Source organism: Cupressus sempervirens, chromosome 8 (assembly GCF_028749045.1).
Source record: "Cupressus sempervirens isolate cs-2001-9-10 chromosome 8, ASM2874904v1, whole genome shotgun sequence".
NCBI lineage: Eukaryota > Viridiplantae > Streptophyta > Pinopsida > Cupressales > Cupressaceae > Cupressus > Cupressus sempervirens.
Genome location: NC_143125.1, coordinates 772,869,017 through 772,941,105, shown reverse-complemented (window position 1 = coordinate 772,941,105; position 72,089 = coordinate 772,869,017).

Genomic DNA, 72,089 nt, shown 5'->3' with positions numbered 1-72,089 from the left:
ATTAGATAGGAGAAAAGGATTTAATTGATAAATAATAGATTATTTGATTTATCAATTAGGACTATAGATGATTAATTAAATTAATCAACTAGGGGATGACAAAGGATTAATTAAATAAGAATTTAATTAATGATGCCTTTAGAGATGGCTAAATTAGAGGAACTCCTTCTGAAATCCTATAAATGGGAGGAAATTCAAGAGCAAAGGGACCCAAGTTTGATGCATTTGAACTATAGGCATATTTAGTGTTAGCATGTTAGCATGCTAGCATTTTTACTATAGTGAATTCATGCCATTCTAGTATCTTTTTAGCATTTTTGTGTTGTTCATGTGATATCATTGAGCACTTGCTTAGTCTATTACATGCATATATCATAGCATTCTAGGGTTATTATACTTGTATAATCTGCATTCTCACATAGATCTTGCATAGAAATTTGTAGATCTGCATTCATAGCATACTCCCATTTTAGAACTGTCACTAAGATGTTAGTCTGAGAGCAATCTTAGCAGTTTTAGTTAAGGAAACATGAGATGTTCATAGAGTCTCTATTTGACAATGATTTCTTAGGTCTAGTTAGTTCATTGCCATTCTATTTGCACTCTGCTCTAAGGTCTCATGATTACATGATTCCACTATGTACATCTATGATGAAGGATCCAAATATGAGAATCCACAAAATGAACCATCTATATGGGGTACATAACTCATTCCTTGTTGTTGCATGACTATGAGCCAATAATCTCATTAAAAAATTTACCATGTTGGGTGTCTTCCCATTATCGTCCATGTTGATCCTAGTGGTTTGGAGTGTTTGAAGTATTAAGCTCTATAGAAGAGTGTGGTCCTTGGATATTATCATTGGGAGAATTGGTAATGTTATTGCAAGGTTGTGTGACATGTATTTTAATGGACATGCCATATCCTGGCACATTTTGTATTTGACGAGTATTAAAAATATAATTTTCTTCTCTCCCAATAATATGGTTGGTGTTATTGAATGGTAAATGTTAACCATGAGGAATGCATGAATAGCCAAAGGGAATTTTCATATTATTGTGTCACCTATTTACCATAGATAGTAATTTGGGAAGAGTATTATCAATTTTCAACACTTTCATTTGTCAGAGATTCAATGGGCATATTGATTGCTACTGTTTGAACTTCCTTAACAACATTTCTTAGATGTGTGTGTCAAAAAGTATCTATTAACTCCCCACATTGGTTGATACAATTTTCTCAATTGATACTAAGTCCCCTGTCATCCAAAGAGTGAGCTATGTTATTATTAACATGGTTAATGAACTGTAGTTGTAAGATAGGATATGTTTCCCCAAAATTGTGATTATTGAGGTAATCATTCTATAGATTGGTGTGGTCAACATACCATTATTTTGATTCCATTTTTGTAATAGCATATATTTGGCTTGAAGTAAAGGCAAGGGAGTATTTTGTGTGGGAAGAGATACATTCATATTTTCAATCCCATGTTCTAATACAAAATGTTGCCTAGATGTTTCCTCATATTTCTCATTTTGTTTGTTGTGTTTTGTGTTGGTTGTAGAATTATGTGGAGGAAACAAAAAAAAAGTGGGGCTATATAAAGTTGTATTTGGAGCTACCTATAAGTTGGTTCCAATATTTCTTTGTGCAAAGATTGGCACATATTCCTTTTCTGATATTCCTTGTTAATGCAAAGCTAGAAATTTTTCCTCATTGAAAATAATGTATCTACTTCAAATAACCTTCTTTTCCATGGGATCCCAAATTCTAAACTCAAATTGGTCCTCTCCATAACCAACAAAAACTCTATTTTTTGACTTGAAGTCCAACTTAGTTCTTTTTTCTTTGGGAATGTGTACATATGCTTCACACCAAAAGACCCAAAGATGTGAGTATGAAACTCTTCTTCTCTACCATTCTTCCTTTATAATTCTTCAACCTCAATGAATGACTTTGTGTGATATCCCCATTTTGACATATAATATTATATATTAAGTTTATAATATTAAAAGATTAATAATGTATATAAATTATTATATATCATAAATATTATCATATATATATATATTAGATATTTAATACACGATACTATTGATAATGTATATACATTCATATATATATATATGATATTTAATATACTATACTATTGAATATAAATATATATAATGATATACTAATCGATAAAATAAATAAATCATATTTATATTTAATGATGTCACTTTAGATATAATATATGTATAATTAAACTTATATAATATAATCTATATATTAATGTTATTATTATTAATATAATTATATAATTATTATACTATGAAAAGATATGACTCTTACTATATATATATATATATATATACATCTATATATATACATATACATATATATACATATACATATATATATGTATATACATATATATATACATATATATATATATGTATGTATATATATACATATATGTATGTATGTATACATACATATATACATACATATATATATGTATATATATATACATATATATGTATATATATATACATATGTATATATATATATATATACATATGTATATATATATATATATATATACATATGTATATATATATATATATATATACGGGATAAAACATTGGTAAGAGGATAGGAGGGGAAATAAATGAAAATATATGCATATTTAGGTTCTAAAATCACATGTTCTAATCAGGGATATTACAAGTGGTATCAGAGCTGTGTACATTGCCAGCCTGTGTGGTTTTGTAAAAAGAAAAGAAAAAATAAAAAAATTCAATTTAATTTTAGTGTGGAAATATCAATAATTGTGGAGACATATTAATACTCCTCGTATATTAAGTGGGCATGTCATATTGTGGAAAATTGTATAGTTTTGACTATTATTGGAGGCATTATTAGATATCAGATATATTTGTTGAGACTATAGTCAAGGGAAGTTGTTTCTTTAACATTCGGATTTCACAAGATCCATCAAACTGTTGGACTAATGTTTGAACATTTAAAAAAAGGGTAACCAAATGATTTCTTGTTCTAGTCTATATTGCAAACTTTTCCATAAAACATTAATTTGAACCGAGCTTTTTCCAAGGAACATATATAGCAGAGGACAAATATTTGTCGGTCAAAAAGAGTGGCATGATAGCGAGAAAGCTCATTCTCAGCGGAATTAGTATCTTTCAGAGTTGCAAGCATTTATTATTATTAATGTTTAAGAAGGAATCTAGGGGAAATTGAAAGATGGTGGAATTTATTCCTATTCTGCTAGAAATAAAAATGTCCAATCCTTTCGTGCATATATTGGTCTGAAATTGTTAAAACTGAGAAATTTCAAGTAGAGCTGCCAAGAAGGATTGTGGAATACGTATCTTTTCAGTCTATGATATTTTCATGAGTTCATTAACCAGATGTCAAAAAAACAAATCTATGGGTTCAATTTCATTCTTGACATCCCAACACAAAAAGGGAAAACAAACATATAGATTGGGGGTCTCATGTTTTAAAGGTTCATCAATTTACACTATAGGAGGAGTGCAAGAAAACTTCTTATATATCTCTGATGTAGCAATTTAAAAAGTTGACGAAGACAAGTGGGATATTCTTGCTAAGATGATGGAAGCAATAGGACGGTCTAGGGCTTTTCATTGAAGGTAGGTTTAATGTGATTGCTGTAGAAGGAGATAGTTTTCAAATATTTGATCCCAACACAAAAGTATGGACAACCATAGTGAAGTGGACCAGAAGACATTATCATGATTTGGTTTTTGCCTTTGGACGACTATTTGGAAATGAGAATGAACTTATTTATGAGTATGATTGGGAGGAGAAAATTGGATGTGATTCCTCAAGGGAAAGAATTTGATAGCATTCCTAAATATCTTCGTGTTTTTCACACCACAGAGTGGAGTGATGGAATTTTAAGTTATAACTATTATTAGAAGTCAAAATAATTCAGGTTCATCATCATTTTAGCTACTATGGGCAGCGCCATGTTAGTAGTAGCGTTATTGCTGCTAATTGCTTATCGAAAGAAGATGTTAGTCTTTGACAATAGTCAGGTGCTTAGCGTGATAACAGATGGTTCAGTTCCCAGGAAGATGGAATAGAACAACAAACAGGTTCAAAGATTGAGGAAATAACTTAGCATAATTAAGCAAAAGCGCCACCCTTGAAAATAGTGTTAGCTACAATACCTCTAAAAGGTTCAGCCATGAGCCCAAGTCCATGTATATCAGACATACATGTTTCTTGGTTAAGGTTAAGGAATAATAAATATTTAGTGTGACCAGTGGGGGTGGAAACTTCCAAGATCAAATATTGCAACAATAGCTTCAACACATTGCATAAGGTGCAGATTGAGAAAAGATGTAGAAAGAATAACAAATATGGAATGTTTTATGACTAACGACGGTTAAATTATTGCACGCAATGAAGAGAAAGAAAATATGATAATGAATATAATGAATGATGTTGGAAGGACTAGAAAGGATCCGAATTCACACACCTGTTGGCTCTAAAAATCATCTTTGCAAATGCATTGAGGTCAAAATTTTGCTCTTACGGTGATCATTGGCATAGGACGTGGGCATTAAGTTGCATCGATTTTAGAGAAAGGGACAAAAAGAAACACAGGTCAAAGCATTGAGAGAACCGGTACAAACAAGATTCAATTAAAGAAGGAAACCATTATTTTTAAAATATAAGGTATGGTGGGACCTATCGCCTACCAAGCAAAGGCTAAACAAGGTAAATATTAAAAGAGGTTCATCGTAGCATATGAAAAGTAAAAATAATGTATGGTTAATTTTTGCTTTTTTTTCTATTTTAAGTATTATGTTATTTAATTTCTATTATTAAAATGAAAGATTATGTTATGTTTGTTTATAATATATAAGATACATGTATTTGTATGAAGTTATATAACATATAGTTTTAAATAATCACATCATTTGATAATTGAAATGATTGTTACAAATATTATTATTAATCAATTAAGTTTAAACCTTAATTGACATGTCATTGCTTTAATGAATTATAATGTTGGTCATCATCCTCCAAGATAAGATACGGCCTGCGGTAAAATGGGTCGGGTGACACCAATCAGAGGTACTAGGTAAGGCCTGCGGTGAGATGGGCATTGAGCTGCATCATCCAAGGGTACTAGGTAAGGCCTACGATGGAGAGAACACCCTAGGGTACATCATACAAAGGCACTATTTTGAAGATGATGATTGGAGAGAGATAACAATAATGAGGGAGAATGGTGAGGCCCATGATTGGGTAACAAGACACCCTATTATAGTTTCTCCTCTCGTAGTCAATTAATGATGAGTTAATAATGAACTATACTTTTAATTGACAAGTCACTAAATTGAGACCATAAATACCTTGTCATAGGATTAATATAAGGAAATCCTAAAAGGGAAAATTTATATATAAATGTGTACTAATAATTTTGTTGTTGCAGGTTCTCAATCAAGGAACCATGTAATGTGTGTTGTGTGTTTACACTGTTTTTACTTTGTGTCTTCAACTGTTTGCATTGTGTTTACTTTGTGTCTTCATTTGTTTGCATCGTGTATACTTCATGTCTTTATGCATTTAGGTGTCTACCTCGTGTCTACTTCATGCTTTCATTCATTAAGATATATATCTTATAAAAAATTTAGGCTTTTGTATGCAAATATGTTTTGTATTTATGAAGGAGCTTGTGTATGACTAATTTTGCTTGAGGACAAGAAAATTTGAGAGGGGGGGTGACTATGATATCCCTATTTTGACATATAATATTATATATTAAATTTATAATATTAAAAGATTAATAATGTATATAAATGATTATATATCATAAATATTATCATATACATATAATATACATATGTATTAGATATTTAATATACTATACTATATATATATATATATATAGACATTCATAAATATAGACATTCATATGTGTGTGTGTGTATTAGATATTTAATATACTATACTATTGAATATAAATATATATAATGATATATTAATCGATAAAATAAATAAATCATATTTATATTTAATGATGTCACTTTAGATATAATATATGTATAATTAAACTTATATAATATAATCTATATATTAATGTTATTATTAATAATATAATTATATAATTATTATAATTATTATACTATGAAAAGACATGACTCTTACTATTAAAAAAAATAAAATATATATATATATATATATATATATATATATATATATGGAATAAAACGTTGGTAAGAGGATGGGAGGGGAAATAAATGGAAATATATGCACAATTAGGTTCTAAAATCAAATGTTCTAATCGGGGGCATTATACTTTGACTACTTAAATATATCATTTTATTACACGCCTTAGCCCAAAACTCTTTTCCTGAACCTACATTTGAAAGCATACACAGAGCTTTCTCAACTATAGCTCTATTAAGCCTTCCCCCTACCCCAATTTCTTGAGGTTTTTAGGTGAAAATTTTTACCCTTTGAATACCATTATCTACATAATAGCTATCAAACTATAGGGAACAAGATTCACCTCCATTACCCATTTTTAGATACTTAATTTTGTGACCATGTTGGTTTTCAACAAGTGCTTTAAAAACTTGAATTTAGAAAATACTTTACATTTTCTAGCCATCATATATATCCAAACTTTCCAAGTATGGTTGTGAAGGAAAGAAACAAAATATTTTGCACCTCCTAAAGAACTTACCTCAGTAGGACCAAAGACATCTGAGTGTACAAGTTCCAATGGTGTATTCTTCATGTCATGCCCATTTTTCAAGAAGCTAACTCGCTTTTTCTTTTTGAGAAAACACTATTCACAAAAATCCACTTTTTTTTTATTGGACACTTGGTAGTTGATATCTTTTTAGCATTACCTAAAGTCCTTTCTTAGTCATGTGGCCTAATCTTTGATTCTAAAGTGCCACATCACCTCCCACAACTGTCATAGCAACACTTACTTCATTAGGTCTTTCAAAGATATAAACTACCAACTTTATTTCCCTTGGTAATAATCATGGAACCTTAAGTCACTTTCCAAGAATTTGGATGAAAAAATGTTTGATATCCTTGTCCATGAATTTGACTAACAAAAATTAGATTTTTCCTTAATTTGGGAACATGGTGAACATCCTTTAACATCCATTGGCCTCCTCCTTCTAGTTGTAGCATAATATCACCTTTACCAACTATCTCACAAGAATTATTGTCTCCAAGAAATACTTCTCCAAATTGTCCTGCATGATAGTTTGTAAAACAATCTATACAAGAAGTGGCATAAAAAGAGGCTCTAGAATCTATCACCCAAGAATATGATTTGGTGTCTCTTGTTGAAAGAATTAAAATACTTTCATCCTTCTCATAGGTTTTCTTTTCTTTAATATTTCTTACCTTCTCTTTTACATTCTTGTAAGCCTAAAAATATCTTTATAAGAGGCTAGGCTTACCACAAAACCAACATTCTTCATTCCTACCCCTTGACTTTGATTTATTGGGCGATTTAGATTTCCATCAATTATAATTGTTACCTCTATGATGGCTTCTTCCCCTTGTCTCAATGCTAACCATGGTAAGAGAATAATTGGATGAGGAGTCTTTGTTACTTCTACTCATATCTTCACTAAGTACAGTGGGCACAACTACATCATAGACCAGCTTTCTCTTTGTGGAATTTGAAGTGATATCTATTGTAACCATGGCATCCCAACTACCAGTTTAGGAACAAAACAAGATGATAGCTTTAGATTCATCATCTTGAGTCATACCAACCAAGGTTTCTTAACATAATAAGGTATTAAACTCATTTATTTAATTTGACATCGCACTCCCTTCCTTCATTTTCAGCTTGTAGAGCTTCTTCATTATTTAAAAAAAAAAAACTATTTGCAATCAATGTCGTCTCATACATACTTTGAATTTTATCCCAAACTTCCTTTCTTGTCTTTTTTTGGATACATTGAACATGATGTTTTGAGATAGCAAAAGAAAATTTAATGTCATTTCCTTCTCATAAATTTTTTCCCAGTCTCCATTTGACATTGTAGTTGGTTTCTTAGTTTTTCCTCCAATTGCAATTGAGAAGTCTTACTTAACCAACAAAGAATGCATTTGTACTTTCCACAAGCTAAAGTTGTTGGCAATATGGATAAGTAGGATGATTTAGGGTTGTCATTTATGGCAACATATATCTCAGGATGAGATGAAAAAATGTACAGATGAAGATTCTACCGTCAGGGACATAAATTTGTCTTAGACAATTTCACTAGTAGTACAGACACAATTTTTGGTAATATGTAATCTACACAGATATTTGGCATGTGCACAGTTAAGGACATGTAGTACATAGTGTCCTGATGATGTGACTAAGTGCACAGTACAATATGGGTGTATGCATGACCTTAAAATGGTCACCTGGACTATGGGTCCCAATTATTCAATTTATCAAATTTCCTGAATCAATGATTTTCAATATTTTATTAAATCAATTCAAATCAATTTTCTTGATCAAATTTGATTATTTATTTATCTAAGGTTGATCATTTTATCCTAAGTCTTATTTAATTAAAAGAAAATATCCCTTTTAATTAAATAAAATAAGTCCCCATTTAACTAAAAGAAAACCTCTTTTTAAATTAAATTTATACACATTTAGTTAATTAAGAGAAAAGCCCCTCTTTTAATTTAATTAAATATTTCCTATTTAATGAAAAGAACTTGCTCCCTTTTAATGAAATAAATCTCACATGAAAAAGGGAATGAAATAAATAAAAATTAAATAATTTCTTTTTTCCTTCTGTCATTTAATTCTTCTCCTCTTTTCTCATTGGTGGAATTTTGTCTCACATGGATCAAACTCTATTATCCCATATTGGTTGTGAGAAGCTTTCCACCTCCACATTTTTCTTTATAAGGGAGAGCCCTCTCCTCATTTTTGACATCTATTATTATGCCATTATTAAAGATTTTTGTGGAAAACTTCTATCTTCTTGTCTTCTTCTCTCGTGCATCCATGGCTTCCATCATCATGATCCATCCTTGCATTCACACATTAGCTTAGATCCATATTTGTTTTCATAGATTAGTATTGCATTGTTATTACATTTCCTTTCTTGCATTATTTTGCATTAATATCATATAGATTAGTTTTCATTCCCGTTTGCATGCATTCTGGATCCCTGAATCTCTTTTTTCATGGTGCACTTGCATGGGCTCAAACTAGGTCAAATTGAGGGCCTTCATTATAAACCTTTGCACTCCTTGAATAGAGAGCTATGAGCTGTCATTCAAGACCTCATTTTTGAGCAATCTTGGATATAATGACTCATAAAAGTGTGCCCACATTTTAGACATACATCTTTGGCACCCACCGTGGGGCAACCCACCTTTACTTTCTGATTTGGACATTTTTAGATTTAACTTGCTTGTACAGATTTGTTTGGAGACAAAAAAATCCTAGATTTGAAAGATTTGATCTTATCTCCCAAATGGCTTGGTATTTTGATTTGAATTTTTTTTTGTAATGTCGCGACATAACATAAAAGCTCTAGTCCTATTTTCAATTTTTTTTTAATTTTCTTTTTTATTTTTATAAATTTTTCTTTATTTTTAATTAAAAATCATTTAAAAGAGAAAATTAGTGAAATTTTTAGAAAATTCTACATTTTTGGAAAGCTCTCTGAATTCTAAATAGAGTTGGTTTTTTGTGTTTTGATTTTAGGGATCTTATTAGGGTTCAATAATTTGATATGCAAAAACTAGTATGTTTTGACAAAATGGCTCCCTACGGCACTAATGAAAATATATTTTCAAAATTTTGATATTTTTGGAAAGCTCTCTAATTTTTGACAAGGATCACTTTTCTGTATTTAGGGTTTTGGATCAAAATTCATATCATATAGGTCCAATCTTGATGACTAGGTCAAAAAATCAATTTAAAAAATGGCATTTAATGAATAGCTTGCATTTAATTTTTACAATGGATCAATGCATGATGTGAGCTTTCATTTGGGTTATTTGCTAATTATTATCACTCTTAAAATTTAAATTTTTATATCTACCCTAGTTTTGCATAAGTTGGATATATATTACATATCTTGTGTTTACTTGTTTTGCTTGTTGCTTTATTTGTTGCAAGTGAGCGTTCAAGCGTAAACAAAAGGTACAATAGAGAAAAGACATGTTTCAAGGATTACTAGGTATTTTGTTGGATCTCTATAACATTTTGATTTAGAAGTAAAATGAACATTCTCATGTGTTTGGCTTGAGTGCTTTTACATGCTTTCATAGATTCACACTTCATTTAATGGTGCTCTAAAATTGGATCTAGATTTGCTTTCATGCATCTATGTTTCACATAGTAATTAGGCCCTACGAATACTATTTGGGAGATCTTGAGAGACTGAGTTTTATTCGCTTGCTTTACATATGAAGATCCTCTTGATGATAGATCCCCTTGTAGGTAGGGAAGGATATTTGTTATTATCTCACTATTTCTCTTGGATTTGTCCTCAACATCCATTAGTTTTTTCTCTTTTGAGATTGGTGATGTTTGTTGTTAGATTTTTCAAATAGTTGATGAGGTTATTTCAAATTAGGGTATGAAAGAATCTTGTTTTCTATGTTTGGATAAGGTGAAGAGGCTAGAGGAGTATGCTTTGTTCCCTTTTAGGCACATCAGAAACTTGGAACCCTTGAATCCAAACTAAGTCCCCATGTGGTACAACTTTGTGAGTCTTTCTTGATTAGAGAGGGTTAAACCATAGTGGACATTCCCTTTATTTGATCAACCACATGGACGGTACCTCAAGCGGTAATAGCTATTTTTGACGTGGTAGTAGCAATCATTATATGAATTTTCTTATGGGGGAAATGCTGACGAGTGTAGTCTTTTCTTGGGCTATCATATCTCCTCGGTATCTTTGATTGAGTAAATTCTCAAAACATGTCAAAACCCTGGTGCACCAAGATTGGATTTCACCTACTCTAGATTGCAAAAGTTGCAAAGTTGAACATTACTAAGAACCATAGTGTTTCCAAATTTTCTTTTCTAGGACTATGTGCGTGATTAGAAAATATTTTCAAAATATACACAATAGTGGTTCTAGGGATTAGATTGATAATATGACACTATTCTTGTTTATGTACATGGTTTCTTTGTCCCTTGCTCATTGTTTGAAGACATTTGCTTGAAATCCCTGATTGCTACCTTGTGTGCCTAGTTCATGATTAAAAATCTATTGATACACCTAGTTAGACATTTAAAATGAACAAAATCCGAGTTCCTAATTCAAGACTTTATGATCAATTTTTTTTTTAATCCTATTATTTCCAATCTCTCTAGGTTGATCCAGTTCAAATTAAGCTACTTACCCCATTGTTAGAAGCTTGTTTGCACTTTGAGTTATTGTGCTTTGACCTCTTAAATTAGTGATCATTGATTTCACAAGAGACCTTTTTTGGAGTTGGTGAGTTAGAGACTATCCTTGTTGAGAAAGATATACTTTGGATTCTTTGATATTATGCTTAGAGAGTCTTAGTAATCTCTTATCCATCCACTTTCAAGTAATTAAAATTTGGGTGTGCTAAGGTATTCACCCAAAGTTGTGGGCACCTCTGTGGTAGTGTTGGTATATGCCTATTGCAATATTTTATCTTATCATTTCTCTTTGGACAAGTGAGTTTTTTTTCTATCCTAGTTTGGTACCAATGTTTCTTAGGGTTATCCTATCAACTAGTATCTTTTCTTTTATGTTGGTTACAAGTGCTATTACATGTTGTTCAACATTCAAATGAACTCAAATGGTATCAAATTTTCCAAAATGACTCTTGGTCTTCTTTCTTCTTCATCTTCCATGTCTTTCTAGTCTCCCATTTCCATTCTTCCTCTTCGTCATGTCTTCTTGATTCTTTTTCTCCTATTATCATATAGTCTACCTTCTTCTATTCATCCTTTCTCTTCTTCCATGCTTGATTCTTCTTCTTCTAGAACCATGGATCTTGAATATATTCTTAGGGACCATCGTTTGAGTATAGATGAACTCGACCTCCTTATTGAATTTGAAAAGTGTTGTTACTATAATAGATATATGAATGCTAACCTTGTGACAAAAATGATTGAAAAAGGGAAGAAATTAGATGTTCTTGCTAGGATCATACACAAGATCGGATCACAATATCCTTCTTCCAAATATTCTTTATCTTTCAAGTCTCACCATGATTCTTCTAAATATCATTCACATTCTTCATCTTCTAAGTCTTATCATGATTCTTCTAAGTATCATTCACATTCTTCATCTTCTAAGTCTTATCATGATTCCTCTAAATATCATTCACATTCTTCATCTTCTAAGTCTTATCATGATTCTTCTAAATATAATTCACATTCTTCATATTCCAAGTCTTACCATGATTCTTCTAAATATCATTCATGTAGGTCTTCACCTACCTCTTCTTCATGATATCATTCTTCTTCTACTTCTACTAAGAGTCTTATTTCTCTTATTGAGACATACCATAATGAACAACATAATTAGTCTTGTGATATGCCTATCTATAATGCCTATAGTGACAATGATTATGATGATGATGACTATTATATTCCTACGATTCCTAAAAGTCCTTTTAGTCTTATGCTTGTGCTTAAAAGGGATGAGTCGCTGATAGATATTGATGGTAATTCATATGACTCAAATTCTGAAAACAACATTGATAAATTTTGTGAACAATACCTAAATGATAAATCTGCATTTTTTGAGGAAGAGAAAGCATTTTTTTCCACTGAAATAAAACATCAGTGCCATAAGAGTTTCTCTTCTAAGAACCCTCATGCTGAAAATAAATATTACACTCTTGAGCAAGATCATGTTAATGTTGAACCTTTGTCTTCAAATGCTCCCCTTCCATCTTTTACTTCCTCCACTATCAATACATCCCCTAAAGATTCTGAGTCTCTCAAATCTTCTACCAATCCTTCATCCAACAAAGATCTTAATTCTTTTCATGTGGTTCCTTATAGTTATCCTCAAAGGCTACCTCTTAAAGAAACTCAAGCTAACCTTCACTTGGCTACAAATACTTTTGATAATGCTAAACCTAAAGAGCCTAAGCCTTCATGCACTACAATGCCTACTTTAGCTAGTCCTTCATCATCTATTCCAAAGTCTTCCATACAATTCCAACATGCTTCAAGAGAACTCTAAAAATGATAAAGAAAAGAATATAAAGAAAGATCAAGATCAAGAACCCTCGATGTCCTCCAATTATTTTCACAATGTCTCTAGACCATTGCATGGTTTTTTTGATACTTTGTGCCCTTCCTCATTCATTCCACCATGTCTTAAGTCTTCTCTTAAGCAAGATCAAGCTACTACTTACATTGCTAAGCTTATTGACAATCAAAATGACCTTAATATATTTACACCTTCCAAAGATGATACATCCACTAAGGTTAGTAAAAATAGAGTTGTTACATCCAATGTTTAGCCTATTGAAAATCAAGAGAAAAAATCTACACTTATGCTATCCAAAGATCCTTGTCATGATCAAAGTCTTCCATCTTCTTGTTTTGCCACTCCATGTTCGCTTCCACTTTCTACTCTTCCTAATTCTTCTAAAGCTTCAAGTACTCCTATCAAAGAAGTTGCTCCTATTCAAGATGTTCATGATCCTATTGAAAATCCTAATTCTCACTCTAAAGATGTTGATGTCCTTAATTGTCATATAGATGTTGATGAACTTATTTATTACCCTATTGCATCTTCCATATCCATCCTTGGACCTCCTCCACCAATACTAAATGTGTCATGTCTTCCTTCCATCTTGGGTCCTTATGTCCCTTCACTTTCCCCTCCCAACTCTCCTAATTCATCATCCATCTTGGGTCCTTACGTCCCTCCTTCTCCTATTTTTTTTCAAGATCAATGTAGATGCATATCCTTGAATCCTTTTCATCCACCCACTTACCTAAACTAGTTGTATCATCCTTCTTCTTCCACAAGTTCCAAGTCTTTTCGAAGTAACCTAAATGTTCAATAAAAGAAAAAGAAGAAATTCAAGAATCCATATAAAAAAGAAGACCACCATGTCTCCTCTAATCGACATGGGGGCATAAAGTCAAAAGAGATATCTAAGAAAAAAATTATAAGACAAGTATGGGTTCCAAAATCCATCGTTGAAGATATTATCTCCAAATCATCAAAAATAAATGAAAAGAGGCCTATGGCTATATGGATTCCAAAGTCTCTCTTGAGAGAGTCTAATGTTGAACAATACTTGAAGCTAACATTCAAACTTCCAAAGGATTCCACTTCATCTTCTTCCAAAAGCATTCTTCCATTCTATGTGCCTAAACCGCAACCTCTTCTATTCACTCACCATGTTCCTTCACGTATTCCTTCATTCATGTTTTCTCCATCCTCTCACCACCCTTCAAGGTGTGTATTGATGTTGATCTTGCCTTCATTTCCATCTTCCAATCTCACTTGCTTTGCATAAAGCCATATCCTCCATTTTTGTCTTCCATCTTCCTTTCCCTATTAGCATCTTTGAGCATGTCATTTCAATTCTTTTGCATGTCGTGGCTTAAACTTTCAAGTAGCATTATCTAAAAAGCTTGACTTTTTCCAAATAATTTTAAAAAATTAAAAATTTCAAAAAAAGAAAAAAGAAAAAAAGAAAATGTTTGAAAATGTGCCTTGGTGAAAACCTGTTAATCAGGCACCTTGGTAGAAAAAGTAAAGAGAAATAAATTTTTCCTATGGTAAAAACCACTCCCTTCTGGTGCCTTGGATAAGTACCATGATGAAAACCTAACAATCATGCCTCATGCATAGTTCATCTACATCTTTCATCCATTTTGTCTTCTCTCTTTGATCTTGGTAATGTTGACCTATACACAAACATTTGGCTATATTATGAGCTATCTTATGATGATCTTGTTTTCATTCCTTTCATGTTTAGCCTTCATATCTAGTTTCCTCCATTCATTCTAGTCTTTCGCTATCCTTTTTCCATTGACCCCTTTAGTCTTGATCTAATAAAAAAGAGTAAAATGTGATGCTATGAAGCCTCTTGACATGTCTACTCTTTTGAATTACATCTTTTACATTGTGCTTTCGTAAATTATCCCATGTTGGCCTTTCATTTCTTGTCCAAATGTGTTGTACATGACAATTTTTCCCTAGCTTGGGTACTCTTGAGGAGTTTTCCCTTGAGGATTTCTTCCCTTTATTCTCCTTCATGCTCGTGTCTTTTGTTTCTTCCACCAACTTGCTAATCACTCTCGTCCTCCACCTTGCTAGACATTGGGACTGTACAATGTAATATTGCTTAAGAGTTTGATCCCCGTTCTATCTAAGGGCATTGTATATTATTTGTACATATTTATTGATCTTGAAAAAATTCAAAAAATGATATATTTCAAAAATATAAATTAAAAAATGATATATTTCAAAAAATCCAAAAAAATGATATATTATAAAAATTCTAAATATTGAAAAATGTCTTGAAAAAATGATCATCTTAGTAATAAGCATTTTGATGTATCTCCAATATATATATATATATTCCAAAAATACAAAAAAAAAATCAAAAAATTCAAACATTCAATTTTTATTTTTTATTTTTTAAATTCAAGTGGTGAAAACTGAGAAATGAGCACTACTTGAGGCCTTTGCACCCCTGTTTCTTAGCATGTGTCCTTGACACTTAGCCTTTCTCCATCATTCCTTGTTCTTTTTCCCTTGGTTTGGAATTGGTCTTTGTCTAGGGGGCATAACTATGTTAGCTTTGGTCTCTTGGATGTGTTAGTCTTTGGGACACCTTGTAAATGGTATTTTTTAACACCACTCCAACTACATTTTTTAATACAACCATTGACATCGAGTGTTTTTCAACACTTATCAGTTTGGTCTTACTCAGTTTTGTCATGTGATTTTCCCTTCTTGCAAGCATTTGATCCTTATCCTCAGAACTTAGTGTTAGTTAACACACTTAAATTTTTTTAACACAAACACTTAATGCTTGACTTATGTCATGACCTTTTCTTTGTATGCTGGCTATTATTGATTTTTGTTTAGTGTCTTTTTTTGATAAGTCTCTCCAGAATGCATAGCTAGAGGACTTGGGGCATGTTTTTATTTATTTTCTACTTGTGGGTGTGGTCTTGAAACTCTAGAGTTTCTCTTGTTCTCCCCTTGAAACACTTAGGAGTTTAAGACATCATCCTTGACTACTTAAATTGCACAACTGTTCTTATTGTCATCTTGGCATTTATGCCTTGATGTGAGCATGGTTTTGCTACATTAAATTGGGTAAGCTAACATCACAGTCATCTTGACCTTTATGTCTTTGATGCTTATGTTAGAATCTTTCCACATTTCGATATGATATAAATCACATTCATATCTTCATAGTTGTGTTTGTGATTAGTGATGATTGTGTGATTTTCTGATGTCTATTAATAATGGCTCAATGATGAAAATAATTTCTTTTACATTCTCTAATGAATGATGAACACAAAAATCCTATGTTATAGTTGCTCTTTTGCAAGTACACCTTTGCATTTTCATGTAGCTTGCATTATTAGACTTGATGTTAGTTTTCATTTTTAGGTTGCATTATGAGTTTGAGAGGGTTTTCCCTTCATAATTCTTGTGGACTTTTAATCAATTATGGTCATTTTTTCATCTTCATTTCCTTATCTTCTTTCATGATCTCAATCAAAATTTATATCTTAAACAATTGATTGATTTTGGGGCATTTTCTTTTCTTCTTTTTGTTTCTTTCCATATCTTCCAAACTTCTATCTTCCATTTTTTTTTTCCCCACTTCTTTTCTTCTAGTTCACCTTTGTGGCATAATATTTCACGCTTGATGATCTACCTTGGTCTTGTGATTCTTATATCTTTCATCTTACATTAAGAACTTTATCTTTTGTTTGATTTGATCAAATTTATCAATTTGTTGTTTCTCCTCTATCTCATTTTGATTTTGATCATGAGGGGGTAGTACCTATCGAATTCAATCCTTGATTCAATTTTATAAATTTTATCCTCGACTTTTAAAAGTCAAAATTTATTTATATTCTTTGTCTAATGTGTTTCCAAATCGACCACACATCTGGATTGTCTTGTGATCCAAAATTGATCTCACACTTCAATTTCTTTCTTTGACTACATGTGTTCCCAAATCGATCACACATTAGTCAAAGAGGGGCAAATGTATGCACCTTAAAATGGTTTCCTAGACTATGGGCCCCCATTATTCAATTTATCAAATTTTCTGAATCAATGGTTTTCAATATTTTATTAAATCAATTCAAATCAATTTCATTGATCAAATTTGATTATTTATTTATCTAAGGTTGATGATTTTATCTTAAGTCTTATTTAATTAAAAGAAAATCTATCTTTTAATTAGATAAAATAAGTCCCCATTTAATTAAAAGAAAACCTCTCTTTTAATTAAATTCGTCCACATTTAATTAATTAAGAGAAAAAATCCTCTTTTAATTTAATTAAATATTTCCTATTTAATTAAAAAAACTTGCTCCCTTTTAATTAAATGAATCTCAAGTGAAAAAGAAAATGAAATAAATTCTTTTTCCTTCCCTCATTTAATTCCTCTCATCTTTTCTCATTGGTGGAATTTTGTCTCACATGGATCAAACTCTATTATCCCATATTGATTGTGAGAAGCTTTCCACCTCCACATTTTTCTTTATAAGGGAGAGCCCTCTCCTCATTTTTGAAATATATTATTATGCTATTATTATGCTATTGTTATGTTGTAGGTTTGGAGAGCAATTTTTGGAGGAGCAATTTGGACATTAAAGCTTTTTGTGGAGAACTTCTATCTTCTTGTCTTCTTCTCTCATGCATCCAAGGCTTCCATCATCATGATCCATCCTTGCATTTCCACATTAGCTTAGATCCACATTTTTTTTCATAGATTATTATTTCATTATTATTACATTTCCTTTCTTGCATTGATGTGCATTGTTATCATATAGATTAGTTTTCATCTCCATTTGCATGCATTTTGCATTGTTGAATCTCTTGTTTCATGGTGTACTTACATGGGCACAAACCAGGTCAATCTAAGGGCCTCCATTACAAACCTTTGCACTCCATGAATAAAGAGCTATGAGCTACCATTCAAAACCTCATTTTTGAGCAATCTTGGATATAATGACTCATAGAAGTGTGCTCACATTTTAGGCATACTAGTATGGTGTCAAATATAATTGAATTACTAGTAAAGGAAAATAATAGAGCAAAAAAATAAAAGGTGAATAACAAGTTAAGGAGTTATTTTGGTTGTGAAACAATTATTTAATTATTTAGGGATGACATCCTAGATGTTAATCCTATGTTAGAAAGAGTTAATTTTTTAATATCCCAAGCATGTGAAAGCTTGAAGGCCAACTGGAAAAAGTTTTTCTTAAGTGTAAGGTATATGTAAGAAATCATAACTTGCAAAGTTAGGGGTTGTGTTATGAACGATGTATGCAATATGCAAATTTATGTGAAGGCTATGTGATGCAAATAGAGAAAGTTGAAACACCTAAAAAAGCAAGATATGAATTTAAAAGTAGACGATTTTTATGTAGTAAAGTTGGTCATATGAAGAGAGACTACAAAGGTAATTCTTTCAAACCTATTACTAATTTCTATTGTTATGACTGTCATGGGTTTGGACATAAAGTAGTAGATTTTAGAAAACCTAAGTTTGATGGTAATAATGGAAATAGTAGAATGTTTAGGGATACTAACCCTATAGATAATGAAAGAAGAAGATCCTCAAGATGATCCAACAATGGAGAAGGAGAAACTAGAACAAGAAGAAATATTGTGTGTTACAAGTGCAACAACTTTGGACACATTGTGAGAAATTGCAAAGCACTAGTCAATCAGAAGAGACCTAATCAGAGAAAGAGTACACTAGTATGTCAATTATGCAATAACTTTGGTCACATAGAAAGGTTTTGCATAATGGATAGGAGGAACATCAATAGGAACCTAAACTATAGAAGAAACAATAATAGAAATGACAAAAGGAATGATAGTAGAAATAGTAGTTAGAAAGAAGCAATCAAAGAGCATGTTGAAGAATTAAAGGAAGTATTTGTGAAGGAAAATGATCAATCAAGTTCACATGTGGTTTTATAAGAACAATATTTTGATTCACCTAATGGAAGATTGAAGTCATCCATTGTGTGTGATTCATCTTATTTTGAAGTCATCCATTGTACCAAAGATAGACTATCCAAAATATGGAACAAAGGTTAGAGATTAAGTTAGAGGTTTTGAAGTTGGAAAAAGGATTAACATATCGTAAGGAATCTCTGGTTAAGAACGCAAGTCATTTGATGATCGTATGAAGCCGCAAGAATGAAAACAAACTTAAATGATAGAAGATAATAGCTTTTACAAATTGGGTACTTGTACAATCAATGTGAAGTTCAATTTGAAAAGATTTAAAGGATACGAACAAGATTTTGAGAACCATTCAATCATGTGAATGATTAGGAGGCAATTAAGAGCTATTTGACAATGAAGTAAAGGTGAATTTGAAGCATTTATAATATGAAGTAAGAAAGCCCTAGTTATGTGATTACTAGGTATTTTACAAATTTTTAGAAGTCTTTTGAATCAATTAAAGATGGTACATTCACCAAAAGTTTGATACCATTGGTGACAGTGATATTCACAAGGATTTGGATGTGGTATGCAACAATGAATTATCATTAAAATAAGATTTTCAGCATCTAGAAGAACTGAATATTATCAAGCAAATGTTCTATACAAAGTTTGATAACCATGAATGGTGTAGAATTATCTTGAATAGGATCCATGAAGGAATGCTTGGGATATTATACATCTCTATCATGATTAAAATGATATGATCCACAAGCTTACTAGATAAGGGAGAAATCTAGTAAATGAAAAGAATTGTAAGAAATTGGTTGAGACCAATCTAAAGACCAAGTAGATGGTACAAACATGAGAATTGATCTAATTAAGGAAGATGATGTGAGAATCATCAAAAAAATTATAGGCTACAAGATGAACCATAGTTCAAGGTTGAACTTTGCACCTATTGGATGTATCCATGCAACTTACTTGATGATAGTGAAGAAGGAAAAGATCAATATGTGTGAAATTGTGAAGCAACAACTACTTGACAATAGTGAAAACTTGAAAAGAACAAAGAATACCGTTTTGAGATTTGAATCATTGTTAACCCACTTATTATTTCAAGTTATCAAAAGGTTTTTAGGTATTCCAAATCATGAATGGAATAGAAATAAGTGCACAATGAATTTGATCACTTACCATTACAGAAGGCATTTAGTGGAAAGAATCACTAAAGATATGACCAAGATATTGAAGAATTTCCAATCTAAGATGAAGAAGAGAATTAGGGTCCCTCCATCACTAGTGGAGAAGTAAAAGGATGGCATATGTTTCATGGTTGAAACTATGTCATGTATATAGATGTGTTTGAACCCAAAGTTAAGTTCATAGACCCTATGGGTTATGAAATGAGTTAAGATATTGTTGAAGGTTATGTGAAAATCATCCTAGAGTCTAATAGGGATAAGGAATTCCCTAGATGAGGTAATAATTATGAAAAGATGAGAAAGTCATAGTGATATTTATAGCAAAGGCATAAAGAAAAATATAGATAAGAAAATAGAAGCTATCTTGAAGGAAACTAGAATGACCAGAGAAGAATTCAGTGAAGTTAAAGGAATAGCCTTAGAAATGAAGGCAAGTGGGAAAACAAAAGTATTGGTAGCCACACCTATTGCTATTGTAGAAGCCTTAGAGGAAGTGATAATAGGAGGATCTACTTCACATATACCTATTGTTCCTTATGCCCTAGTAGCACAAGTACAACCCATTGTTATACAACCAGCCAAGAATATTGATGAAGAGGAAGTCACTATTACTTATGTCAAATCAGTCATTCCTCCAAGGAAATAAGAGAGACTCACAAAGGCTAAATAGGAGGTTGAGTCACCCAGTAAGAAGATGACCAAGCAATTTTCAAGTAGCCTAAGAAAGAGATGAAAGACATTGCAGATGGTTAAATCAAATGAATCTAAAGATGAAGAAGAAACAAAGGATAGACCAACAAAATAAGTAGGTGGAGAAGAAAAAATTGTCACTAGGAAGAAACTAAAGGTAGAAAACTAAAATATGTAAATCATCAATGATGATGATTTTTTTTAATTATATAAGTACTATAGTTTGTATAGAAACATGGAGCACTACAACTAGAAAGTAATGTAGTTAGGAATATGATTTTGAAGAACAAAAGATTTGAAGATATTAAGAGAATGATACCAGAAGATCTATATAATAGACTGGTAAATAGGAGAAGACTTATTAATGAGGAAAAAAGTATTAGAGAAAATATGATACAGAAGTTTTATGAAGTCAATAGTGATGAAGACATGAAAGATACAATGAATGGTACTGGTCCCTTACCAAGGAATAAAAGAAGATCTATTATTTTGATGGGAGGTATTATGAAGAGGTAAACAAAGAGATAAAAAAAAGTCATTTTTAAATACATGACTTGTGTTCTCAAAATGAGCATGAAGTTAGGGGGGAAATCGCTATGTCTATTGAGCACTGTACTCTAGCAGTAGAAACAATGGAAGCTAAGGACACCAAGATGAAAGATTTATCTTCACAAATCTCTATTAGGACTAACACCATACAATTTGGTGCCACAAAGGTGGTAGTCATTATTGCAGAAGATCCTTTTAAGGATCTTGGGCCAAAAAATTTTGGAAATATTATTGATTACTCCAGCTCGAATGAGGAAGAGGGAAAGAGAAAGAATGAAGTAGAAGAGGAAAAGAGAAAAGAAGTAGTAAAAGAAAGGCTGAAGAAGAAAAGAAGAAAAATGAAGAGTAGAGAAAGAATAATTTTGAAGAAGAAAAGAAGAGAAAAGAAGAGGCAGAAAGAAAGAAAAAGCAACAAGAAGAAAATAAAAAGGAGGAAGTAGAACAAAGAAAAAGGACAAAGAGAAGAAAGAGAAGGAAGTAGAAAAGAAAAGGAAGAATGAAGAAGAGGAGAAAAAGAAGGAAGAAGAAGAGGAGAAGAGGAAAGAGGAAGAAGAAAAAAAGAAAGAGGATGAGGAAAAGAAAAGAGAAGAAGAGCAAAGGATGAAGAAAGAAAAGGAAGATGAGAAGGAAAGCACACCCAACACATCTCTCACCCTAGCTGCACTAACAAGATTGGATGATGATGATCAAATAGAGTTGATATCATCCATAAGAAAGATCATTAGCAAGAATAAGAAAATGAAGAGTTTGTAGAAAACTCTAATGGATGTAACTGAAAATATACAAGGAACATTGATAGTGAAATCCTTAGATCCTAATCTAGAGGCCCAAGCCAAAAGTGTCATTCAAGAATTTGGTGTTGAATCCAAAATTTCTTCAAAGATGAAAATAGCTTAGGCACAAGCTAAGCATGATGCTCAAATGTTTGACAATGTATGTCAGAACATTAGAAATGGTTTTGCATCTCTCAATACTTGCATCAAGGAACTAAGAAAGTGTGATCTTGAAGGCAAGACCTTATATGAAATGTGTTGTATTTTTATTTTTACAAAGGATGTTTATGAGGAGCCAAATAAAGAGCATGATCAAGTAAAAGCACTAGAAGATCAGCTCAACCAACCTAGTGTAAAGATTGTAGGAATTGAAACATAGGTCAATAAGACTTATGATGAAATAAGTCTATTAGAAGTCAGAATGGAAAGGATTACAAAGAAGTTCTCACTTTTGAGAGAATACCTACTTGTGAAGATAATCACAATAGAGTAGTGGGTAGAAGACTTTCTAACAGCTAAGACATCATTTGATAAGTTTATTTACTCATACCTGAATGCAATTGAGATTGCATCTTATGGATTATGCATTCTCCTAAGCATTCAAAAGGAGAAAAAGACGCGTGGAAGAAGAGAATGAAGAGTTTGATAGTTAGTTTTGCAAACTACATCTCTCATCTAATAGCCTAATATAGAGGTAATGAACCATAATTTTGACATGTAAATAATTTTTGACACCTTTTTCATTGATGTCAAAGGGTGAGAAGAATACAAGAAAAATGTATGAGGAGAAGAGTACAGGAAATTGTATAGAATATGATGTAAGGGGGAGTAATAGTTATATACTAAGTGGGAGTAGTATTATAGTTTTATTAAGAGATATAAGGAAATATGGTTATAAATGTAATGATCCACAAATTTTTGTAATTTTAAAAATTTTGTAATGTTTTTTATGGCCAATTTTGAAAAAGTTTTTGTGTAACGTTTTGGGACTTAGCCAATTTTCCCATATGTTTTCATCAATGCCAAAGGGGGTGGTTGTTGGAAATGTGGATAAGTATGATGAGTTAGGGTTGTCATTTATGGTAACATATATCTCAGGATGAGATGGCAGAATGTACAGATGAATATTCTATAGTAAGAGATAGAAAATTGTCTAAGTGTTAGACAGTTTCAATGGTAGTACAGAGATAATTTTTTTTAATACACAGTCTATAAATTTTATTTGGAATGTGCATAGTTAAGGATAGGTAGTATAAAGTTTCCTAATGATGTGGCTAAGTGCATAGTATAGTACAGATAGTACAATGTCTGGTAGAATTGAATTATTAGTAAAGATAGTGAAGAGAGTAAAACAAAGCATGGTAGTAAAAGGTGAATAATAGGTTAAGGAATTATTTTGGTTACAAAATAATTACTTAATTATTCAAGGACAAAATCCTAGATATTAACCCTATGCTAGAAAGTGTTAATTTTTTAATATACCAAGTGTGTGAAAGCTTGAAGATCAATTGGGCAGAGTTTTGCTAAAGTGTAACGTATATGTAAGAAATCATAACTTGCAATGTTATGGGTTGTGTCACAAACTATGTATGCAATATGTGAATTTATATGAAGAATATATGATGTGAATTCTAATTTAAGATCAAAGATATGCAAAGTAGAGCAGTGAAAAATAAAGAGGTTTTTGTATCTATTTGTTTTGTATAAAGACACTTTATTGTATAATTGCATGCTAGGGCAATGGGCTCTTCTTACATAAATTTGTAATTGTATTACCAATTCCTAACAAGGTTGAGGATTTTAATAAGGCCTAGTCCTCTAACAAGGACCAAAACACTATATGTACTTCATAGACCCCTAATAGGGTCAATATCCTTAATTTGATTCTTTTGTTTAGTGGATCATTTTGTGGGTACTATCCCCACCAGGGGTTTCCCTTGGCCAAGGTTTCCCTAGTTAACAAAATATGGTCTTGTGATTTCTCTTTGTGTATGGATTTATTTATTATTCAGCACTATTGGTTTACTTTCATATGCATGCTATAAAGTAATTCATAATATTTAGTTGTGGGAAAAAGTTTGTAGAATATTGATTCACCCCCCGCCCCCACCTTAGTATTATCGAATTCTAACATAAGTTCTACCCATAAATTTTTTGCACTCTCAAATCTTCCTTGATTTTATAAATTAAACCACCAAAATCAATTTTGGCAATTACACCAGGCTATGATACCAATTGTGAAGTGTGTTAAATGTGCAAAACAAAAATATAAAATAGTAAGACATAATTGATGATGATAACCACACAAATTTATCCTGGTTCACCACAAATGTAGTTGCATCCAAACTAAAAAAAAGTATCATATTAATTATGTAAAATATAAGATATAGATGATGCAGGAGAAGCATATATAAAGGATCCAATTACATTACATAATTACATTACATATTGAAGAGTCTCAAAAAATGAAGAGACGCACAATTAGAGGGTAAAATAGAGTATGATCATTGGCCTTCCCACAATAACAACATTAACAAATATCTAAACAAATGATGGAAATTGATTTGTTTCTTGAAGATTTATTTCTAGAAGGAATATTTTTTCTCATAATACTACTCAAAATCCTAATAATAGTAATAAATGAAACATAATAACCTATTACAAACTACAAAGCGATAAATCAAGATAAAATAATCTTGTTGGAGTTAAATTCTTTAATGAATAGATTTTGGTTTTTTCTACTAGTGTGAAAATGACAATCTTGAGACAAATAGCTTATTGAGCACCACAAAATTGCACACCCCTTTCATATTTATCAATGTTCTTACTACTGAAAAAGAACTCTCTAATATCTTACCCATGTAAACCCTAAAACCTAATAAATAAATGGGTTGAAAATAACTATAGAAAACACATTTTTCAATCAAAGAACTCTTATGTTGGTTTGTTGAAGTTTTGACTAGTGCTAGATTAAACTTCCCTAGCTTCACCTCTAGTTTCCTATCTCTCATTCTTATAACACCCTATGTTAGGGAAACAAAGCCAACTACATTTAAATGTACTATGTATTGCAGGCTTTGTGAATGGAAGTGTGTGATAGATATAAGAATATTTTTACATTTATTATCAGATAGTTGGATTTAATGTAAAAATTGTATATATAAATATGTCTATTTTTATATGCATATGTAAATATTATATTAATTCATATATTCTTTTATAATAATAATAATAATTCTTTATATATGTGATAATAAATTTGAATGTAAGAAAAATTTGAAGTTAATGTCTACTTTTATGTTTACCATCATTGATGCAGGAGCATCCTAGGTTACCTTGTTATCTTGCTCGTCTTTGTTCATTCTGCATGTTGGAGCCAAGTGCCAGTGGTTTCCAATCTTCTATTGCTACCATGATGTTTAGTGGATGTTGAGTTACTATAGCTCTAATGGATGTTGAGTTACTGTGGCTCTAGTGGATGTTAAGTTACTGTAGCTCTAGTGGTTGCCAATTTACTATAGCTCTAGTGGATGCCAAGTTATTGTAGCAATCTAGTGTTGACTGAGTGTTACTTAATGTGTCGAGTGAATTTTTTGGTGTTGAGTGTTACTGTTGGTGCTGATTTTTCTTGTTGGTACCAGGTGCCAATATTTGTCTTGGTCCTTTTTTGACCAAGTTGTTTGTGTCTATTTCTAGCTGGGTTGACCTTGCATGTATTTAATTTTGATATTAGTAGTTAATATTTGATGTGAGCCAACTTGTGGCTATACATGCATTTAATATAAGGTTCATTTTTTTGATAGGCTAGCCTATGGCCACATAAGTATTTAAGGAGGTCTAGGATTGAGTTTTAGAAGAGAACTGAGAGGATTTGAAAGTTGGAAGCATATGTGTTTGGAAATCCAAATTTTGAAGTTGGATCATGGATTTGAATGTATTTTGTATCTGGCCATAACCGAGAAGGCTTTATAGCTAGGCATGTATGTTGATCATTTGATGAATCAATAAAAGCATTTTCTCTTCTTCCTCATTTGGTTTTTGTTCTTTGTGTTCTATTTCTCTTATGTTAACTCTTACATGGTGTTTTGGATAGTTGGGTGTGCCTTTGGCCCTAGTTTTTCATTCTTTCCTGTGTCAGGTGGTATTAGAGCGGAGGTTCATCCTTATGGTGATTGGATCGTGTAGAACCCTATGTGAATTTGGTTGAAGGGTTTCAAATTTTTAGATTTGACCTATAGCTTGTAGAGGGTTATGATCTTGCAGGAACCTAATTTGTAAAGTGGTTCGAGGTAGAGGAAATGTTGATAATGCAAATATTGAGACAAATTGTAGCCAAATTAGATGCTATGGAGATAGTTCAGAGGAGAGGAGCACATCTTGATGATGTAAGTGATGATGAAGCACTAGAACCAAACCCTAATCTAGAACCTAAAGAAGATCAAGATGAAGCAAGGATGTTGAGAGTGTTATCTCAAGAAAATTCAAAGCCTATTGTAGAAGTTATTCTTTATGATGGAAAATTGAATATCAATGTTGTGTTGGATTGGACCTCTAATATGGAGAAATTATTTGAGTATGAAAATACTCCTGTTAGTGTTTTCCATATCTACTACAAATGTAATAGTACTTCCATTGTATTTGGTATGTACTTTCCAAATGGAATCCATCTCTCTAATATAGGGTGAAGTATGGATAGACATGTCTCTTCACGGGAAATGTCTATTCATTAGAATGTAATTACTATAATGACAAATAAATATCTAATATATTTCATATATTAAATATATATATTATATCTTACATTTATATATATACAAATATAATTTGCACTATAGTTTATCCAACTGAAGCTACCAAACATCAACACTCCCTCTTAGCTAGGGAGGATAAACAAGAATTTGAATAACATATTACCTCAAAGTAAAAAAATGGTTTCTTGAATGTCAACTCATTTGACTTCCCAGTTTATTAAATTCCAACTCATTTGACATTTGAAAGTCAAATCCTTTGACTTTGAATATCAACTCATTTGATATTAGAATGCCAACTCTTTCAAAATTCATGAATGTCAACTCATTCAACATTCACTAGGTGATTTTGAGTAATGGCCTCCTAAATGTCAAGTTGCAAGATATTCACCAAGTACTATGAGTAATGGCCTCCTGAACATCAATTTTCATACCATTCACCATATACTCAAAGTTTTTATAAGGTATGTGCACTCACACTCTCATAATGTGTACCATATAAACATCCACTATGCAAAGTATAATCTATCATGATATGCATAGACATCATAAGATATTCATCATAATAGATTAAAGTATTGAAAAATTGTCACCTTTCAATAACATCTACAAATACAAGTGATAATCATTTGGAAGTCATCACTTCCTCATGATATACTCAGGTAGGCCCATATAGATTAGAGGAATATTTAGGAATCACAATCCTCTTGATTGTTACTATTTATTGATTACTAGAGAATCCATCTTCAACATGGTCTACTCCCTCTTAATCAATACATACAAGATCACCGAAGGTTGTCCCTCTTGATCATATCCTGTATCTGCTCCCTCTCTTCCAAGGTTGTCTCTAACAAAATGTCACTCTCTCTTTTTTCTGCAAGAACATTCTCGAAGGAAAAATCAAGACAAACAACTCTTTTCATGCTAATAAGAATATTAACATTATTTAAGATGTTACTAATTCAACTCATAGTTATTAATAACATAAATAACTCTTTATTTTATATTTTCAATAATAGAAATAAGATAATAATACTCAATTTTTACCTTTCATACTCCCATAACCAATTTCTTAATATTTAAACATTATACGAATATATTAAATATAATCTTAGAAGGAAAGAAAATATATATACATACATGTATATAATTATTTTCCATGTATACTCTCAATTATATATCTCATAAAATATTAATTTAAACTTTAGAAAAGAATATTTATAAAAACAAACAAGACAAATGTTAATACTTACCTTATTGAGTTGATGCTCGAGGCCTTTACCCCTTATTGTCACATCCCTTTGTAGATTATTGTAAAGTGACTCTCTTGTAATATATTTAGTGGGCCTAGTCATTAAGGCAAGTAATTTTCACCAAATTAGGCATTGTATCATAAATCAATGACATGGTGTAGGCGGGGATTGTTCACCATCAACATTTACCCCTTCTTGTTGTATGGATTGACGCCATCCTAGGATAGTTCTACTACCTATTGTGCGGCTTATGAACATGATAAATTCCTTAGCACTGGTGCATTGAAAATAACCAAACTGGCTTAAATTTGAATGACTATAGAGCAACGTAGGATCAGATCCAAAACTAGAAGTAGATCTTGAATTAGGGTTAGCTTGCGCTTTCATCACCACAAGTTTTGTGATCTTCATGGCTGCTCTTTTTTGGATTTCTAAACTATTAATCTCTTAGGATAGATCCACCAAAGGGATGATTGTAAAAGATGAATTTGGGCAAGAGATGATTTATTTTCAGCAAGAATAATGTTGATCAAGATATTCTGCAAAGCAATAAAAAATGATGGCTCTCTATCTTTGAACCAGTATGTCTCCTAAATAATAACATTCATCATCACAACCCACACTTGACCAAGAAAAATCTAAAACATTAAAGTAAGGAGAGGCAATGAATAGCTAGTAGTTACTACACATTTTTGTTTTATATCCCAATAGTCATGAAAGCCACATGGTTACTATATTCGCCAATCGTTTGGCGATTCTGATGACACTTGTTGTTCATTCTTCATTTATTTGGACAACGTCAGATATGTATGTGAGTCATTTCATTTTCAAGACATCCATTGTGTCAAATGTGTGAGCCTCTATAATACACAATACACCATACAAAGAATGTGAGAACCCTTCGAAATAACCAATGCATGTAACTTAGTGCAAGAGAATCGTCCAACGTAATGATTCTGCAATCACTTCAATTGTGATCTCCTCTTCTTGTAATTTAATAGTACTTCAAATCTGATAAATCTGATAAGGAAACTACTTTGATATAGTTTTCGTTCAAAACTATTAAAAGATAAATATTTAGATTCCTTATGATTCGAATCTTCTTTGATACCATGTTACTGTTTTCTAGATCTACTACAAATGTAATAGTACTTCCATTGTATTTGGTATGTACTTTCCAAATGGCAGCCATCTCTCTAATATAGGGTGAAGTATGGATAGACATGTCTCTTCATGGGACATGTCTATTCATTAGAATGTAATTACTATAATGACAAATAAATATCTAATATATTTCATATATTAAATATATATATTATATCTCACATTTATATATATAAATATAATTTATTTGCACTATAGTTTATCCAACTGAAGCTACTAAACATCAACAAATCTTGATAATAGGATGGTAAAAATTGTTGTTGCAAGGTTAAAGGGTCATGCTTTAGTGTGGTGGGAGCATTTGCAAACTAATAGACAAAAGAGAGGAAAGGAAAATATCAAGACTTAGCCAAAGATGGTAAACAAAGTGAAGAACAAATTCCTTCCTGTTGATCACCAAGTTATCTTGTCAAGAAAGATGCAAAATTTAAGGCAAAGAGACATGAGTGTGAAGAAGCATACAAATAAATTCTACAGGTTGAACATTAGATCTGGACATATGGATGATGATGTTGAGAAAATTGCAAAATACATAAATAGATTGAGATCTAGAATTCAAGATGAAATAAGTTTTTTGAAGTTGGAAAGTGTGGAAGAAGCATACCAATATGCCTTGAAGGCTGAGGAGATCTTGACAAAGAAGCATGAACAAAGACAAAGGGGTAGAGGTGGTAGATTCTAGAGAGGTAGAGGTAGATCTTATGGTGAAAGTGGTAGATCTAATAGTTCTATATAAGATAAGGGAAAATCTAAATGTAAGAATGATGAAAAAGGCAAGACTGAATGGAAAGGTGGTAATTCTTATTCTAGAGGTGGTTTTCATGGTAATTATTTCAAATGTGGTAAAGAGGTACATAGATCTTTTGAATATAGATCCTCTAAAAGTGGGCAAGGTAATAGAAATGTTGTGATTCAAGGAAATGATTAGGGTTCGCCAAGTGGACCTGAGGCTGGAGAAAATTTGACGGTGAGAAGAACCTTATGTAATAAGGGAAGTGATGAGGAACCCATTTTAAGGAGAAGTCTTTTCAAGACCAGATGTTAGATGGCTAGAAAATGTTGCAAAGTGATCATTGATAGTGGGAGTTATATAAATTCGGCATTAGAAAAGCTAGTTACAAAGTTTCAATTGCAGAGGCTGAAGCATCCTACACCTTATCTTGTTTCATGGATGAAAGATGAGCATAAGATATTGGTAAGTGAGCAATGCCTTGTGAAGTTCAAGATTGGGCATTACTTTGATGAAGTTTTGTGTGATGTTATGAATATAGATTTTTGTCATATTTTTTTGAGTAGACCTTAGCTATATGATAGATATTCTATAAATGATGGAAGATTGAATTAATATACTCTTTGGGTGAATGGGAAGAAACAAACATTGCTGCCTTTGATTGAAAGTCCAGATGAGGCTAATTGTACCACTCTAAAAATTTGCATGGTTAATAGAAAGCAATTTGAAAAGGAAATGAAAAAGAATCAGGTTTTTTTTTCTATAATTCTAAGAAGACTGAGTTGTGTCAATAGTAATCGAGTGCTAGAAAATAGTGTTAACTAAGTGCTAGTTAGTGGTGACTAAGTGACAACTAGTTGTATTGACATAGTATCAAAAGAAATTACATTAGTGTTGAATGAGTATAAAGAGATTGTTGTAGAGAGTATATCTGATGATTTACCTCCATTGAGAAGTATAAATCATTATATGGATCTGAATCCTAGAGCTAGTTTTCCAAACAAAGCATCATATAGATTGACACCTATAGAGAATGAAGAACTTAACAGACAAGTGCATGAGTTTTTGCAAAAAGGTTTGATCAGAGAAAGATTGAGTCTATGTGTTGTACCTATTGTATTAGCACCTAAAAAGAATGGAGAATGGAGAATGTGTATTAATTCTAGAGCTATTAGAAAAATATAGTGAAATATAAGTTTCTTGTATTGAGGATGGATGACATAATTGATTATTTGAGTGGAGTAAAGTATTTTACCAAGATTGATTTGAAGAGTGGCTATCACCAAATCAGAATTAGAGAAGGTGATGAATGGAAGACTACTTTAAAGACAAAATATGATTTGTATGAATGGTTGGTCATGTCTTTTGGTTTGACTAATGCACATAGTACTTTCATGAGGTTGATGAATGAAGTTCTAAAAAGATTTTTGAGTAAGTTTGTGATTGTTTATTTGGTTGACATTTTGATATTCAATAAGACTAAGGAAGAACATCTTAAGCATATAAGACAAGCATTGTAGAGATTAAAAGAGGAGAAGTTGATGATTAATTTGAAGAAGTGTTTTTTTATGCAAGAGGAGATTGTGTATTTGGGATTTGTGATTTTAACTAATGGTTTGAACATGGATCCTAAGAAGGTAAAAGCAATTTTAGAATGGCCTACACCTAAGAATGTGGTTGAGGTAAGATCATTTCATAGTTTGGCTAGTTTCTACAGAAAGTTCATAAGAGATTTTAGTTTTATTTGTAATGCTATGATTGAGACAATGAGAGGAGATAAAAAAGAATTTAAGAGGACACATGGAGCTGATAAGAGTTTTGAGACTTTGAAACAAAAGGTTGTTGAGTTACCTATATTGGCTTTGTCTGATTTCAATAAGGTATTTCAAGTTGAATGTGATGCAAGTGGTAGTGCAATAAGAGTTGTATTAAGCCAAGAAGTTAAACCTATGGCTTTCTTTAGTGAAAAGTTGAATGACGTTGAAAGGAAGTATTATGTGTATGATCAAGAGTTTTATGCTATTGTTAAAGCATTGAAGAAGTGGGGACATTATTTGATTCCTAAGGATTTTGTGTTGTATACTAATCATAAAGCTTTACAATACTTGGGAAGTCAACATAAATCAAATCAGAGACATATGAAGTTGGTTGAGTATTTGCAGAGTTTTACATTTTTGATCAAGCATAAGAGTGGAGTTACTAGCAGAGTTGCTGATGCATTGAGCAAAAGATGTTCCTTATTGACTAAATGAAGGTTGAAGTTCTTGGTTTTGAAGACATGACAAAGTTGTATAATAATAACCCTAATTTTTTTGAGGCATGGAGAGAGTGTAGAACACAAAATCTAACAAATCACATAAGTAAGTGTATTGAGTATTTTATTCAAGTAAGTATGTTGTTCAAAGGAATTTAATTGTTTGTTCCTAAAATTTCTATGAGGTTGAATTTGATTAAAGAAAAACATAGTGGTGGATTGACTAGACATTTTGGAATTGATAAGACATTGAGTTTGCTAAAGAATAGGTATTATTGACCACAAATGTATAAGGATGTTTAGAAATTTGTAAAGAGTTGTGGAGTTTGTTAAGTTGAAAAAGGAGTAAGTCAAAATATTGGTTTCTATACACCTAATACTATTTCTGATAAACCTTGGAGTGACATTGGTATGGATTTTTTTCTTGGAGATAATGAAGGGGTATTATTCTACATTTGTTGTGGTGGATATATTTTCTAAGATGGCTCATTTCATACCATGTAAGAAGACTTTAGATGTTGAGCATGTTGCTAAAATTTTTTTTAAAGAAATCATGAGATTGCATAGATTACCAAGAAGTATTATTTCTGATAGAGATAGTAAGCATTTTGGTTATTTTTGGAAGAATTTTTATAAAAAGATGGGTACTAAGTTGAAGTTGAGTTCAACATTCCATCCACAAACAGATGGACAAATAGAGGTTGTGAATAGAAGCTTGGGTAATTTGCTAAGTGATGTACGAGCATCCAGAGGTATAAGGGCAATCCTGTGTCACCCAAAAAAATGTACTTAGACTTAGTTTCTGTTTCATGTGTTTTCATTTTTGGATACCCATTTGGGTCAAATAAAGGTTCCAACTCTCACAATTCCACTATCAGTGTTCTAGTATAGAGTATTTGAACACCTTGGGATACATGTAAATGCCAAAAAAATAGGAGTATGTAATTGGGCCATCATTTTGGTAAAATAGAAGGTGTAAATTGGCCAGATGAATGTAATTGTGATTTAGAGCATTCCAGAAAAAGAATCAAGTCAAAAAGCCACACGGTTTGAAAGTTATTGTAGTTTTTTGAGTTTTGAAAACCTCCTAAGAATGCTTCAAAGTCAGGTTAGGGGCATTAAATGACCTTGAAAAGCGATGGAAAATGGGGTACAAGAAAATATTGTCCATAGGGCTATAGAGTGCTTCAAGAGCTTTCTGGAAATGTAAATGGATCGTCAATCGGGGCTACGGTTCAAAAGTTATGCCTCCCAGAAGTTCAGTTACCATTTCTGGATTCTTCTAGATTTGCATCAACTTCTAACCCAGCTTCTGGAGCCTTCTATTTGGTTCGTGGATGCCTACTAGCACTTTCTAGAATGTATTCCTAGTCCTCAACCCTCTGGGGTCTATTTAAGGAGATTTCTGGCATTGTAAAAGGCAGTTCAAAGTATAGTTTGGGAGGAGGTACTAAAACGAGAAATTATCTCAAGATTTATGCTATTGTAAGCCCTTAGGGCATGTTTTGAAGTCTATTTTCTCTATACTAAATGTACTAGCTTATTTTCACAGTTAATACAATTTTCCTTTTCCTGTTGTGTCCATTCTGTGCTTGAAAGTGTCCCCATCAAGTGGTATCAGAGCTGGTTTTCTTAAGTGTGTAGACAGAGCGCCGAATGTGAGGTAGTTTGCACCAGGACTGTGTAGTTGTGAGTTCAAGTTAGAAGATGTCTCCATGAAGAGAGCGTGGTGGAAGGGCCAAAGCCATTAATCCTAAGGAGGTTAGATCCCTCCAAAGGTAGGTACAAGCATTGTAGGAGGAGCTCCGTAGAGGAACAAATGTGGCCGTAGGTGATGAAAGTGACGATGACAATGAAGAAGACAAAATTGGACCAAAAGGGGAATTTGATGGGGAAGTTCTGAATCAGGCAGAGGAAAGGCTTTTTAGGGCCATTACTAAGTTTTGGAAAAGACCTACAATTGAAGTCGGTGTATTTTCAAGAAATTTGAAACCGGATGAGTTGATTGATTGGGTCAATGAACTGGAAGAATACTTTGAGTATGAGGGTATTAGGGACCCAGATAGGGTTAAGTTTGCAAAGGCAAAACTAAAAGGCCATGCCAAAATCTGGTGGCAAGAGGTTCAATTAGAAAGAAACAGAAGAGGAAAGGAGAAGATCACAAGGTGGGATCGCATGGTGGACAAATTGAAGAAGCAGTTCATTCCTGTGGACTACGAGCTTGATTTGTTTAAGAAGATGAATGGGTTAAAGCAAGTAGGAAGATCAGTACAAGAATATACAGAGGAGTTTTATCGACTCTTGATTAGAGCAGGGCATGCAGAAGCAAATAAGGAGAAGGTTTCTTGTTACATCAGTGGGTTGCGACCTAGCATCCAGGAGGAATTAAGTCTAGTAAGAATGACCAGCGTTGAAGAGGAATACCCATTGCCCTACTAGTTGAAGAGAAGCTGAATAAAAAGTTTGAAGGAAGACAATGAGGGTGTGGTCAAGGAGGAAGGGGAAGCAGTAGGTCATCTGGAGGCTGTAATGAAACCCAAAAGAAAAATGAAGATGTGGGTACTAGCAGGAACCAGAGGAATGAGGGTTTTAACTGCTCCCATGATCAAGACTTTGGAAATTAGAGAGGAAGAGGTAGAGGACATGGACAAGGAAGAGGAGGCTTCTATGGTACTTGTTTCCATTGCAATGAAGAAGGTCATCGTGCCTTTGAATTCCCTCAACGACAAGGAAGGACAGATAGGAGGGCTAAGGGTCAAGCTAGGGTTGCTCATGTGGATGAGGATGCACAATCATCACATTCAGAAGATGCAAAAAGAGGAGAGACCTTGGTAAATGAAAGGGTCCTACTAAGTGGTGAGATAGAACCAAGACAAAGGAGGAGTTTTTTTCGTACCAGATGCAAGTGTGAGGATAACTGATGTGATCATTGATGGTGGTAGTATAGATAACTTGGTGTCAGAGGAGATGGTCTCTAAGATGAAGCTCAAGAGGGAGAGACATCCCCAGCCCTATCGGATTGCTTGGGTGAGAGACAATCATAAAGTCTTGGTAAGTGAACAATGTTTAGTGAAACTTAAAATTGGGGGTTACCATGATGAAGTTCTCTGTGATGTTATTCCAATGGATGTTTGCCATCTATTATTGGGTAGACCATGGTAGTTTGATAGGCATGCAGTACATGATGGTCATGCAAACACATACTCTCTAACAAAGGATGGAGTTTTCCACAAACTAAAACCCATGAAAAGGGAAGGTGAAAAGGTATGTAGCAGTGCTAGGATTTTTCTTATTGATGGAAGAAAGTTTTTAGATGGCATGAAACACCAACGTATGTGCTATGCTTTGATTCCTAGGAAAGATAAAGAAGGTAGTAGTGAAATACCACTTGAAGTTTCAGATTTACTAGGTGAGTTTGGAGATATTATCTCTGATAATGTTCTAGAAGGATTGCCACCAGTAAGGCAAATCAATCATCAAATAGATTTGATTCTAGGAGCTAGTTTTCCTAACAAGGCTGCTCACAGGATGACTCCTACTAAAATAGAGGAGCTAAATAGATAGGTTCAGGAGCTATTGAGGAAGGGCTTGATTCGGGAGAGCCTAAGTCTATGTGTAGTACCTACAGTACTCACACCAAAGAAGGATGGAGAGTGGAGGATGTGTATAGACTCTCGAGCTATAAATAGGATAACTATCAAGTATCGATTTCCTTTGCCAAGAATGGATGATCTTATGGATTGCTTGAGTGGAGCTCAGTACTTCACAAAGATAGATCTCAAGAGTGGTTATCACCAGATATGGATTCGAGAAGGAGATGAGTGGAAAACAACCTTCAAGACTAAGGAGGGTCTTTATGAGTGGTTAGTCATGTCCTTTGGATTGACGAATGCCCCAAGCGCCTTCATGCGGCTCATGAATGAGGTACTTAAGAAGTTCTTGGAAAATTTTTTTATTGTTTATTTGGATGATATTTTAATTTTCAACAAGACTTTGGAAGAACATTTATTGCATATTCGTAGTGTCCTTCAAAGGCTAAGGGAAGAGAAACTGTTAATTAATCTAAAAAAGTGTATCTTTGCAAAAAGGGAGTTAGTCTATTTGGGGTTTGTTATATCACCTGAAGGTCTCAAAATGGATCCAAAGAAGGTAAAAGCCATCTTGGAATGGCCTACTCCAAGGTTTGCTAGTAAGGTAAGATCATTTCATGGTCTGGTTAGTTTTTAGAGGAAGTTTATTAAGAATTTCAGTGGCATATGTTCACCCCTAACTGATACAATAAGAGGGGATAGAAAAGAGTTCAAATGGACTGCAGTAGCTGCGAGAAGTTTTGAATTGCTGAAGAAGAAGGTGACAGAACAGCCTGTGTTGGCACTTCCAAATTTTAGAAAAGTGTTCCAGGTGGATTTTGATGCTAGTGGTAGCGCTATTGGGGTTGTATTAAGCCAAGAAGGTAAGCCTATTGCATATTTTAGTGAAAAATTGAATGATGCAAAGAAGAAGTATTCTGTTTATGATCAAGAGTTATGTGCAATAGGTCAAGCCTTAAAGAAATGGAGGCATTATTTATTTCCAAAGGAATTTGTTTTGTATACTGATCATTAGGCATTACAGTACCTAAATAGCCAAGGTAAATTGAACCAGAGGCATATGAAGTAGGTAGAGTTCTTGCAGAGCTATACATTTCTGTTGAAGCATAAAAGCGAAAAATCTAACAGGGTTGTAGATGCACTAAGTAGGAGACAATTGTTGCTTACAATAATGTAGGTTGAAGTAGTTGGGTTTGATGAACTCAAGAATCTATATCCTGAAGATCTTGATTTTGTTGAAGCATGGAAAGCTTGTAAAGAGCCTATTGCTATAGATAGAACTAAGTGGTTAGACTATCTGATTCAAGATGGTATGTTATTCAAGGGCAGTCAATTATGCATTCCAAGGAGTTCCATGAGGGATGGAAGGATATTTTGGTCAAGATAAGACCATTTCCATTCTAAGAGAACATTATTTTTGGCCCCAAATATGTACAGAGTTGTCAAGTTTGTCAAGTTGCTAAGGGATTTAGCCACAATACTAGACTATATCAGCCATTGCCTATTCTATCAAAGCCATGGGAGGACCTAGGTATGGATTTTGTTCTTGGATTGTCGAGGACACAAAGGGGTAATGATTCAGTATTTGTGGTGGTTGATAGGTTCTCCAAAATGGCACATTTCATTCCATGCCACAAAACTCATGATGCTGTCCAAATTGCAGACTTGTTTTTCAGAGAGGTGGTGAGACTACATGGTCTCCCAAGGAGTATAGTTTCTAACAAAGATACTAAATTTGTGGGGTATTTCTGGAGGACGTTGTGGAAGAAATTGAAAACTGACTTGAAATTCAGTTCCACACATCACCCACAGACTAACGGCCAAATAGAAGTGGTAAACAGAAGTCTGGGCAATTTGCTGAGATGTTTAGTTAGGGATAGGCCCAAGGGATGGGATTTGATTCTACCACAGACAAATTTTGCTTATAATAACTCTGTAAATAGGAGTACTAGAAAATCACCATTCCAAATTGTATAAGGAAGTAGCCCAAGGACTGCACCAGAATTGAGGAAGATAGAACAAGGGGAGAGGACAAGTATTGAAGCTGAAGAATTTGCTAAACATATCAAGCATCTACATGAGGAGGTTCAAGCACACATTACCAAGATGAATCAAGAGTATAAAACTAGGGCTGATCAAAGGAGAAGACATAAGGAATTCCAAGCAGGGGATCTAGTCATGGTACACTTACAAAAAGAAAGATTTTCAGTCGGTACTTACAACAAGCTGAAAATGAAGAAATTTGGCCCCTACAAAATTCTGAAGAAACATGACTCAAGAAATGCATATGAGGTGGAGCTGCCAGATGGTATTCACGTTTCTCTTATTTTCAACATTGCAGATTTAACAAACTATTATGATGATGGTGCAGATGAGGAGCTAGTGTTAGAGCCATGTCCAATTCTTGCTTCTAAGAAGGAGGAGATAGAAGACATTCTAGATCATCGTGTGGGTAGGAGTACTAGAAATAGGCAGTATGAAGAGTATTTGGTCAAGTGGAAAGGACAACCAATAGAGGACTCAACTTGGATTTCAGCAGCTGAGGTTTCCCATTTGGGATTTCCTCTACCATTCATAAAGTGACAGGGTCACTTTTCAATCTACCCTGGGTGTCTGATGCAGGAGCATCCAGAGGTATAAGGGAAATCCTGTGTTACCCAAAAAAATGTACTTAGACTTAGTTTCTATTTCATGTGTTTTCATTTTTGGATACCCATTTGGGTCAAATAAAGGTTCTAACTCTCATAGTTCCACTATTAGTGTTCTAGGATAGAGTATTTGAACACCTTGGGATACATGTAAATGCCAAAAAAAATAGTTTTATGCAATTGGGCCATAATTTTGGTAAACTAGAATGTGTAAATTGGCCAGATGAATGTAATTGTAATTTAGAGCATTCCACAAAAAGAATCAAGTCAAAAGGCCCCACAGTTTGAAAGTTATTGCAATTTTTTGGGTTTTGGAGACCTCCTAAGAATGCTTCAAAGTCAGGTTAGGGGCGTTAAATGACCTCAAGAGTTTTTTTGAAATGTAAACAGATCATCAATTGAGGCTACGATTCAAAAGTTATGCCTCCTGGAAGTTCGGTTACCATTTCTGGATTCTTCTAGATTTGCGTCGACTTCTAATGCAGCTTCTGGAGCCTTTTATTTGGTCGGTGGATGCCTACTAGCACTTTCTAGAATGTATTCCTAGTCCTTAACCCTTCGAGGTCTATTTAAGGAGATTTTTGGCATTATAAAAGGCAGTTCAGAGTGGAGTTTGGGAGGAGGTACTAAAAGGAGAAATTATCTCCAGATTTATGTTATTGTAAGCCCTTAGGGCATGTTTTGAAGTCTATTTTCTCTGTACTGAATGTACTAGCTTATTTTCACAGTTAATACAATTTTCCTTTTCCTGTAGTGTCCATTCTTCTTGAAAGTGTTCCCATCACTAAGATGTTTAGTGAAAGATAAGCCAAGTAATTAGGAAGTAGTGTTGGCATAAGCTAAGTTTACATATAATAATTCTGTGAATAGGAGTATAAGGAAATTACCTTTCGTAGATTGTTACTGTAATGTAGCCTAGAGGTATATTAGATTTGAGAGATGAAGAAAAGAAAAGCGTTGCAAGGGAAGAATTTGCTAATTTTATGGAATCTTTGCATAAGGAAGTGAAGTCGAGGATGGAACAAAGTAATGAGAAGTATAAAGAGAATATTGATAAATCTAGAAGGCATCACGATTTTGAAGTTGGTGATGAGGCGATGGTTCATTTGAAGAAAGAAAGATTTCATGTTGAAACATACAATAAGTTGAAGATGAAGACGTTTGGACCTTGTGAGATCTTGAAGAAGATTGAGAGTAGTAATGCTTATGAAGTTGAGTTACCTAATGACATGGATATATCTCCTATATTCAATATTGTTGATTTGTATAAGTATCATGAGTCAGATGATGAAGTTGTTGTAATAGAAGATTATCCTAAAAATTAGATTGAAGAAGTTGAATAGATATTGGAACAAAGAGTTGGCAAGAGCACAAGAGGAAAAGATTACTATGAATATTTGATGAAGTGGAAGAACAGACCTATTGATGATGCTCCATGGATTTCTCAATTTGAGTTGGATTTAGCTCAGATTGTGACATCTCAATGATTCAGGAGAATCATTTCTTTCAACCCCAGTTGTTTGATGTAGGAGCATCATGGGTTGCCTTGTTATCTTGCTCATCTTTTTTCATTTTGCATGTTGGAGCCAAGTGAAAATAGTTTCCAATCTTCTATTGCTTCCATGATGTTTAGTGGATGTCGAGTTACTATAGCTTTAATGGATGTCGAGTTACAGTAGCTCTAGCGGATGTTGAGTTACTATAGCTCTAGTGGATGGCAAGTTACTGTAGCAATCTAGTGTTTATTGAGTGTTCCTTCATGTGCCGAGTGAATCTATTGGTGTTGAGTGTTACTATTGGTGCCAAGTACTAGTATTTGTCTTGGTCCTTCTTTGATTGAGTTGTCTGTGTTTGGTTCTAGTTGGGCTAACCTTGCACATATTTAACTTTGATATTGGTAGTTAATATTTGATGTGAGTTGGCATGTGGTTGTACATTCATTTAATATAAGGTTTAATTTTGTAATAGGCTGACTTGTGGCCACACAAGTATTTAAGAAGGTCTAGGATTCAATTTTATAAGAGAATTAAGAGGATGTGAAATTTGGAAGCATATGTGTCTGGAAATCCAAATTTTGAATTTGGATCATGGATTTGAATGTATTTTGTATCTAGTCATAACCTAGAAGGCCTTATAGCTAGGCATGTATGCTGATAATTTGATGAATGAATAAAAGTGTTTGCTCTTCTTCCTCCTTTGATTGTTGTTCTTTGTATTTTTTTTCCATTGTGCTAACTCTTACAAGGTAGTTTGGATGGTTGGGTGTGCCTTTGGCCCTTGTTTTTCATTCCTCCCTATGTCAATCATACATTTATGATATGTGGGATCAAATATACTCAAGTTGTTTAGATTTTCTTTTTGTTCTAAAGCTTTATATTGTTACTCTTTGGGTATATAATATCAACCCCATGAATTCCAATATAAATTTTTAATAAATTATCAAAAGTATACTTTCAATTTAATCAATTAAAGTTTATTAAAAAGATGGTGGATATGTCAAATGTTGGGGTAATTGTTTGATTGTATATAACAAATATCCATCTAATAAAATATTGTGGGTGTGTCCAGACACACCAAAGACCTCTGAGGTAGGATGACATTATATGGAGTGGATGTATTAAATGTTCATAAATATTATGATATTTATATAGAAGAGAGGAAGAAAAGGTTTATAACTTTTCTCAACTCAATTTTGATATTTTTCACATCAAAGGAAAGAATGACATTAAATCTCCCTCTACCTTGAAAAAGTTATAGAAGGAATAATATTTAAGTATTTTTAGCCTCTATTACTAAGGAAGGATAGTAAAGCTTTCCATAGTTTTTTGAAGATTAGCTTCCTCCTAAGAAACAATGCCACATGCAATAATTTTGACAAAACCTAGTCTTTAGAAATTTTGGAGTTAAATTGATGTCAAAAGTTTATGCTATTTTTTTCCTATTGATCACTATCATTTTCCACGTTAGTATTTTTCTTCTTCCATCCAAATATTATAGAAAATGTTCTTGAACACATGGTGTTTGTGTTAAATGTAATTATTGACTCTGCCATTTTTTTATAGTTGTTTATCCACTATCATTTTATGTCTTGTTAACCATGCATTTTGAATTTTTTGATAGTCAGCTCACACATTTAATAGATTAGATGAACGAATTCCTTTCATATCCATATTTGGCTTTCAAATCATAACACTCTTTTATTGATTTATTTTTAGATCTAATAGTTATTATGTAAGTGTGTATTCTAGATGAAATGATAAACTAAATATTTCTTTCCCTTGGTTATAAGTTGTGTTGTGTTTTTCCTTTGTTCTAAAAATACCTTATATGGTATCAAAGTTGGTGGTTGAAAGCTAATGGGTAAAAGGTAACAGTTGAGAAGGAATAGTTGGAAGATAATAGTTGATTGGGTTGAGATGAAGAAGATCAAGAGCTTGATGGAGAAAAAAAATCCTCCAATAAAAACAATTTTATGTTAGTAAAAACTTTGGGTGAACTAGTTGTGTTCTTACTCTGTAAAAATAGAAGATAAACTAAAAATGTTTAACATGTAGAGATAGAAGAAAGTACATAAAAGCATCATATTGCATACAATCTCTCTTAATATAAGAGAAGGTCAAGGTAATCAAGTGATTTATTTAATTATTTTTGAAAAAAATATTGTTAGTTGTGTTGAGCTGTCATTATGTAGGATTCTAAATGGCGGGAATTCTTTTGAAGTCCTCTCTTGAAAAGTTAATCTTGTGGATCAACTCCAAGGTTCTGGGTGATCTTGCAACCTACTGAAATCTGCTCAGTTGAAGATAAAAAAAAAAAAATCACAAGGAGGCCTTTTCTGGTTTGAATGATTTCAGATGAGATGTAGAATATGTTCACTACATCGAAATAAACATGCAAAAGAACCATGTTTTTGTATTTTTTCTTTTTTTTTCTTATTTATGAATGCAATCTAACAATGCAACTAATATAAATTCCTAAATTAACAAGGGGTTAGAAAAGAAAATAACAAGAACTTTAAAGAAAATAGTGTAAAAGTAAAATCCTAATGGACATAAGCTATGGATACAATGTGTTTGCGAGTTAAGCTTTTGGAGAAATTGGTGGGTAACCAATGAAAATGAGAGCAACGCTTCCTTGGTTCCACTGATGTAATCATCAATGAGAAACTTAATAACTGTATGATGTTTCACTCTTCATCAAATCACAAGGCCATGGAAAGTGCACTCATGCGAGACAAAGAGTTATGTAGGCACAACTTGGTGATTTCTTCTCGAGCTAGATACATCAGTGGAATTCATAAAATCTTAGCAAACACTAGAATTAAAAGATCACACAACCAGAAATAATACAATAAACTTTTGGCTCAATTACAATTCCGTGAACATAAATTCACAAAAAATGACACATTTAGGCAAGAATTAATACACTCCAAATGAGAGCACCAAAAGCATAATATTATTGCAAAATAATGACGGCCCTAATTACATATTACAATCCTGTATTTATAAGAAATCATCTCCTCAATTTGTGTTGAGAGTGTGAGATATCTTCATACAATAATATGCTTTTAATTTTAATAATACAAACTAATTATGTACAAACTAACAATTTAACTAGTGCTTAGTAGGAATCCATCCATTTTTATATTCATTAATTGGATGCATGGGCCTTTACATGTCAAAAAATAAATAAAATGAGAGAAAATAAGAAGAATAAAGCCTTCAGTCAAAGTATAAGTGTTTGGAAGTGTCAAAAATATAATTTCAACCTTCACTAAGCATCTATTGGAGTTAAACTATTGTCAAAATGCATTTGTAATGTATGGAAAGCTCTAATCTTGGAACTAGAAGTTAACTATCAGTGCATCTCTGGAAAAAGTGCACCTCAAAAGAGAGTGCATCAATGCACCTGTGCACCTTTGACTTCTTCAAAATTCTTCCAACACTTAGTAACCAAAAAGTGCACTAGTGCACCTGGTGTAGTAGTGCACTAGCGCACCTCAGAGGTCCAAAATTACAAAATTCCACCAAGTGTCAAAATTGAAATTCTGGCTTCTAGGTTTTGTCGCTCTTCATACAAGAGCTATGTTTGGATGCTTGCCCTTGAATTTCTCAATAATTTCCATGATCTTTGCCGCATTTGGTAAATCCAAGGCATTATATTTATCCTTAACCTTTTTCCAATAATTATCTACCTCTATATGGGTCTTAGCAAAATCCCCAAGTTTAGTATCTAACTCTAGCTAGGCTTCTTCTATCCTTAATGCCTGCTAGATATCTTCATCACTATAAGCTTCATTGAAAATCTTCCTAAATTTTTAACTAACCACCTCAACTATTATTAGCTTCTCCCATGCATCGTCCTCAAAGATGTTGAGACATGCACCACTATAATGTTTCTCTACCTACAAAATTTGCTCTCAGGCTTGGTCCTTGAGTTGATGAATCTCTGCATGTAATATTTCCATTACTTTTTTTACTATCTATTATCTTTTCAATCCAATAATCAATTAAATCTAACTCCTCTATGGTATATACATCCATGAGTGTTCTATACCTCTTCCCCTTTATGGCCTGTAGCACCTGTGAATCCTTTCCCCACACATGTATCTCATCCATAATAGTGAAATCTTGCTTCAAAATTGCTACCAGTTTATCTATATTTTCCTGCATAGCATGAAGTAGCTTTAGATTTCCTTAGATGATAAGCATGCCCTTTTCCTCAAAAATTTCTTGCCATTTTTGACAGGCATTCAAAAATAGATCCAATTGTACTCCTCCCCTATCTCTGCTTTGAATTGTTGTATTCAGAGTCTCCTTAGGGTGTTTAGGATTCAAGGGACCAACAAATTCTACTAAATATCCCCTTAGGATTTCATTCTACCTTCAAAGTTTCATTAGTTTTGCCCCTTCCTATTCTAAACTTTTGAACACCTCGTTCATCCCCATTGTAACCATCAACTTGGTTGTATCCAGTGTGGGCTTCTCAAGCATAACCTCTCTAATCTAATAATCTTGTGGACCCAAATCTTCTATTTCTAAATCAAAAGGAGGGATAACCTCAATCAACTCAATCATGTCCTCTTCATTGGCATTGAATTGTGGCTTTTTATTTCTTATCACTTCTTTGCGCAACCACCTTGGGACCTATTCCACCGAAGGCCTACCTCTTGAGGATGAAGGAGTCTGCTCTGCTATCCCTTTTCTCTTTTTGCTCCTTTCTGGGGTTATCTCCCTTTGAGATTTCTCTTCATCTATAGTCTCTATTTTAGTAGAGCCCACTATTCTTACCTTGGTGTCTTGGGAGGCTTGTTGAGGATATTTGATCATTTGTCCTTCTCTAGGCACTTCATCAATTGATATTTGTTGTGGCTCTTCCTGCTTCTCATTTTGAATTTGTTCTTCTTTTGTACCTGGTGCTTGAGGAGTAGTAGAGCCTTTATCAATAATGATGACTTCCAATGGGGATAGAGGAGAAAGATTAGGACCCTGTGATTCCAGTGGCATTTGAGTCCAATCTTCTTGTTGGGGCTCATTGGTCAGTGTATCCCTAATCTTGTCTCCCACTAATTCTATTCCTATAGGCATAAAATCAAAATATGGCATCTTAAACATGTCAGTACCCTCCACATCCTACTCATCAATCTATTGTTGCATCTCATCCTCTAATGTAGTCATTTGTAGAGGTTCTTCTGGGATTGATGGCAATGTAATAGTAGAACTTCTCCTTCTTTCTTGCTCTATGGCTCTTGCTAGTTGGGTTCTCCTATGAAAAGGTAGATTTTCCTCAACATCTTCCTCTTCCTCTTCTTCAGGAATAGGTTTTGAAATAGATGGGAAAGGAACTAGCCTCCTAATCATGCTTTGCCTTTTCTTTATCAGAGTCTTGATCTTTCTTCCTTTCTTAGGCATAGAAGGGGATGCTTGTTCTACCTATTGAGGTGGAGAGACCTCTTGAACCTAAACTTCTATCTTTGTTTGGCTAGGTGTAGTAGCTAGTAGCAATTGTGGGTCATCTTGAACTTGTGATGCCCCAGTATCCTCAGACCCTTCTACATTTAGTTCCTCTTGCTATGGAGGTATTAGGATTTCACCCTCTTCTAGTTCAACTCTCTGAGGAGAATTTATTTTCCTCTTCCCTTGGCCTCCACTCTTTTGAGCTTTATAATAACCTATTGGCCTATCAAGTGTTAGATTGTGGTGACTAATCAGAAAATTACTATACATACTTCATAATTAGTGGGGTTTAGGGCATCACCCAAAAAAATAATTTGGTACTATTCGCCAATCATTTTGGTACTATTCACCATTCATAGATTTTCCACTAAAGTTATCGCTAATTATGGCCGACATGTTATAACCCTAAAGCGATTTAATACTTGTATAAAAGGGTTTAGGGTTGGATATTTTTCATGATGTTGTGATGCAAAATTGGTTCTTGCAGCAGTATTGAGCTATAAGGGATTACAGATTATAATCAGGTTGTAACCATTGTATTGTAATAAGTTTAGATTTGCTGTTTGGTGGACGTAGCCCAGGGATTGGGTGAACCACGTTAAATCTTGGTGCCTTGTGTTCATTTCTGTGTGATCTATTATTTTTTTTTATTGGTTATATTTGCATGTAGTTTTTTATTTCTATCCATGGTTTATCCTAACAAGTGGTATCAGAGCGAGGTTGTCTTTCAGTTATCCTCTACAGGAAAGTCTCACGGTTAAGTGGGAGTCTCACGGTTGAGTGGGAGCGATGGCAGATGAGGGTAAGCTAAGGGTTGACAGGTTAATGGGCAGAACTTCCAGTAATGGAAGATACAAATGAAAGTCTATCTATATTAGAAGGATTTATGGAAGCCGTTGGAAGGCAAAGCCAAGAATCAGGGAACTATGTTAGAGGTTGAATGGGATCTTTTGGACAAAAAGGCACTCAAAAGAATTTGGTTATGCTTGGCACCATCGGTGGCATTTAATATTACAAAAGCAAAGATTACAAAAGATTTGATGAAAACCCTAGTGACACTGTATGAAAAGCCCTTCGCTTCAAAGAAGGTATTTCTCATGAAGCGTTTATTTAATATGAAAATGGCAGAAGATGGATCTATTGCAGATCATTTAAATGAGTTTAATACTATTACTAGTCAGTTATCTTCTATGGGTATCAATTTTGATGAAGAAATTAGGGCTCTCTTGATTTTCTGTTCTTTTCCTGAAAGCTGGAATGGCTTGGTAATGGCAGTGAGTAATTCTGTTCTTGGATCTAGTACCCTAAAATATGATGATGTGATCGGTGTTGTTTTGAGTGAGGAAACTCGTAGGAAATCCTTAGGTGGATCTACATCAGGAAGTGCTTTGAATGCACAAAGCAGGGGCAGAATGAATGAAAGAGGAAGTAACTCTGGAAATCATGGGAAATCAAGAGGAAAGTCAAAGGAGAGGAGGTCTCAATCGAGAGGACCAAATGATTGCTGGTACTGTGGGAAACTAGGGCATAAAAAGAAAGATTGTTGGAATCGAAAGAAAAATGAAGGAGATAAATCAAATGGAGACAAGAAGGCAAATGTGGTAAGTAACAAATTCAAAGAGGATTCTTTGCTTCTATCTTTAGAGAGTGTTGATGATTCATGGGTTTTAGATTCTGGTGCTTCATTTCATGCTACACCTCATAGAGGTTATTTCATTGAGTATGTCCAAGGGGATTTTGGGCTTGTTTATTTGGGGGATAATGAACCCTGTCAGATTGTTGGAAAGGGAAAAATTAAGATTAAGTTGCAGAATGGGAATCATTGGCTACTACATGAGGTAAGAAATGTTCTAAGGCTGAGTAGAAATTTAATTTCAGCTAGGCAACTCGGTGATGAGGGTTGTGTAGTTACTTTTAATGATAAAATTTGGAAGGTTTCAAAAGGTTCCCTTGTAGTAGCAAAAGGTGTGAAAGTAGGCACCTTATATCTTTGTACAGGTCATATTGTTCCTACTACTTTGATTGTTTTAGATAAAAATGAATGTTTAGGAATAATTGTTGTAGTTGAGCAGGGAGAACAAATAGCTGTTGTAGATTTTGATACAGCGTTGTGGCACAATAGACTTGGGTACATGAGTGAGAAAGGTATGAAAGTACTTCATTCAAAGAAAGTTTTACTAGGTCTAAAATGTGTTAATATGGATTTTTGTGAAAGTTGTGTCTATGAAAAACAAAAGAGAGTGAGTTTTGTAAAGATTGGGAAGGAAAACAAAAAGGAGAAATTAGAGCTTGTGCATACAGATGTATGGGGACCAGCTTAGGTATCTTCCCTTAGTTTCTCTCATTATTATGTTACCTTAATTGATGATGAAACTAGAAAAGTATGGGTTTATTTCCTTAGACATAAATTTGATGTATTTCAAACTTTTAAGAAATGGAAATGCTTGGTTGAAAATGAGACTGGTAAAAAATTAAAATGTCTCAAATCTGATAATGGTGGTGAGTATTGCAATCATGAATTTGAAGATTATTGCTCCACTAATGGTATTCGTAGACAAAAAACTGTTCCAAGAACTCCATAGAAAAATGAAGTGGTTGAACGCATGAATAGGACTATAATGGAGTGCGCAAGGAGCATGAGGTTGCATGTTGGGTTGCCCTTACACATGTGGGAAAAGGCTATCAATATTGTAGTATATTTGATTAATAGAGGTCCCTCTACTCCTTTGGGCTATGGTATTCCAGAGGAAGCATGGACTAGTAAGAAGGTGAGTTATTCTTTTCTCAAGACCTTTGGTTGTGAAGCTTTTTCTCATATAGACTCTAAAAATAGAACCAAGCTAGAAGTTAAATCAAAGAAATGTGTCTTTGTTGGATATGGCATTAATGCATTTGGTTATAGGCTTTGGGATTTTGAAAATCTTAAAATTGTTAGAAGTCGGGATGTCATTTTCAATGAGAAAGTGTTGTACAAAGATCTATTGCAGTAACATGAGAAGAAAGAAGATGATTATGTAGTGCTGCATGATACTCCAAAAGCTGATGTTCCAGCCATTCCTCATTATGTGCAACAACTGCAACAACAAATACCACACACACCAATAAATGTTAGACAGTCAATGAGGCACATTAGACCTCCACAAAGATTTTCTCCCTTTTTGTATTCTATTTTACTTACTAATGCTGGTGAACTTGAAAGTTATGATGAAGATGTGTAGGTGGATACTAAGATTCAGTGGGAGTCTACAATGAAAGATGAAATGGACTCTTTGCTACAGAATAAGACATGGGATCTATGCAATTTTCTTGCAGGTAAAAAGGTTTTACAGAATAAGTGAGTTTATAGGTTGAAAGAAGAGGAAGGAGGTAAGAAAATATTTAAGGCCAGGTTAGTTGTCAAAGGATTTGCACAGAAAAAGCGAATTGATTTTGATGAGATATTTCCTCCTATTATTAAAATGACTTTTATCCATACTGTTTTAAGTCTTGTGGCTACTAAATATTTGCACTTAGAGTAGTTGGATGTTAAAATAGCCTTTCTTCATGGTGATTTGGATGAAGAAATATATATGGCCCAGCTACAGGGATTTGAGGTCAAAGGTAAGGAGAACTTAGTGTGCAAATTAAAGAAAAGTTTATATGGCTTGAAGAAAGCACCTCGGTAATGGTATCTAAAATTTGACAGGTTTATGCATGAGCATGGCTATAACGGGTTTCATTCAGATTACTGTGTTTATTTTAAGAGGTTGGATGATGATAGCTACATTATTTTATGTCTATATGTTGATGATATGCTTATAGCTGGGTCTAACATGGATCATATTAAGGGGCTGAAACGCCAGTTAGCACATGCATTTGCTATGAAGGATTTGGGGGTAGCAAAAAAATCCTTGGTATGAAGATTTGCAAAGATGGGAAGAACAAAACATTGACACTATCTCAAGCTGATTATGTTGAGAAGGTGTTACAACGTTTCTCTATGGAGAATGCTAAAGCTATCAGCACACCTTTACCTAGTCATTTGAAATTGGCTAAGGAGATGTGTCCTAAAACACAAGAAGAGGAGGATAAGATGTCCAAGGTACCCTATGCTTCAGCTATAGGAAGCTTGATGTATGCTATGGTATGCACTAGGCCAGATATTGCACATGTAGTGGGAGTCATTAGCAGGTATATGAGTCATCTAGGATTTGAGCATTGGAATACTATCAAGTGGATTCTCCAATATTTGAGAGGAACATCCAATAAGTGTTTACACTTTGTGGGCTCTACTACTAATTTACAGGGCTATGTTGACTCAAATTTGGCAGGGGATATTGATACCAGGCAGAGTACTACAGGTTATGTCTTTATTGTTGGTGGGGCAGTTATGAGTTGAGTTTCTAGGTTACAAAAGATTAATGCTCTATCCACTACAAAGGTAGAGTATGTTGCTACTACAGAGGCAGCCAAGGAGATGATTTTGCTTTAGTTCTTCTTGGAAGAATTGCGACATCCTCAGAAGGATAATTATTTGTTCATAGATAGTCAGAGTGCCATTCATCTTGCTAAGAATTCAGCTCTACATTCTAAGACCAAACACATACAGTTGTGGTACCATTTCATTCGATTAGTTTTGGAGGATGGACAGTTAAATCTGGAGAAGATACATACCTCTAACAATCCAGTAGATATGTTGACAAAGGTTGTAACAAGGGAGAAGCTGAACTCCTCTTCAGCTTTGGTTGGTCTTTTCAACTGAACATGAATAAAAGAACAATAGAGTCCAAGGTGGTTTGATCCAGTGGGAGCCCCATGTGGTAGTGGTATTGCTACAGGATCAGTCTCCAAGTGGGAGATTGTTGGATTATGGTGATTGATTAGGAAAGTACTGTACATACTTCATAATTAGTGGGGTTCGGGGCATCGCCCCAAAAAAAAATTGGTACTATTTTCCATTCGAAGATTCACCACTAAAGTTATCGCTAATTATGGCTGACATGTTATAACCCTAAAGCGGTTTAATACTTGTATAAAAGGGTTTAGGGTTGGGGTATTTTTCATGATGTTGTGATGCGAAATTGGTTCTTGCAGCAATATTGTGTTGTAAGGGATTACGGATTGTAATCAGGTTGTAATCACTGGATTGTAATAAGATCACACTTGCTATTTGGTGGACGTAGCCTAGGGATTGGGTGAACCACGCTAAATCTTGGGGCCTTATGTTCATTTCTGTGTGATCTATTATTTTTTGTTATTGGTTATATTTGCATGTAATTTTTTATTTCTATCCATGGTTTATCCTAACATCAAGTTGATGGACAGTTTCAAGCCTTACTTGAGATTGAGCTACAAAGGTAGGAATGGTGACTTTCTTCCCTCTACCTTTGGTTGAGTGAGCTTGTGCATGGAAGATTACTTTTTTAGGTATTGGATCAAGATTAGATGGCTTCTTTATCCAATCCTACATCATTTTAATGATGTGCCTAGCCTGATGGTTGATATTTGAGTTTTCTTCCCTGTCAACCTCAACACTCATAATAGGCCTATTGCCAATACTATCCCTATTAAATAGGGGATCCAAAAACTTGTCAGAATATTGCTACCATATCTTCAAGGGAATTGTAACTTTCAAGGCCTTCTCTACCAAGTACAAAATTATCTTACAATAGTCCCTTATTTAGACATTGTAATCATTTGTAGCATTCATCCAATGGTCTTCAATGGCCTCCTCATGTGTGAATGATTTACCTGCTAGATATTGTACTCTCTCAATATTATCAAAACATGGCTATAGAGAATTGTATTCTTCCAAGGGATACTAATCCCATTCACACTCAGAAGAAGGAATATCTTGCTCCATTTCACTTGAAAAGGTCCTATGGTCAAAGGCAACATCAAACAATGTTTGTGTTGTTTTCTAACGCTGTCGTATGCAAACTCAATTTGTTGAGCAATCCCTAAGAGGACAAGTCTATCACAAGGGTACCTTGAAAGCTTCTTTGAGTTGATAGTGGTACCAGCTATCCTTAGATATGTAATTGTTTTGAACTAAATGCAATATGCTTCGAGTACCATTATCTGTGCCATTGTGTCCTCTAATAACCTCTTTGCATAATCTCCTTCTATGAATTAGATGATGGCGAATATGAATGCATCATTCATGATTCTATACTCTTTAATTTTCTCTGAGAGCTTCTTCTTCACCAATTAATGGTAGATGATGTATGGCCATGCATTTGAATCCTGCATGCTACCTCTTCTATACAACCTTAGATAATTTGTTTCCTTGGAGGCTAGCAAGTATACTAAATATGAGGTCATATAAAAATTGTTTTTATTCTTGGCCACCACCAATTTCTCACATAAGTTATCACTCAGAGTGGAAGCCTAATCTAGTAGCATTATCACCTTCTTGATTATTTCAATGAAATGCACCATAAAAATGTTTTAATGCCTAGTTGTAGGTAAACCAATAACTTTGCTCAATAGGATAATGGAATATCTGATATCTTCAACCATATATCCCCTAGTCATGTCAACCTTTCCAATCTTCTTACCCAAAGGACTCTCATCAATAAGGTACAAGGACTGAATAATATGTAATGTTTCCTCAATATGTTCCTGGTACCACCTTTCTACTTGTTCATATGTAAGCCTAATGAATTTATTAGCCCATGAGAGGTGCAATACTTTCTCGATATTCTTGGGCCATAGATCCAAGACAATTTCTCTACTCACACTCTTCACCACCCTTTCCTCCGAGACCAAGTGTTCTTCAAGTGTCATCATGAGTTCTAAAGATTGCACTGATATTAGATGTGAAGTTGTGTTGACTAGTCTAGATTGCAGATAAGTGTAGAAACCATGTATGATCTCTCAATGGACTTATTGCAAATGTCAACAAATTCTCCCAAATTTGTGTGTCCCAATTTTGTATCCTTCATTTCTATGTAGTCATCTTGAAACCTTGATTTTGATGGAACACCTTGGAATTTGAAGGCTACTAGTTTTGATGTCATTTTCTCACCCATAGAAGTTGATGAGGATTCCATTATATTTGCATAAAAGAGCACCCATTAGTTTAGAATTAAAGAAAAATTAATTAATTAAAAAACTATATTAACACGAACAAGAACCTAAAACCTAATTATCTAAAAACACCTCAAAAAAACTCAATTTATACCCCTTATAATATAAAAATAAGAAGTGGCACACCTGGCACACCTAATTGGTGCACTAGATGTGTCATTCTTTTACCATACAATATTATGTTAGGTGCACATCACCGCACCAACATGGGTGTGATGATGCACACCTTAGTCTTAAGTTTCTTTTGAAAATTGATGCATACTAGTGCACCAAGTTAGGTGTGCTAGTGTGCACCAACTTGCCATGCGTGTTTTTACATTTTTTGTTTTGTGTTTTCTTTTTTTAAGATTTTATGCTTTTTTGATATTTTCCAAATTTGGGGTGCGTACTAGCACACCAAGGTAGGTGTGATAGTGCACACCCAACTTTTGCTTCGTTTTAGTTTGTGTTTAAGTTTTTTTATGTGCTTTTGGGTGTGCACTAGTGCACCAAGTTAGGTGCACTAGTGCGCACCTAAATAGGACTTTGAATATGTTTTTTGAAAGCTTTTTAAAGGGTTTCTTTTTAAGTTTTCTTTGTAAATGTGTGCAGTGGTGCACATGAATAGGTGTGCTACTACGTACATCTCTTAACTTGTTTATTTCTTTGTGATGCATAGGGAAATGGAGGTAGAGTTGGAATGAGATAGCACACTTCACCGAGTGCGCAGCTATGGATAGGAACTTAGAGTGCTTGGAAGAGATATTTGGTAGAGGAAGAAAAGGAAACCAGGTAAGAAGGGAATGACCCCTGCTTTTTATAGACTTGGAGACTCCTAGCACAGCTGCATCTAAAAAAATGCAAAAACCAACTTCACAAAATTTTTGGTGCATCAGCACAGCTAGGGAGGTGTGCCTGGTGCGCTCCAAATTTTCATAATAATTTGATTTTTAGAATCTTGATTCCTTGGCCTCTAGATTTCTCTTTCAGGACCTGGAGTGTGAATTAGGTTACTGGACAAGACCTTAGAAAAGACTCAGACCCTGGACTAGGGCCCCAAAAAAAGCCAAAAATAAAGTATGGGGTCCCCATTTCTGACTGAAATGGGGTATGTGTTGTGGAACCACAACAAGTTGGTTAGGGAAAGAGGGGCAAATAGATCAAAGTAGTCATGGCATCCACAAGTATTCCTTGTATGCAATTTACCAATATTGAATGAAAAAAGCATTCTATATGGGCCATTAAAATGAAAAGACTTACAAGAATAAATTTTATATACATTTGATCACCATATCAACAAATATTCTTATGATGTAAAATAACTTACATCTTTCAAAGAGGCTTTCATTTCTTATTAGAATCCATAATCACACAAGATCTCTCAAATATCTCAACTAAAAAAGTAATACCATTCAAACAAATACTTGCCATAAATGAAAAACAAACTATGTACTTTGAAATCTTTATGTTCTTGCATTGTGAAGTGGTTGATAGAAGTGAAGGGTTTGATAAAGCTTTCTTAATTATTGGAAGCTATAAGTTTTTACAGCCCTTGTTTGTTTGGTTCTGAGATGGCCAACATCAAGGAACTATATTTGTTCAAGACTTGGATTTGTTTGATTGTGTCCTTGAAATTTGTACTAAATTTTTCATTTAGTTGTCATTGAGATGTCTAATATTATAGTTAGTGAAAAGTTAGGTGGCTCAAATTATGCTAGTTGAAAATATGAGATGGAGATGATTTTACAAATGAAAGTTTTATTGTAATTAGGCATAGAATAGAACTGTAAAAATCAAAAGTAACATGATAAATGGAAGAATATGGATATGAATTCATGTGCTACACTTTTGTGGAAAATTAATATATGGATTAGGCCACATGTTCAAAATTTGAAAATTAAAAAGGAAATATGGAAAACTTTACAAACAATGTATGAAGGAACTAGTAAGTTATAAGTGGTGGACATTAAGAGACAATTAACTCATTTTAAAATAAAAGTAGGGCATAACACGAATGATTATATTGCTAAATTGAAACTTTAAGAAATCAACTTAATGTGATAAAGGTTAAGTATCAAGATGTTGAAAACATTGATTTTTTAATTTAAAGCCTTCAAGATGGGTATAATAATTTCATTTGTGCATTGGAACTAAAGGAAATTTTAAGACTATAAAACTACAAGTCTATAGTGATTTGTTGAGTGAAGAGGAAAGAATTAAAAATTCTACAAATGACTTTACTAAAATTCAAGCACTTATAGCTAGAGGAAACTATATGAACTATGATTTCAAGGTAGATCATATCAAAATCAAAGAACTAATAAAGGGATTCAATATAGAAATAATGAAATGCAATGGACATAACAAAGAGATAACCAAAATAGGTAAATTTATCAAAGGAAACAAAATAAATGGAGAATTTTTTTTGAAAGTGAAAGGAGAAAGTGCTAGCATAAGTGTGGACAATAAGGGTACAAAAGTTATCAATATTTTAAATCACAAAGGGAATTTAATGAAAGAAGGAAATAAAATTTTGTTCAAGAAGGTTGTGATCATTACATAATGATATTTTCTTTAGCTACTCAAGGTGATTCAATTAATGCATGGTATATTGATTTAGGAGCTAGCCAACATATGACTTAAAACAAAAATTATTTTTAAATCTTTAGAATAAAAAATGGTGCAAGATATTTATTGGTAATGATAGTTCACATGACATTGAAGGAATAAGTATAATTTCAATGAAAGGAAATGATGGTAAATTTTAAAAACAACTAATGTGAATCTTGTGCCTAAGTTGACCAAAAATATTCTTTCCATAAGTCAAATAACTTAGCATGGTTATAAGGTAGAGTTGTATTTAGATAAGTGTTAAGTCAAGAATATGAATGATATAATATAATGTGTTACTTTTACAACCAATAAAAACATCTTTCTATTATACCAAATCCTAATAACTAATTAAGTCTGCCTTGAGGCTTGCCTAATGTACAATGAATAATTTAAGATCTCATTAAGATATTAATTATAATTAATCTTCCCAAAAATAAATTCCAATACACAGTCGGCTTGACGGTGAACATATGATATGTTATACTTTAGTGACCATTATAGAATTATCACTGCCATCTTCTACCTTGAAAATATCAACATGACTACACAAAATTGATATAATACAATGCATTATTTTTACAACCAATAAAAACATCTTTCTATTATACCAAATCGTAACAACTAATTGAGTCAACCTTGAAGCTTCCCTAATGTACAATAAATAATATAAGACCTCATTAAGATATTAATTATAATTAATCATCCCAAAAAAAATTCCAATACACAATCGGCCTGACAGTGAACATATGATATGTTATACTTTAGTGACCATTATAGGATTATCACTAGCATCTTCTACCTTGAAAATATCAACACAAACATGACTTCTAGTATACTCTAAGTTGGATCAACCAAATTCCATCATGCTCAATAGAAATAATTTAATTTCTAGTAAATAGTTTCCTATGTACTGCTCTATGACCTATCTCCACATAATCTATTGTAAATCATGCAATCCTCCAAATTACTATCTATGAACATAGATACATCATAAATACATATCCACCAAGATGAATATAAGCCCATAGAACTTAGTTTTTCACCTCTAACCTCATTGACCAAAATTGCCTTTGTTGTTGGAGACTACAATTGGAATTATTGTCATATTGTCATTGATGTCAAACCTTATTGGTAAGACATTTTCTACAATGTTTAATCTCATATCAATTGATTAATGAAGAGGATTTGAAAAGAGAGATAATAAGATGAACCAGAAAAGTTGTTGAGTAAAGAAGAGTAAGTATGATGGAATTTCAATGGGCACTTGATTAGTTAATATTTGACAAGATAATGTGTTATTTGATCATTATATGAAGCGTGGAAGTAATGATTGAAGTTAAGGAAAAAATAAGTTTAACCTAGTATCTTGTGGTCAATGAATAAGTTAAAGTAGAAGACTAAGGAACTTACATAATATCCAAGAAGAATAGTGTTAGCCAAGTGTTGGTAATGGTCGAGTGAGATGAAGGAAAAATTGTAGTAATGATCAGACACATTGAAGGTCAAAAGAGATAGTGTAACCTAAGTGAGACAGATCTGTAGAGACCAAGATATATAGTGATGACTAAGTTGAAGAACATAGTGATGATTGAGTCTTAAAAAATCAATAATTTGCGAAAGAATAAAGATTTGAGGCTAACATTGTTGAATTTACAAATTCATCAAAAAGTGTAAAAGATAAGGATTGATGAGCTGGTGTATTTAATGCATGAATTGAGTTTTTAAAGTGATATAAGGTAAGGATTCAATAAGAAGTTTCCATAAGTTTCAAGAAAGGAGAAGAAGGAAAAAAATGATGATCAAATTCAATGAATCTAATCAAATCCTAAGATCTACAGTTGTGTTTAAGTGGAAAAAATAAAAACATGTCTATTTAAGGATGCACAAGGTATTTTTTATGTTGGTTGTTGGACTAGAAAATTTATGAAGAAGTTGTGGAGAATATAGTTACACATGAAAAGTGCAGATTTGGTGAAGCTAGATTGCTTGAAGTGTTTCCAAGCATATCAAAGATGGAGAATATGTTAAAGTCTTGTCAATGAACTAGGAATAAGTCGAATGAAAATATGAACTTGCAAAGTGAGTCATATTTTATCATATCAAACCTAGTTGTTACTTTCTAACCATTATGGCAGTAAAATCATTTAATAAAGGTTGATCTAACAGTCATATTTTAAATCCTTTAATCAAGTTGAGATTCTGATATAATGTGGTAAAGACCTCTAATGAGGCCAATCCTAACAAGGTGATTAAATCCTTTAATAAGGTCACACCTAATAGTGTGTTTTGTAACCTTTAATAGGGTTGGCTCTTAACCAAGCTAACTTTAGAAGAGTGAAAAGTGGTAGCATGTTACTTGGTGGTTTTTCCCAAATTGGGTTTCCACATTAAATCCTGGTGCCATACTTGTGTAGATTTTATTTTCATGTTTCATGCTAGTCACTATTATAGGTTTCTATTATTTGGCATATACTAAAATATAGAGTTGAATTATGTTATGATAATTTGGATTATTCATGAAATGTTATATGGACCAAGTGGATTTATGAGTTTGAATAAGTTGTTTGAAGCTGTTAAAAGTTGAATTGGTGCATTTGAACCAGAGGATAACTCATTCACTCCCTTACCTCTCAGTTATTCTAATCATTCTAACATCTACAACTTTGACTAACATAACCAGAAAGCATATGTGTTGACATCAATGCCAAACTAAGTCATGGATGCACCACATAAGCATTCAATCATCTCTTCAAACATAATAATAGAATTCACCAAAGGAATACCAAAAAAAATCATGCTAATAATCTCTCCCTTTGGCATTAATGGCAACATATGATGAAAAACCATAAATGCCAAAACATCCCTTACTGGAATGATAATGCAATTAAGTTTCTTGACTATCCCATATATAACAATTAAGGTTTTTCATGTATTACTCTCCCTCATTGACATCAATAACAAAGGTTGCATTATGCCAACTCTTGAAGTACTATCATCTTAATACAATCTAAAAAGGTGAAAATTCCTAGTGCCAAAAAACACTATTGAAATACATTACCAAAGATTTATCAATAACTCTTCTCAAAAAATGATAGTAGATTTTATGATTTCTATATGTGTATTTTATTTATGGTGGATAGATGTTAATTTCATGGTTAGAAAAAAATAGAAGATTGTATTTATGATTGTATGCAAGGAACTACAAAGGATTAATCAAATTTTAAAGATATCACTATCATTAAGAGTTTTGATATTAATGAGTTCACCCTTTTTTGTAATTACAAATCCTAATAGGGTTGAGGATTCTAACAAGGGCTAGTCCTCTTAAAAGGAAAGAGACACTATATGTATATAATAGACTCCTAAAAGGTTCAACACCTTTCACAAGGTACCTTTGATTAGTGGATCATTTTGTCTTGTTACAAGTGTAGACACCCAAAAATTGGCAAAGATTTAAAATATTGCAACTTCGACCAATCAATGCAAATTAAGGAGGAAATTAGAGAAAAAGAACAAACTTTCAAATTAAGGATTACATCAGGTCATTAATCAATTAAATCATCTATCAAATTATAAGACCTAAATCAACTTCAAAAACAGGAGATAAACAATTCAAAATCATAAACTAAAATTCAAAAGGGAAAAGGAAAAGATAAACTTTTGAAAATAAATTGAACTTTTATTTTATCAATAAATTCAATTATCCTCACAAAAGTGAAAATCCTCCTTCTATATTATAAAGAATTGAAAAAAACTGACATTTATCATCAAATTAAGACTTTTGGGGATACGTGCAGGATCATAGTCAACCAAACTATGACCTTAAGTGGCAGTGAAAAACCAACAAATCAAGGTTATGTCAACTTGACACATAATTTTAAAATGGTTCTACACAAGTTATATCAAAAAGTTGTAGGAAAATAATCTATAGGAAATTGAATGTAGTTTCTAAACTACTAGGCCTTATCTAGAGGGAAAAAATTGATTGGTCAAAAATTTGGATTTGAATGCAGTACTATAAAAATTTTAGGGAAAAAATAAAAAGTAGGTGTATGTCTGACCACCTTAATCAAAATCAAATGATAATATTTTTTAATATAATTATAGATATAAAAATTAGACTCCTGCCCGGAAGTGACACATATTCTTCGGCATTTTTATTCCAAATAAATAATTAAATATGAATTTTCTACTATAAATTTTCCAAAATAAAATAACTCTCATGTCTAACCACCTTAACTAATCGAAAACTTTACCAAATTATTTCTTTTCCTTATACTAGGCGAAGCATAGAATGTGATGCAACTTTTGAATTTCAAAAATGTTATACCATTTGAAAGTTATATATATTTTTCAATCAGTATGTCAATCAACACTTTATAATCATCTTCATTAAAAATTAACTAATAAATACTTATTGAACTCAAAATTTGATAGCAATTATATTGATGAAATTTTTGAGAGTGTTATAAAAAAACCCTTTTCATTTTATTGAATTTTGATAAAAATAATATTGTCAAATGGTTATTCGAAGTCTGAATATCAGTGAAACCTTTCTCAAACACATTTTTTGAGTTGACCAAATAGGTTTGGTAAATACCAAACCTAATTGGGTACTTGATTTCAAAATGCGTATCCTATTTCAGATTGGATATTCGATATGAAATTGGGTACACGAAAACTCCAAATTCTTCAATTTTTGAAATTTTGGAGGGAAACCACCTATATTGGAAATTTTAGAGGGAAACAACCCATATTAGAGGGAAACAAAAATTTGGGAAGTATGGACATTATTATTACATATGATAATGATTATTATTATTAACTATTATTATTATATATGATTATGATTATTATTATTAACTATTATTATATATGATTATAATTATTATTATTAAATATATAGTAATGTTATATGATTATTATTATAATATATAGTAATATATATGGTTATTATTACTAGATATAATATAGTAATATATATGATTATTGTTATATAATCTAGTAATATATTATCATTATATTAAAATATGTAGTATTATATTATTATTAAATATACTATTATCATGAAATGCATCGAAAGGGGTCATAGATTAACCTATGACCCCTTTTGATGTATTCCCTAAGGGGCCTAGGGCTCTTAGAGACATGTTGTTTTCAAATTCATTGAAAGGGGCTTTCGACACATTAGAACCAACCAAATGGGCCCCTGGGGACATATATTGTAATGAAATGCATTGAAAGGAGTCAAAGGTTAACTTATGACCCCTTTCAACACATTTGAACCAACCATATTAGTCCTTAAGGGCCCTAGGGGCATATGTTGTCATGAAATGTGTCGAAAGGGGTCATAGGTTAACCTATGACCCCTTTCAACACATTTGAACCAACCAAATGGGTCCCTAGGGCCCCTAGGGACATGTGTTGTCATGAAATGTATCAAAAGGGATCATAGGCTAACCTATGACCCATTTTGATGCATTGGAACCAACCAAATTGGTCCCTAGGAGTCTTAGGGTCCCTAGGGACATATGTTGTCATGAAATGTGTCAAAAGGGGTCATAGGTTTGACACATTTGAACCAAAAAAATGGGTTCCTAGGGGCCTTAGGGCCCCTAAGGACATATGTTGTCATGAAATGCATCAAAAGGGGTCATAGGTTAACCTATAACCCCTTTCGACGCATTGGAACTAACCAAATTGGTCCCTAGGGGCCCTATGGCCCATAGGGACATATGTTGTCAAGAAATGTGGAACCAACCAAATCGGTCCCTAGGGGCTATAGGGCCCCTAGGGACATATGTTGTCATGAAATTCATCAAAAGGGGTCATGGTTTAACCTATGACCCCTTTTGATGCATTTGAACCAACAAAATAGGTCTGTACGGGCCGTAGGGGCCCTAGGGACATATTTTGTCATGAAATGCATCAAAAGGGGTCATAGGTTAACCTACGACCCCTTTCGATGCATTTGAACCAACCAAATGGGTCCCTAGGTGTCTTAGGGCTCCTAAGGATATATGTTGTCATGAAATGCATCGAAAGGGATCATAGTTTAATCTATGACCCCTTTCGATGCATTAGAACCAACCAAATGGTTTCAAATGGGACCCTAGGGGTCCTAAGGCCTCTAAAGACATATTTTGTCATGAAATACATTGAAAGGGGTCGTAGATTAACCTATGACCCCATTTGATGCATTAGAACCAACCAAATGGGTTCCTAAGGGCCCCTAGGGATATATGTTGTCATGAAACATGTTGAAAGTCCTTTCAAGTCATTTGAACAAACCAAATGGGTCCCTAGGTGCTCTAGGGACCCTAGGGACATATGTTGTCATGAAATACATCAAAAGGGGTCATAGGTTAACCTATGACCCCTTTCGATGCATTAAAACCAACCAAATCGATCCCTAGGGGTCCTAGGGCCCCTAAGGACATATGTTGTCATCAAATGCATTGAAAGAGGTCATAGGTTAACCTACGACTCCTTTCGATGCATTGGAACCAACCAAATCAGTCCCAAAGGGAAATAAGGCCCCTAGGGACATTATGTTGTCACGAAATGTGTCGAAAGGGGTCATAGGTTTTTTCAATGACATATGTTGTCATAAAATGAATCCAAAGGGGTCATAGGTTAACCTATGAACCCTTTCAACACATTTGAACCAACCAAATGGGTACATATGTTGTCATGAAATGTGTTGAAAAGGGTCATAGGTTAACCTATGGCCCTTTTCAATGCATTGGAACCAACCAAATCGGTCCCTAGGTGTTTTAGAGCCTCTAGGGACATATGTTGTCTTGAAATGCATCAAAAGGGAAAGGGGTCATAGGTTGACCTATGACCTCTTTCAACACATTTCATGACAACATATGCACCTAGGGGCCCATAGGTTAACCTATGACCCCTTTCAGCCTATTTGAACCAACCAAATGGGTCCATGTTGTCATGAAATGCATTTAAAGGGACTATAGATTAATCTATGACTCCTTTCGATGCATTAGAACCAACCAAATCCGTCCCTAGGGCTCCTATGGCCCCTAGGGACATATGTTGTTACTAAATGCATCAATAGGGTTCACAGGTTAACCTATGACCCCTTTTGATACATTTGAACCAACCAAATGGGACATATATTGTCATAAAATGCATTGAAAGGGGTCATAGATTAACCTATGACCCTTTTCGATGCATTGGAACCAACCAAATGGGTCCCTAGGAGTCATAGGTTAACCTATGACCCCCTTCGACACATTGGAACCAACCAAATGGGTCCTATATTATATTTATAGGTCATAATCATAATAATATTTATTACTATATTATATTTAATAATTATAGTAAAAGTAATAATAATAATAATAAAAATAATAACATATATTACTATATTATATTTAATAATAATAGTAAAAATCATAATAATATAATATAATAATCGTATATAATAATAATCATATATAATAATAATCATATGTAATAATAATCATATATAATAATCACATTTGTTCACATCACCCACAAAATTTGAGCATCCAAATCGAATACCCCGTATGAGATCAGGTAACAAAAAAATTAGCAGGCTTTTCCCAACATATTCCCTGTCACTACAGACCCAACAATCATGTTTTTTGCAGGTTATTTTCATGGATTTGAAGAAACCTGAGTTTTTGAGGCTCATGTGATCAAAAAAGTTTCTATAATATATGATTAGGTTTTTGATATTGTTTTTTGAATGGGGAGCGATAGTCGTCAAAAGGATAAACACAAAAGGAACGGATCGAATGAAAACATTGCAACATATAGGGAAATGGACAAGCTAAATCATCGAAGGAAGAGACAAGGTATGTTAAATGTGAGTCAAGTTGACAATGTATTAATCGAAGGTGAAATCATAGGGTAAGATAATGAATATGTGTAGTTGGAGAGTGAAAATGTACCAATTGATAACAATAAAGTTGGGATTAAAAATTTAGAGAATGAAAATTTGGAGAATGAAATGCTACTAGATCATAATGTAAATTGGATGATTGACCATGTCGAAAAGGAAAACGCACAAGAACATTACATATCTCTTAATTATAATCAACATGAAGGTTTTAGACCACCAAAATGGATAATTGAAATTGATAAAATAATTATTACCAATTTGGAAGGGAAAAAATGAAAAAGAACCATTCAGTTATGGGCTTCAAGACCATATAAGATTTTTTTTGACAACAAGACAATGGTGGAGCAATGTCATCTTTTTTGCATTTATTATTAAAGATGCAAAAGATGAGACCTATGCTTTCCAAATTAAAAATTCATGTCCAAATATTGGAAAGAAATGCCATTATTGTGAAGAATATTTTCAGTGCTCTTAATAGCATTGGGAAAAATAGCAGGGAGAAGGATAAGAGAGCTTCTCAAAGGGTTATTACAACCTCTTTGGTAAGTCATCATTTGAGAAAGGGTAGATATTTGAGACAAACTTGTATTGACTTGAACCTAAGTCGTACTACTTTGAGAAGAGCACTTAGTAGACGAGAGAGAATTGATGATCCTCTTCAAAATGAAATATGAGCTTTTGGTGAGAGACTTCTATATCTTGATAAGAAGTTATTTGATGATGTGAAGAAATAAATTACATGGTTTTGACACTCTAGCTCAAGAGTATCACCTAATGCTAAAGATGTGTTAAAGTTGAGAATTGGCATCAAAGACTTGCTAGATAAATTTTTATGTCATAGAGTTGATGGTTGTTTCTTTTATAGATATGCTTGCTTAAATGAGAAGTGTTCAGAATGTGGTGGCTTATCCAAGTTTGACACATGTTTTCATGGGGGTGCAAACAAGATCTTGGGAAGACAATAGTAAAAAAAATGGTATATGAAATGGTGAAATACACATTGAAGAGTGGGGGGTGAAAGCTCTAGATGTGAATTGGTTGCAAAAGAAATTAGTGTGGCTAGTTTTATTTCATATTTTAAGACAAAACTTTTCTACAAGTATGCAAGACATAGTCACAAGTCTCAGTGGTTGGATCAATAATTTAGAATGTGAAAGGAGATTTTTCCCATCGGCACTATTATATTAGTTATTGACTTGGCTAAGAACTACACATTATAGCCTCAAAATGAGACACAATCTCAGTGTTAGAATTCCCTTCAGATTGCTATTTTTGTCCACATAATATATAGACATGCCTCTGATAGTGTAGAAGATAATTGGAAGATAGAGTACCATTTTTATATGAGTGATGATAGATCTCACTCTCATGAGTTTGTGCAACATTGTTTCAAGAATTATTTTGATTTCTTACAGGAGTATGCAATTACTATGGATAGTGATGCAGAGGTAAAACACAACAGAAGCAAACACAATAGCAATAGGAACCAACACCAGCAAGAGATAGATTATAAAATTCTTCTATTTAATTTATCAAATGAAAAGTACATACATTAGCTCTTCCTGTAGATTTCTTCTCTTCATAACTTTGTATCCAGAAACTTTGCTCTCCAACTTGACCTAAACCTAAACCTAAAACTCTATTTATACTTGCTAAGACGGTCTACGAAAAATTCTAGATTATTACAAAATAGAAAATTCTACATTAGTATAGAATGGAGAAGAATGACCCAACAATGATCTGTACAAATCCTAAGAAAATTATCTTATCCTAATGACAAAACCAAGATAAATTTCTCAAGTCAAATCGTGCATAAAACTTGACCTAAATACTTTATATAAAGCTTTGACCTAAATACACATAAATACATAAAACCTGACCTAAATACTTTATATAAAACTTTGACCGAAATACTTTATGTGGGTGCTCCTACACCAGATAGACATATCATTTAGTCAAATAATTGTACAAGTCAATTCAAGAATGCTCACATGTTGTATTGGTTGTGTAGGATGCATATAGAGAGGGTGTGCCTCATATTTGAAGTTTTTTTGAGTCTAGCCATGGGAAAGGGGAACATGATGGAGAAGGGGCATGTGTGAAGAGAGCTCTAGTAAAGGAGCAATTGAAGATTTTAGGAGTAGAGCTTCTTGATGCTTGTAGCATTGTTGATTGGTGTAGTTCAGCATTATCACAAGGGGGACTCTTGATTTAGTATTACACAGGTTCTTTTGGTTGGTTGAGGAAGGGTCCATAGATGATAGATTATATTTTGCTATAGTGAGAGACTTATAAAAAATGCATTCATTTCAAAGCTCTGATTTTAGTACATGGACCATTTGGACATGACCGCTAGCTTGCTTTTTTCCTAGTTGTTTTTAGTGTGATTGGGATCACTATGAGTCAAGTGACTGGGTGGACACATGGGCTCCACATTATTTAACTCCATTATCTATCATACCCTCTATCAAAAATGATGACATGAAAAGTTCACTTGAGTATAACCATCTAACAGATCTTCTTCAGCCAGGACATGTCTTTGCATTGGTTGCATAATAGGGGAATGATGAGAAATCAGATTATTGGTTAGTACATTGTGTAAGAAGTAAACAAAAGATTGAACAACTGATCATAGATGATGATGGATTTACATATCCTACTGGTTCAATGGTTGTCACTGGAACATGGCTATAGACGTACATGCTTAGGAAGAATGGAATTCCTGCATTTGAAGACTATTAGAAGCACAAAATAATTCTCATATATTTGCATCTTATTATAGCAACAAATGTAAAGTTGTTGAAGCATCAAAGAAGACTAAAAGTAAAAAAACTTTTTAGTATTACTAATGTTGATCATGAAGCCCTATTTGAGACCCTAAAATAGAGAGAGGGCCCTACTGGAACACTCGACTAGGTATATTTACATCTTATGTTATTTTGTTCATAATGATTCGATGAACCGATGATTATCTTATTTAATACAATAAGTTACTAATATTTTTTATGATAATGGAATGTAGGTACATCATGAAGAGTAAGCATGCATGAAGATTAAAAAACTAAATAAGGAGCAGAATGAAGAAAAATCTATTCTATTTTTGACACTATGATTTTTGACACTACTTTTTTTGACACTACGATTTTTGACACTACTATTTTTGACACTATGATTTTTGGTAGTTGTGTATTGATGTAATAATGATGAAAAACTTGAGATATTGTAAATGTAAACTCATTGATTTAATGTAAGAAAAAAAGATGATTTTAATTAATGCAATTTATGTAGAGGGACCTAAAAAATGATTATTTTAATACATACTAACACCAAACTTGCACTAGGCCCAATGCTAAAAAATTAAGACAGGTAAAAAATATTTTTTTTTCTTAATACTAACCCTAGTGACACCCTTGCTCCAGCCACAAAGAGCCTCCATCGTTCATGGCCACCCTGTACTAAAGAGTCTCCAAGGTGCTCTAAGTGTGTGTCGAGGTTAATCTTTCGAGGGTCATAACTTAGAGCTCATGAAGGCTATCAATGAAACATTGAATGCTACATGATGGTCATGCCAAGACCTAAAATAACCTATCTTATTTTTGAGAGATCACATTATGTTTGGATTTGGCACAACGATCTCACTCGATGCCAAAACTCACAATGTGCCTCAGTAGATAGGTAGATCACAACGTAACTTTCAAACTACTGATATTAGCATCAAATAATCAGTGCTATTAGTTTTGGATGGGTGGTGAACCCTAGTGACACCCTTCCTCTAGTTGTAGAGAGCCTCCATCATCTACGGCCATCCTGTACTAAAGAGTCTCCAAGGTGCTCTATGTGTGTGTGGAGGTCAATCTTTCAAGGGTCATAACTTGAAGTTTGTGGGGGCTATTAATGAATGTTGAATGCTATAGGACAGTCATGCTGAGGCCTAAAATAACTTCTCTCATTTTTTAGAGATCACATTCCACTTAGATTCAGCACAACGATCTTGCTCAGTGCCAAACTTGTAGTGTGCCTCAGTTCACAGTTGCATCACAATATGACTTTGAAACCACTAATTTTGGCATCAAACATTTAGTGCCATTAGCTCCAAATGGATAGGTGAACCCTACTAACACCCTTTTTCTAGGTGCAAAGAGCCTCCTTCATTTGCGGCCACCCTGGTGCAGGAGCACCTAGGTAGTCTAATTTGTACCTAGTGCTTCTTTCTTGTCATTTTGGCTTGTATTTATGCTAGCCACATCACTAGTGGTTTAATAATACCTATTAGGTCCTTGTGTAAGGTTAACTTAGTTGCTAAGTGGATTTTTGCTCCTAAGTTGTTATGCCTATAAGTTGCTCAATAGGGGTTAGGTTGACCAAAGTGGTGAAAAAGTTGACCAAGGGTCAAAAACCATCTTAGAATGTCTAAATAAACCTGATAGGACCACTTATCAAGTTTGGTAAACTAGTCTAATTAAGAATTTTAAGTTATAGCAAAAATTTCTCAAAATTGCAAAACTGCAATTTCGCAACTTTTTCTTGCAAAGCTAAAAATGAGTGCAAAAAGTTAGTTAGGGGTTTGAGTATGACCATAAAAGGTTGGAAACACCTATATAAGGTGTGAAATGACCTTGCTATGACTGTGATTTTAATGTGCTAACAACAACATCTAGTTGAAATTTGTTTGAGATGTTGATTTTTAGTTATTGTAGAGTTTTTAGTTGATCCAAACTTGTACATATCAATGTCATGATGCTAATGGAAGCTTTGAATCTTTCTTGAATTGTCAAAATGTCATGTGGGCTTGGTAAATCGAATGTGTAGTAAAGTCTCATAATAGCACTTGTTCTCATTTTTTCTTTGTAAAGTTGATGTACCAGGATGAAGGAGGTGGATCTTAGTTGGATCCAAAGTGGAAGAAGCAAGAAGAAAACAAAAACATCTTGAATTTGACCTTTGGAAGTCCTAAGAAGTAATAGTCAATTTTAGAAAAACTTGTAGTACATCACACCATGTACTGAAGAGTCTTCAAGGTGCTCTAAGTGCATCTTGAAGTTGATCTTTTGAGGGTCATAACTTGGAACTTATGGGGGCTATCGATGAAATGTCAAATGCTACAAGATGGTCATGTCGAGGCCTACAATAACCTATCTCATTTCCAAGGTTCTCTAAGTGCATTTGGGTGGGTGAACCATAGTGACATCTTAAGGGATTGCAGAGATTATTTCAAATTAATCATATATATCATAGCATTTCAAATTAAACATTGCATCAAAATTTGATAATAAAGGTTGTTAAAATGTTATTCACAAATTATTGCCTTTGAATTGAATATAAAAAACATGAACAATACACATGATCCACGATAAATTGAGAAATACTATACTATATATATATATATATATATATATATATATATATATATATATATCATTGTGCACATAAATGAAAAAAGTATATATCAAAATACATGTAGCCATAGACAAATTGCAAAAATATATATCAAATTTCATGTATCCATAGAAAAATTACACAAATATATATATCAAAATATATAGATCCATATACAAAATGTGGCTGATCATGCCATCAGAATGTGTATAATATCAATGTTTCTATAAACAATGTGGCATATACCATCTCAAAATGTCTCTTGATGCATTCTATGACAACTATACTATCCTGGGTTGCTGGTGGATGATCAAAATGCGGCCTCTTTACTGCACTAGGTGGATCAGATGCCTCTTCTATAAACAAAAAAGGAAAACCCAAAGTTAGACTACTAAATTTATATTATTCTATGTACCTAACATTGAATTACTCAAATGCATAATGATCTTTTTTTTTAAATGAAGATTTATAGTATTAAACTTTCATCATAAATACCTCTCTTGTAGATCTCCTACGTTAGCCAAGAGTCCTCTAATATGTCCTTGGCAGTGCTTGAACCTTGCTAATTGTGGCCTATGTAGGTTCAAGTATGTTTGTCAAATGAATCTACAACTTACACTATAACATTATAATTCATAGCATGCTAAATTTATAACATAAAATCAAGAATTCAAACTACAACTTACTTGTGTCAACTCCTCCTCTGGATATAATGGTTACGTCGGCAAAGATACAAAACTCAGGCATCCAACCTCCTGTGCACTAGGAGTTTCTTATGAGATACAAAATACTAGTTGTTAATATCATGGAAATTAGTTTTGAATTTATCTATAAAAATAAGGAAAATAAAAAATAAATGATACTTATACATATGATGGGGCTCTCAGTGCGAATGGAAATGCCAGAGCATCTACGACATGGAATTTGCCTGGACTCATCACCAATAGTCATGCCCTATACAGCAAAGAATGTAATTAAATTTTATTACCACAAAAATTTTACAAGAATGCATTGATATTTAATCAAATAGAAAATACCTAATTACCTTTCCCTTGTCAATCGGTCGTGCCTCATCTCACACACTCTGCCTCCCATTAATAGTGATACCTGCAAGAGGAAAGAAAAATTAGAAACCATATATGCTATAATATCAAATAGGAAAAAAAATGAGAACACAACATAATATACCATAGATGTCTCAAGGCCAAATGAAATAGTTAAGAGCATGATATTATCAATCTGTCTGAGCTCCTCCTCAATCATCAACTAAACATGAATGAAGATTGCATACATGTAGAAGTTAGTATGGGTTAAAAATTAAAATTACTCTATTATAAATATTAACTTTAAATCGCATATGTCGTAACAAAAAAATGTATACACATACTAATATAGAACGAGTCCATGGCTCTGCATGCCCCTCCTCTCTCACGTTAAGGTGTGTAGCCTCTGTACGCACATCCGGTGCATCCTCCTTGAATAAAAATTGATACTCAAAAAGATCACCTATGGTACCTAGGCAAATATTCTTACATGTTATGCAAGTATGGGGCACACAAACATGTGATGAGCTCGTTGATGATGAACTCATGTCATTATCATCAACACAGGGACCTAGCTTAGGATATCAATAGGCTACTCAATCTATGGATGGCTCTAATAGTCTAAGAGCTAGCCTCTACAATGATATCAAGATGCTACACTCGAGGTAGGGGGGAGACATCAGTAGGGGGACAAAAGTGCCATTTTTCTTCCTCTGGGAAAAGGGTCTATCCTAAGGAGCTCCTCCTCCTACAGCTATGTTGGGTTTCATTCTCCAATAGTTCACCTTGAGGCCTAACACAACTTTTACATATAATTTTCTGAGGAAATAAAATGGCACCTCTAAATTTTTGTGTGGAGGGATGTCAAAAACCATCACGCATAGCCTCATTTGTGCACCATTTAATTGATAATTTGGGCTTTGTGTGTTCAACATGTTTATCAATTTTTGGGTCCACAAAAAGGCTAACCAGTCAAATTTACTTATATTTAGGGCCACAAAATCATCATAGCCCAACTCATCATCAAGCTCATTATGCATTTGGTCACGCTAGCGAAGAACAACATTTTTTTCATTAGTAAGTGTTTCAATATTATCCACTATGGTGTTTAATGTGGATAACATGGGAGCCAATGCAGGTATAGTATTATATGTGGTTCACAAAACCCTTAATTCGGTGAGATTTTCAAATATCAAATCTTCAATTCGAGGAGGGTTTTGAGGGGGTATGAGATTGTTTGGTGGAGATTTTTGAGGGGGTACTAGATCATTTGGTTGAGGGTTATGAGGAACATTATTTCTTGCCTTAGTATCATCATTTTAGTTAGCCATATTTATTAATTTGCAAAACATAATTTGTATTAAAAACAACCTAAATTTCAACAATTTCTATTAAAAAAACCTAATTTTTAACAAATTCAATTAAAAATAACTAATTTATAATAAGATTCATTTAAAACATTAAAAAAAAACTTACTAATATCGTATACCCATTTTGAGATCCGATACTGAAATAGAGGGAACTCTCAAACACAAAGAAAATGCAATGTGAAAAGAGCCCTCAAGTTTTTTTTTTAAATCAATGCAATAGGTTTTGGGTATCTGATTTCATATTGGATACCCAATAAGGCTTGGTCCTAACTTTTTAGCTTTGGTATCAGGATGGGTGGAAAAATGTCACAGCAGATTTTGGAATGCTTTTAGACATTTTCAAACTCTATTTTTTTCAAATCACCACTTTCTAGCACACCATGATCTTTCACAGATCCTTGGACTCCTTAATTGAAAAAAAAATCCACATTTATCCTCAAAATCAAGACTTTTAGACTCCTCCTCTTGTCTCTTATGAGGCATTTTCAATTTCACCTCTATCCACCAGTCAAAGGTAAATCCTAGATTCTTACCCCAACCTCTTCTAAAATCCTATAAATAGAAGGAGAATTCAAGAGCCAAGGGACCCAAGTTTTAGGCATTTGCATTATAGGCATATTTAGAGTTGTCATATTGAGAATATTAGCATTGTTATTCTAGAAAGTTTATGTCATTTTGGTAGCATTTTAACTTTGTTTTCATGTTATTTAATATCATCTTTACACATGTTTAGCTCATTGCATATCCATTTTGATAGTATTCTAAGAGTTGTTACTCGCATATAATATGCATTTTCATCTTAGATCTTGTATACATACTAGTAAATCTACATTTTAAGCATAATCTCATTCTAAAACTATCACTAAGATGCTGGTCTGAAAGCAATTTTAGTGGTTGTAGTTAAGGAAACATGAGACATTTGTAGAGTTTGCATTTAGACAATGATTTCTTGGGTTTAGTTTAGTTTTTTGTCATTTTATTTGCACTCTACATTAAGGTTTCATATTAAAGCCTCTCTATTCTTC